This window comes from Castanea sativa, chromosome 9 (assembly GCF_040712315.1).
Source record: "Castanea sativa cultivar Marrone di Chiusa Pesio chromosome 9, ASM4071231v1".
NCBI classification, from domain to species: domain Eukaryota; kingdom Viridiplantae; phylum Streptophyta; class Magnoliopsida; order Fagales; family Fagaceae; genus Castanea; species Castanea sativa.
In genome coordinates, this window is record NC_134021.1 from 29,695,835 (window position 1) to 29,767,923 (window position 72,089).

The window sequence follows — 72,089 nt, forward strand, 5'->3', positions numbered from 1 at the left end:
TATGTGGGCACCAACTCTAGAGGATTTTTTTTTTTTTCAAAAGGAAAAACTCGAGTGAGGAGTTGAAATTTGGTACACTTATACAAAAAAAAAAAAGTTACCAAAAGAAAGAAATGTGATATATTATATAAATACTATGTATGTTGGTTGGACCAAACCCCCGATGTTGACGATTTTCATGCCAAGATCCCCCCTCTCTAATACTATAGAATAAAATGCAATTCGAATGCAGGACTAATTTTTATGGGCATAGAGAATGGAGAGCATTGTTATCATGCATGGCATGCATTAAAAGCAGTAGAAAAATCATCTTGGAAGTCTCATAGTATTAGTTAACCAAGGCTTCCTTCTTAAGTTTTTATGGTTTTCATGGTTCCAATTTGAAGAAAAAAAAAAAAAGAGACTAGGAGTGCACAGATTTTCCATAGATTTGGCTGTTGAAGTATTAAGTATTGTGAAAATATGAGTCGGGTGAAAAAGTGTTGTGAAAATACGTGTTGTATTTTTTAAACAATGAAAACTGTTGTTTAAACAATACAACCAAACATGTCATTTTCATGGTTTCAGTATTGAGTGTTCCCAATTTCTATAGCTATAATTTTCTTTTTAAAAAAAAAAGGTTTAGCTTACCTCAAGTTTAAAAAAAAAAATTAAAATCTTCTTTTGTTTTAATGAAAAATTATTACATCACTTACTAACTAAATAAAAAGTGAAGATTAAAATTTACTAACACTTGCCATTATGTATTTAAAACAAAAGAAGATCATCTTTTAAAATATTCAAAATTGTTTTTTTAGGTGGGAATCCAATGAGATTTTTTTTATTAAAAATATTATCTTGCGTAATGGGCCGTTCATTTCTTTTTGGTATTTAGAATTCCTTATTTTAATTTTTTATTCTCTTTTTTTTTAATGAAAAAAAATGGGTAAAAAGGAACAATTTGAGTTGGCCTATTTTATCTGAGTGTGATTTTATTCTCTGGGCAAAGCCTGAGGATCATCAGAATTATTGCTGAAAAGTAAAAAGTATAGTTTTTAAAGAAGCAAAGGAGCGTATTCGACCGACAATCAATTAAATTGACTTTGGCGTGCGTATATTTGACCAATTTCTTCTTCCAGTTCCAGACCCTACCTATTTCGTCTCTTCACCTTCAGTATACATGTTGCCTTTTGCTTGCTCATTTTCAATTACTTCTGGGCCCATTTATTTACTTTCCAGACGTGCGCAGCGGCCCCACATTAAGGCCAGGCCTGAGCTGAATTTTTTATTTTTATTTTTTTATATATAATAATTTAAATTTTTTTATTTGTTTACCCTTCAAATTTTTTTTGAAACACCCTCATTTTTTTTATGCCAATAAAATTAAATTTTATTCCATAATTTGTTCTATATTCAGTAGATGAATGTTTACTTGGTTGTATACATTAAAAGAGATGTAACTTATAGCATTGATAATGAGACTATCATGCAACGATTTCAAAATATAAAAACTCGTAAAAGACAATTGTAAATTTTATGTATTTGAATGTTTTTATTTATTTATTGTTGTTGTTGTCAATATATGAATTTATCTTTTTATTAGATTGTATAATTTATGCTTCTTAAGGAATACCTTGAGAAAAATTTCTACAGCCGTCACTGGACGTGCGTCTAGTTTTTGTTTTTGGATAAGAGGAATATTTTCTTTTTTTCGAGAAGAATGATTAGATAGAGGAATAGAGTGTTTGTGTATTAGCAAATTCAACCTTTGACCAATTAAACCAAAGATTCAATTGCAATTAGGGTTGTACACAGTTAGGGTCAGATTGGGGTTTGGGCTCAACCCGCATTCGAACTGAGCTGATCGGGTGGAGCCATCATCAACTCGCCGCTGACCGAGAGGAGAATTAGATCGGACCGGTTGGAGCTTCAACGAATGTCGGGCAGATCGGGTCAAGGCTGAAGATTTGGAAAACAGCAATAATCCGGCTAGAAAAGATGAAAAACGGTATAAATCTGGTGAGAAAAGATGAAAAATAGTGAAAATTTGATGAGAAAAAATTATAAAACGGCTTAAATCCAGCGAGATCTCGCTAGATCTAGTGAGATCTCAGCCATTTTAGGCAAGATCTCGGCTAGATCTAGCAAAATCTTGTCGGATTTAGCTAGATCTTCTTGAAAAAAATCCAGATTCACCGAAAATTACAACTTGGTCGGTCAGTTCGGGTTTCTTGATTTGAGAGGTGGGGATCCAATACCCGAACCACCGATCTCAATTTTTGGAGAATAAAATCTGTTGCTGACCGCCGGAGCAATCGGTTCGGTTGGCGAAGGGTCCTTGGACAGCCCTAATTGCAATCCCGACAAAAATTAATAGTATTATGATATAGCTCTAGCATTAGCATGTGTTCAATATCAATGGCAAATCAAAAGAGTGGATTAAAATCACTTGCCCAATATGATACCATAAATAGATAGGCATGCGCCATTTCCATTTAATGTCTCACCTAAATTGGTTAATATATCACCCATTATTTTTATTTTATTATATTTTTACGGGGTACATGGCACATGCACTGCCTAAACCAAAGCGATAAAAGCAACCTGGAACCATGAAAAGCGTGTTTTCCAGGTTTCCTTGTCTTTGTTTTTTTGTTTTTCAATTACCATTTCAATCCAATAAGAATTTAACCCACGGCAATTGTTTTAAAATGATTGAATCTTGTAGTTGTAGCCTTGCAGGGTTGCGAGTAAGAGTAATTTCCTTATCAATTGTCAACGAACATATGACCTAATGATATTTTGTCTCTATTTATGAGTGTAAATGGTAAAGATATGGAATAAATCTGGCCAAAATGGGGATATACCCCTTTCATGCAAAAGTTCTAGCAAAATGCCTCATGTTTTAAACTATTTAGAAATATGCCTCTGTTTTAAACTCGATTTTCTAAAAATCGAGTTTCAATGAAAAACTAAATTTTTAGAAAATCAAGGCAATCAAACTTTTCAAGAAAAAAAAAAAAACTTGCATGAAACTTGAGTTCATGGAACTCGAGTTCCAAACTCGATTTTCAAAAAATCTAGTTTCAATTTAAGGGTATATCCCTAAATAGTTTCAAACATGAGGTATTTTGCTGAAACTTTTCGGCAAAAAAGGTATATCTCTATTTTCTCCAATAAATCTTCAACTTTCACTTGGGGTAGGGCGGAATCACTTTAATTTTTAGCATAAAAAAATATATGAAAGGTGACAAAGAGTTTTATAGCTCAATGGATACCTCCTATCTACATTTAGGGTTAAAATCTTGCTTCCCTCAACTTTTAAGAGAGAGAAAAAAAGGGTGAGCATGAAATCATTAAAAAAAATGCATATAATGTCAAATTGCCACCTTAACACATGGATATGTCCCTATCGAACAAAGTGCAGATCAACTAATTTGATTTAAAATTTCCCAAAAAAATAAAAATATTTAAATTCCTCATAAGTTTTTTAAAGAAAACCCAAGGATGTGTTTATTTTGATATCAAATATTTTTTTTAATGTAAATTATTTTCACCTAATTTTTTAATATAAAACAATTTTTTTTATAGTGTTTAGTTGCATTCTGAAAAATGCTCTGAAAAACATTTCAAGGTGTTTTGGTTCCTATGAAAGATCCAATGTGTATTTCACAAAATATAATATAATGTACACAAAATTCATCATTCCAAAATATAACATTTAACAAAGAATATTCCCACAACATCCAACATAAATAACACAAATCCATGGTACCCATTAATCCGCCAAACCAAAAAAAAAAAGGATTAACCTAATAAATAAATATAAAAGGAAGAAAAACTTAGAGGTCTTGTCTTGTATTAGGGTTAGGGAGTCAGATTAAGTGGTGATGATGCACAATAATCGTTAGTGAGTTGATCATCCCCACATGTACCAATGGGTGTACCTGAAGAACAAAAGAGAAGAACCAATCAAAGGGCACTGGTGGGGTACCGACCAAAGACCCTCCAAAAGTTAAGTCAGTGATAAAAGAATCTCCAAAAATTCAAGAGTGCACGAGCTGGGGAGAATTCATGTACCTCAAGAAGAGTAAGTGACGAGAATGCAAATTGTCATATTTCTCTCTCTTAATGTTTAGTCTTTTATACTTATTTGGTGCCTAAATGTACTCATTATTCTTATATTTTGATTTAGGATGCAAATGGAGGCATTAAGTGCAAAACGTAGCTAATTGGGCGATTTTAGACAGTTTTGACATCGTTTCATAATCTGGGCATAACTCTCTCATCACAGCTCCGATTGAGATGATTTAAGATGCTATGGAACACCAAGAAAAAGCTCTACAACTTTCATGTTTTGAGTTTTGAGAGATATTGGCTGCATCAAGGTCGAAATCAGGCTTGAAGTTGCTGCACCTGCACTGCTGACGTTCTGGAATGTTCCTTTGCCTAAAATTCTAATACCTGATGCGGTTTATTTTTAGAAGCTTCCAGATCTGGTGCACAAAAATTCCAGCTAAAAAATACCACTTTCCTAGTTATATTAGGACTTTGTTTTATTTTTAATAATTTCCTTAATTAGTTAGATTTGTATATTATTATTTAGAATATTTTTAGGAAATTTTGTAGGCTTGGAAAAGGGGGAATTAACGTGTAAAAGAGGGGAGGAGAAATCAGATTGGACACACACGCCTCTGTCTCCCCTCTTCTCTAATTTTCTCCTTCAAGTTTTCATTATAGCCTGGCTTGGCTAAACTTTTATATTTGGTCGAAGGAAACGGAAGCCTTAGAATCAATAAAACTGTGAGATCTAATTTTTTTTACTATTCATTCTTATTCTTTGAGTATCAGATGTTTTTCTGTACCTATTTTCATGATTGTCTCGTTTAATTACTAGGAGGTCTGCTAGCTTATTATTCGTTGCAATCTACTGCTAGGTTAGATATCGAATCTATAATTGTTTGATCTCTCTAATTTGTGAAGCAGCCAAGATTTAATGATTTGTTGTGTCAGAAATTATTAGATCTTAGGAAGAATGCTCGACTAAATTAAATACAACCACTTGTGCTTGTGTTGTTTAGTTTCATCGATCTCTCTAATTCTTAAGGATGCTACTAGATTAAACCTTTAGCGCTTGTCTTGGGTTGTTTAGTAGTTAAGGTTTATTAGATCGCTTGTTTTCTAATTAACTGTGACTAAGGAGAGATAGGAAAATAGTTCCAACGGTGAATATTCAAAGTGTGAATTGATATATACTTGCATCGATGATCAGTTGTAAAATTTTGGTGGTGGATGTTGACTTAGACCAAGGTTTGTTCTTTTGATTGATTTCAATATTTTAATTTGAATTGTTCCTTAATTTTTTTTCTTTAAATTATTTTTTTATACTCACCCCCCCCCCCCAATCATTGTTCACGTAGCATAAAATTAGGCTAGATACTCTCCATGAGAATGATCCTTACTCACACCGTTACATGTATTTTTAGGAGTATAGATTTTATTTTTGATTGCCTGCAACAGAGCACCAATAAGGTTTGTGGTTTATATAGTGGTAGAGAGCTGTGCCGAATTCCTTGATACGGGGTCCTTGTAGAGGGAAGGATCCCAAGATGCTCAGGATCATCTTTCCATATATAAGAGATTTGATTGCATGGTTGGGTATTTGGCCGTGATGTGCAAGCAATTTCCATATAAAGATGTGTGAGTGAGCCCTATGTAAGCCATAGGGAAACCCTAGGGGATGGGTTGTCTGGATCAGGGATTACCTGATCCGTCGGCCCATAGGAGGATCGTCCCTTTTAGGGCCTAATCATCTCTTTTGAGAATGATCTTCCCTATTGGGGTTAGTCGTCCCTTTTGTAATTGTTGTATTGTTATGCTTGTATTGTATTTGTGTTTTTTTATTGTTATGCTTTGAGAATGATTTGTAATGTTAGAATTTGTTTTTAGATGCTTTATGAGTTTTAATTTAATGAATGATATATTTTAAATCAAATTTTAATAAATTTTATATAAACAAAATTGAGAGTGGTAGGAGACAATTACTTGCTAGAACAGGAAAGGGGAAGAAAATATGCCCTAAAGTGAGAGCAGGGTGGGGGTGGGGAATAGAAAACCTGCCCCATACCCACATTGTTGCCATTCCTATTGACGCTTGCATTGGGGTTGTGATGTGGTGGGTTAGGGCGGGTTGATTGACATGAGGTGGGTAAGGTTGGGTCAACTAGCGTGGTAGAAGATTAGGGTGGTGGTTGGAGGGTTGGGGGGTGAGTTGGTTGGGTCTTAAGTGTGGCATTTTGTTTTACACTTCTTAAGAGGTGTAAAGAGGTGCTTTTCAGGTCAACCTAAAATAAATTTAGGTTGAGCAAGGTTTTTAGTTGGTCAAACACTCAAAATTAGGAAAAACATTTTGTTTGGAAAATATTTATGTGAAAATAAATGAACCCTAAATTTTTACCCTATTTTTTAATCATCTTTAGTAAATATGAAATGGGTATGCTAGAAAAGAAAATTTTAGGGGGGGGGGGGGGGGGCGGTAAAGGGGTAAAGGGAAATTTTTTATATGTATTTATTTTCTTAAAAGAAAGGACAAATTATAGCGAATATGATGCTATATGCCTACAAAACATTCGATATCACTTTGAGCGGGGGAGGAGTTGCATATATATCTTTTAAGTAATAATTTTTTCATATTTATTTGTTTATATATATATATATATATATATATATATATATATATATATATAACGTGAATAGTTGATAGACTATGACAAAAAGTCACATTGACATCGTTCCAATACTTGTTAAAAGTTGAGAAATATTTAGCTAGAATAGATCCCAAGTATAAATTGCTTTTTTGCCGAAAGGAAAAGAGAGGAAAAAGAAATGTTCATTACGAGATTGGGATTAGTGTTTAGTAGCAATAGTAGTGACAAGGATGAAACCAAGATTTTATCTTTAGGCAACCGGAGCATTAACAAAAGAAATTTTATATTAAAGAATAAGAAATATACTAAAAACTAAATTAATGCATTGTAATCAAAATTCAAAACTAGTATATATTTATAACTAACATAATAAAAATAAAATAAAAGACATAAAATAACTATTTTTTTTTATTACATTTCTATTAAATCATCTATCAAAATGGAACATGACATTAATTTAATTCCCAAAAATAATTTATAATTGATTTAGTACTAAATTTCATAGTATTTTTTTTATTTTTAATGCACAAAATAAATAATTCGTTAAAAAAATGTCTTCCATTTTGTTGCAAAACTAGATTTAACAATTGAGTAAAATACCGTTAATATATTTGAGGTTTTGACTAATGCTAACTAGGTCAAAACTTTTCAAAAGTCAAAACCGACCAACTTGGTTTCTAAATGCAACCTGAGTCCTAAACCTTTACTCATTATTCTTGTATTTCACAATAATTAGGGACCAAATTGGTTTGTTTTCAAAATTTTGAGACTTGATTGACATTAGCCAAAACCTCAGGTGTGTTAACTATATTTTACCCTTAACAATTTTAATAGTTTTAAAAGTCAGATATTGTAGTTGACTTTCCTATGATCAACTAATAAAAAAAAAATGTTATTATATATATATATATATATATAATCTTATTATATGTCCAAATTTTTTAGCTAAAAAATTAATCAGTGTTACCAAGTATTTTTTTTATAGAAAAAAAAAAACCTAAACACGCTAAAAAAATAAAATCGAAGCTATTTTATAACTTTTTATATCAATTTTAAAGGGAGGCCAAGTATGATTTTTTATAATAATCATACTATATAATATCGACACATTCTAATTTTAAAAAAAAAAAAATTCTGATTGACATGGGTCCGTGTATGAGTAGTGTGAATGGTTTAGGTCGGTAGCCGTATCTTCGGTAAGGCAATCCTCATGTTTTCAAAAAAAAAAAAGGTAAGGCAATCCTTATCTTTTTTTTTCCGGAAATCATAACATCAGCAGCAGGCAACAGCCAAAGCCCGCGTGTTTCTTCTATATTCTTCTAATCGCTATATAATCAGGAACAAATGCCATCTTCTTTCGAAAGAGACATGTCTTGTCCACGTGCTTTAGACTTAGAGTTTACAAACATAATAACAATAGCAGCAATAGACCACTAAATCCAAATTGGCATCAATTAAAGTATCTTCACTTTTTACAAGGTAGGTGTAGGAGACAGTTTGATAATGATATCTAAAATAAAGGGTATGTGAAAATAAAATGGTAATTTACGATTTTTCCATAATGACCCAATGCGATTAACTTCTTAATTTGAAGTTCTCAAAAAAAAAAAAAAAAAAAAAAAAACGACCTTAATTTGAAACTTTTGCTACAATGTATCCCCAACCGTCTATTTTGGATTTAATTTTGACGGAAAAAGGTATGCGCGTCAACACGTGTCTTGCGCATGACTTGTCGCCCCATTTAACCAATTGAAGTTCACCGCATAAGAAAAATGATTAAACTGCCCTTGAGTAATTTCTCTCTTTCCTGAATTAAAATCTCCATTTCTTTTGTTATTATTTGAAAAAAGTTTGTTTACAAATTTAATTGTAGTTTAAGGTTACAACTTCACTCAATATATTTTTATTAAGTGTGAATTTAAAAAAATTTACCATTGAATTACATTTTCTTCTTATATCATTTATGTTTGCAAAATTTATATAAAATAAAAAATTAATAGTTATGTGATCATTCAAATATTTAAATTGCATATTTTTGTAATCTAAAATCATACATAAAAAATACTTTTATAGATCATATAGTAAACAATATCTGGTTGACACAAAATTTAGCATATGTGTTAAAAGTGTAAAGCGTTAAAAAAAAAGTGTAAAGAACATTATCTAATGACTAGATTTTCAAAATATATAGCAATGATAATTTTTTAAAAGAAAATTATAGCAAAACCTTATTGTAAGCGCACAATTGCACCTGCCCCCAAGAACAGTTATGGGCTCAGGCCCAATGAGCCTTAAACAATATGAATTTGTAGAGTGTGGGCTTGAAACCCAGGTTAGAAGTGTTTTAGGATTAAATGACAAGCCAAAGACTATAAACACTTGGAGACAAAAAGGAAATATTGTAAATCAACCTCCTCGGACGTAAGCCAAGAGTTGTTCTTATATTATCTCCCTCTCTTTGTTTCTTTTCTTTTTTTAGGTTATAAAAAGTCCGTCCCCCTTTTTCTCTCTTAGATTGCTCTTTAAATACTACTCTTTTGAATACTTGGTACACGTGTTGCTCCACCTCCCCCTTAGCCTAGATATTTCTTTTCTCAGTGCCTTTGAATAGTAACTAAAAGTTTCCCTTCCACTGTTCAGGTGTCACTTCCCCATTAATGCGGCCAGGGCGGTAGGTGCAGGGTCTTTAATGTGGAGGTAGCAGCCTTTATCTTTGATATATTCTCCTACATCGTTACTTCTAGGACATTCAAGGGTTCACCCCCTTTAACCATTGGTTTTGACCGTGTCCTTCTCTAACCTTTACCATGAAGTCCCGGGTTCTCCGGTGTCAATCCGAAGGGAAAAAATCATCCTCGGCTGGGTCCTCGGACCCTCGGCATATGGGCCGACCCGTAGTACTAACAAGTCCTAAACCCAAGAGCAGGTCGGCCTTCTTAAGCATGACCCAACGGCCCATATTCCCATCAAGGTCTTTTTACTCCCCACAATAGCCCCTCAAAACTCTAATTTTCGACATCCGAGGAGAAAAATAGGGTTTTGATCTGACGAGGATCCACTCCACACACTTCGTAAGTGATGGCACGTGTGGAAATCGTTTCGCGTCCCAGAAGATGCCACTTGGCGGTTTTATTTTCAAAAACGCGCGCATTTATTACTGTAAGTTACTCTTTGTCTCCCATGTTCAACGGTGAGATGGGCATCGAACGGTCCTCGTTACTCCACGAAATTTTAGGCGGGACAAACATAATTTCGAGGCCGCCTTTTCGCACGTCGTGACGCTTCGGAAAACTGCGCCCTCATTTAATTCCTCAGGGGCTAATCCCATCAAAACATCAGCTATCATACCTTATTTGCAGAAAACCGTGGAAATTTGCACACCTTCAACCTTGTAAGTTCTTGCTCCTTCTATTCTTAACCTTTTCTCCTCGGTATTTGTCCTCGGCTATCACTACAAACATTCTCCCTCTCAGAGTTTAATCTCTCGTTCTTCTGTAATGGGAAGATTCAAGTGTCTAGTTGATACCGCCGCTGGGATGGAAGGCTTTAGAGCCAAGTACCGTATTCCCAGCGACGTAGGGTTAAAATATTGCCCGGCAGAAGCCGTGGCCGGTTCTAGGAAAGAGGGCGAGGTTATCATCCCAATGATAGCCTTTATAGAAGGTGGGATGACCCTCCCAATGAGACATGTAACTAGGGAGTACCTTCGCAACCATCGGTTGTGTCCCGATCAGTGCCTCCCAAACGTTTTTAGAGTTTTGGGTAGTGTAGATGCTCTAAATGAGCAGATGGGTTTAAACCTCACCTGGCACGACGTTGTCTTTCTGTACGAGTCCCATAAACTTTCTAAGGTAGGTTATTACATTAAGTCTCGGTCCAGTACCGTTAGGCTGATCTCCTGTCTGCCCAAATCCAACAAAGGCATGAAGGACGACTACTTGATCGTGTCTGGGAACTGGCACGACAGCCTCCACTGCCCAGTTGTGTGGGGAGATCCAGGTGCGACACCTTAGGATTAACCTCCCCACCTCGCAACTTCCTTGACACTCACAAACATGCACACTAATATGTGTTTATATTTGTTTAACTTTGTCACTTGTTATGTGAATCTGACCATGTTGTTCACTTTCACATCTTTCTTCACAGATAAGCAGCACGTGCGTCCACGCTTGAGCCACTGCAGCGTTGCCGATCTAAACCGAGTGCTTCGCTCCGAGGTGTTTGTCAGCGAGGACCTACAACTTAGAGCCGCCCAGCTGATTTTAGGATACAATCCCATCTCCTCGGACTTCCAAGAAATAGAAAACGCCATAATCGCGGGTGACCGGAGACAAAGAAAAATAAACGTAGCCCGGCCCAACTTTTTGGACGACCACGATCTCCCTGACGCCCCTGGCACCGTTTTATACAACCAGGCCATAGCGACGATTCCCCTCGCCGTGCATTCCCAGGCAACTACTGTTCCAGAGGAGCAGGTGTCTTCTTCTCATACACTAGACGAAGAGATAGATCAATTCCAATTCGAGGACGCCGAACGACTTCGAGGGAATCAGTTCGTCGTGCTTTCAGACGAAGAGGAAGAAGCTACCGAGGCCTCCGAAATTGTAGGGTTTGTAGTTGCCCAACCGGAAGACGAAGCCGAGGAAGACATGGATAGGATGCAAGATCTCTTAGTCAAGAGAGGTGCGAAGGTCGCCGAGAAAAAGAAGGGTGGGTCCAAAGTTCTTCAAACTTTGCCACCTCCTCCTCCTCCTCCAGCTGAGCCAAAACTTCCCGCCGAGGATCCCAAAAAGAAGAGAAAGGGGGATGCCGAAGGGACGATCAATAAGGACCCCAAGAAACCACGACAACAACTCCCACCGGTTCAGCAGCAGAAGCTGGACAAAGGCAAGGGTAGGGCCCGCTCAGTTGAAAGCGGGGAAATCAGGGACGAGGCAGAAGTGCGCCGAGCACCGACCACCTGGTCCCCCGACCTAAGACTGGACGGCGCACCCATCTCCTACCAGTCCAGTATAAGGGCGGTTCAACAAGGCCATGCCCATCACTTGGCCGAAGTGTTGGAACGCCCTCTCCTGCTGCCCAAGGACATGGAGACCTTGGAAAAAATGAGCCAGCCACAACTATTCCTCTCACTAAAAAGAGACTTAGCGCTGGTAAGTTTTTCCCCTTTTAGGAAGATTCCACTTTTAACAATATTTATAAGTTTATTTTTTTTTTTACTATTCCTGATTCTATCAAACTTTGTTACAGGCCATTCAAGAGGTCTTTGTAGCCGAGAAGTTTATAGAAGAAACTCGGAAGAAGGCCAGAACTGAGCTTGAAATCAGGCTGGAGACTGAGAAGTCCTTGGGCACAGCCCTTGCTGAGAATGAGAAGTTGACCTCAGAGGTGGCTGATCTAAAGAGGGAGAGGAATGGGGCCGAGGCGAATCTGAAGACCATGAAGACCCAGATAGAAGGGCAGCGCAAACTACTTCGCGAAAGAGATGAAGAGCTCTCCCAAGCCCAAAGGGAGTGCTTGGATCTGAAAAAGGAACTTGCGCTGATGAAGGAAGAAGCCAGCTCATTCCAACACTCTTTAGAGGCAGCCAAGCAGACGAGCTACGAGGAAGGGGTAGCAACAACCGAGGAGCAACTGACAGAGGCCTTCGCGGCTTTGTGCAGGAAGTATTGTCAGAAAGTCTGGGGGGAAGCCTTAAACATAGCTGGAGTTCCTCTATCTTCGGATTTGAGGAAATCCGAGAATGTTTGGCTTCCCTTGGAGATACAGGAGATTGAAGAGGCTCCTGCTGCTACTCCTACCCCTGAGCCAACTCTCCCTGCTCTGCCTCTGATGGTCCCACAGCAAATTCCTGATCCTACAGAACCTTCAGGTTCCAACAAAGAGAAGGAAGGAGGAGGGGATGCAGAGAAGGACTTGAGCCAGACAGTGGAACCCAACGTCCTTCCAACGAAGACAGCAGATAAAGGAAAGCAAGTCTTGACCCCTTTTGAGCTGGAGTTGAGAAAGACCGAGGGCACCAGTACCTCTCAGCAAGACCCCCTCCAAAAGTTTAAGACCCATCTTCAGGACTTCTCTTTTTCCATATTTGAATTATATGTAATGTATATTTGAATGATTAATGAAGAACAGTTTCATTTGCTTTTCACTTGGGTTGTATCTGTTTTTACTTTATTCTTTTTGTACTTATTATAGAAGTTTCCCGTTAATACATAGCAAAAGTTTCTCAGAGTAAACAAATCTAACTCCAAGGACTGCACAATCATAACTTCCACATAATCATGCGCATATTATTAAAGTTTTAACAAAAGGTGGCATGGTTGATACATTTGAACAATGCCTCGATTAAAAAGAGGAGAAGACCTCATATAACGATTAAACCCTTGTAATGCATAGCACCATTTCTAGTAGGATGTAAGGTCCGAGGACCATTCCTTACACAAACTTGCTTAATACTTAAAGATATAAAACTTAAGATCCGAGTTAATAAACAGTAACGTATTGACACCCAGACATAATATGGAGTTAACTTTGATCAAATCGTGGTCCGAAGATAAGACTTAACCAATTTTCCGTTTGATTCTTAAAAATTATAACTTCAAATGAAAAATTTCCCAAAGCAGGAGGTCCGAAAACCCGGCATAACTAAGGTTCTGTTTAACAAATAACAAGACATCAATTTCCACAAGGTTTGTGGTCCGAGGACTGCACTTAATCAAGTTTCTGTTTGATTCTTAAGAACAGTAACTTCAAATGTTAATTTCCCCAAAGTAGGAGGTCCGAAAACCCGGCATAACTAAGGTTCTGTTTAACAAATGACAAGACATCAATTTCCACAAGGTTTGTGGTCCGAGGACTGCACTTAACCAAGTTTCTGTTTGATTCTTAAGAATAGTAACTTCAAACATCAGAGGTAATCATAACTTTGAAATATTAACTGACAAAAGCATATTTTATTAATAATAATATCTCCTAAGGTTGTTTACATTCCATGGACGTGGTACATTTCGTTCGTCCAGGTCAACTAGCCGATAAGACCCTATGCCTGCTACTAACACAATGCGATAGGGGCCTTCCCAGTTGGGTCCTAGCCTACCCCAGGCTGGGTTTTTAGAGGTGCCAACAACTTTTCTTAGCACAAGATCACCGGGTGCAAGTGGCCTTAGCCTCACATGGGCATCATATCCTCGTTTTAGCTTCTGTTGATAGTAAGCCATTTGAACCATAGCCGCCTCGCGTCGTTCCTCAAGTAAATCGAGACCTTTCTCCAGGAGTCCATCGTTGTTCTCCGGGCTAAAAGAACTTGTCTTTAGGGTAGGGAAACCGTATTCCAAAGGTATCACCGCCTTGGCCCCATAAGTCATAGAGAATGGCGTTTCTCCAGTGGACCTGCGCGGCGTGGTCCAATACGTCCACAGAACATGAGGGAGCTCTTCTACCCATCTGCCTTTTGCATCGTCCAACCTTTTCTTCAGCCCACTGATAATGACCTTGTTAACGGCCTCGGCTTGCCCATTTCCTTGAGGATAAACTGGAGTGGAGTATCTATTTATGATACCCATGTCGCCGCAATACTTCCTGAAAGCCTTACTATCAAACTGAACACCATTGTCTGAGATGAGTGTGTGTGGTATACCGAATCTAGTGACGATATTTTTCCAGACGAATCTCTTGGAGTCAACATCTCTAATGTTTGCTAAGGGCTCGGCCTCAACCCATTTAGTGAAATAGTCCGTTCCCACGAGGAGCCATCTTTTGTTACCCGTTGCTCTTGGGAATGGCCCAACTATATCTAGTCCCCACTGTGCGAAGGGCCAAGGACTGGAAAGGGGGTTAAGAACTCCTCCAGGTTGATGAATATTAGGGGCGAACCTCTGACATTGATCACATTTTCTGGCATAGTCCTGAGCCTCCCTCTGCATATTGGGCCACCAATAACCCTGAGTCAGGGCTCTATGGGCTAAGGACCTTCCCCCAGTGTGGCTCCCACAAATTTCCTCATGCAGTTCCTCCAGTAATGCGTCTGTTGATTCAGGGTGCACACACAACAAGTACGGTCCTGAAAAGGATCGTTTGTATAGCTTCTGGTCCTCGGACAACCAGAAATGCGGCGCCTTTCGACGTATCTTTTCTGCTTCAGTCCTGTCTTCGGGAAGGATGTCACTCTTAAGAAAAGATACGATAGAGTCCATCCAGCTAGGTACAGGCCTTATTAGATGGATGCGAGGTGCGTCGGCAATGACAACAGAGGGTTTTAGTAAATCCTCAACGAGGATAACCCTAGGTAAACCTTGAGCCGAGGTAGTTACCAGCGTGGCTAAGGAGTCTGCATGGGTGTTTCCGCTCCGAGAGATATGGGTTAAGGCGAAGGAACGAAACTCAGTTTGCTGGCGTTTGATCTGGGCCAAATATTCCTGCATTCTTGGGTCTCTAGCCTCCATGGTCCCCATGACCTGGCCGACCACCAGTTGAGAGTCCGAGAATACATGGACTTCCTTACCACCCATCTTACGTACCATCTGCATGCCTACCAAGACGGCTTCATATTCGGCCTCATTGTTAGTAGCCGAGAAGGCCAATCTTAAAGATTTTTCAAAGACAATTCCTTCAGGGGACATTAGAACGAGTCCAATACCAGACCCTCTCTGATTAGCAGCCCCATCCACATACACTTCCCAAATCGGAGACACCGCAGCTGTGATTGCACCAACCGATTTTTCACCCATGTGGGCCTCTTTCAGAGTTTCTTCCAGCAATGGCTCGGCAAATTCCGCCACCAGGTCAGCGAGGACCTGGCCCTTCACCGAGGTGCGAGGCTTGTATTTAACATCAAAAGCCCCCAGGATGGTCCCCCACTTTGCTATCCTTCCTGAGTAGTCGGCGCTACGTAGCACTGCCTTGAGGGGCAACTGAGTCAGTACAACCACCGTGTGAGACTGAAAATAATGGGGAAGCTTTCGCGTGGCATGAACCACGGCCAGGAGCGCTTTCTCTAAAGGTTGATAACGCACTTCGGCATCACCTAAAGACTTACTAACATAATATACCGGTCTTTGCACCCCGTCATCATCTCTTATCAGGACCAGGCTGACCGCGTGGACGGCCACTGCCAGATAAGCAAATAAAATCTCATGTGACTTCGGACGAGACAGAATGGGTGGCCGAGAAAGGTATTGCTTGAGCCGTTGAAAAGCTAACTCACAGTCCTCGGTCCATTGAAACCCTTTCCACTTATTCAACAGTTGGAAGAAAGGGCGACACCGGTCAGCTGACCGAGATATGAATCTATTCAAGGCAGCAATCATTCCCGTCAACTTCTGAATTTCCTTTGGGTTCCGAGGAGACTGCAAGTCCTGAATAGCCTTGACCTGCACCAGATTTACCTCTATGCCTCTATGAGTAATCATATATCCCAAGAACTTTCCAGACCCCACGCCGAAAGAGCACTTTGAGGCATTGAGGCGCAACTTGTATTTTCTCAGTATCTGAAAAGTGTCGGCCAAATCTTTCACGTGTGAGGGTATTGTTTTCCTTTTCACCACCATGTCGTCGACATATACTTCAATGGTTTTCCCCATCTGCTGTTCGAACATTCTAGTCATCATCCTTTGATAGGTAGCCCCAGCATTCTTTAAGCCGAATGGCATGACCTTATAATGATAATTCCCCGTCGGTGTAATGAAGGCAGTTTTCTCCTGGTTCTCTAATGCTAAGGGAATCTGGTGGTAACCCTGAAAGGCGTCCAAAAAACTCATCCGAGGATGTCCGACAGTGGCATCCACCAGTTGATCAATACGTGGCATTGGGAACGAATCTTTAGGACAGGCCTTGTTCAGATCAGTGAAGTCCACACATACCCTCCACGTTCCATTCTTCTTTTTCACAACAACCGTATGGGCCAACCACTCGGGGTAGAAAACCTTTTTGATAGCACCAGCCCTCTTAAGCTTAAGAACCTCTTCCTTCACAGCCTCGGAATGTTCCCTGGAGGATCGCCGAGGTGGCTGCCTTCTCGGAATAATAGCTGGGTTGACATTTAAGTGATGACAAATGAAGCTTGGATCAACGCCTGGAGCTTCATAAGGATCCCACGCAAAAACATCAACATTGTCCTTCAAGAATTCTAACAATTCCATCTTCTCTTGGGGTGGCAAAAGTACGCCGACTTGGAAGAATCTCTCCGGGTTATTGGCTACTGGAAACTTCTCTAACCCCTCGCAATGTGTCTCATCTCCTGTCACCATTCTAGATGAATCAGGAGCCGTTAATTGCTATAAACCTTTGGTGATCAGAGCCGAAGATTCAGCCTCCGTCTGATGCAGGACAGCAGCCGATATGCATTGCCTGGCTACCGATTGGCTGCCGAGGACCTCTTCAACACATTCCCCTGAGGGAAATTTAACTTTAACATGCAAGGTAGAGGAGACAGCTCCAAGAGCGTGCAGCCATGGCCTGGCGAGGATGGCTGTATATGGGGAGTACGCGTCAACCACAATAAAGTTCACCTCAACCGTTACTGAGCCGGATTGAACGGGTAAACGGATCTGTCCCTTCGGTACAACAGCTCTCCCTTCAAAGCTTATAAGCGGCGAATCATAAGGAGTAAGGTCTTCCAACTTCAACCTTAACCCCTTGAATAGATCAGGGTACATGATATCTGCACCGCTGCCCTGGTCTATCATCACCCTTCTCACATCATAGTCCCCTATCCTGAGGGTGACCACAAGAGCATCGTCATGGGGCTGGATAGTCCCTACTTTATCCTCCTCGGAGAAACCTAGGACGGGCAAAGTGCCCTTCAACCTCTTCGGCCTGCTACCCACATCCTCAACCTGAGGATGGGAAACCGCTATCACCCTAGTGGGGCCCGAGCCGGTCCTACCAGGTGCAGCGAAGATAACATTAATTGTTCCTAATGCTGGCCGAGATGAATTGTTCCTCTGGTTGTTCGAGCCAACTTGACTGACCTGCCCAGCGGGCTGACACAAGTGCTGCTTTAACTTTCCCTCACTGACGAGCTGCTCCAGATGGTTCCACAGGGTTCGACAGTTCTCGGTAGTATGGCCCACATCTCGGTGGTACTGGCAAAAGAGGTTATGATTCCTCTTCGCAGGGTCTCTTGCCATCTTATCTGACCATTTAAAGAAGGGCTCCTTTCGAACTTTCTCCAGCAACTGATGTACTAGTTCCCGGAATACAGTGTTCACGGCCTGAGGTGCTGCCGAGTCGGATTGTTCGACGTAATCTCTCCTCGGCCTGTTGTTGTGGTATCTGTCCGACCTGAAATCCCTTCTCTCTTGCGGGATAACCTTCTCCTTTCCCTTTCCTTGCTGTTGGTCTTCCTCCACTCTCTTATACTCGTCAATACGGTCCATGAGGCGACGTACACTACGAACGAGCTTTTTAGTCAAAGACTTTCTCAGGTCGTGATCAGTAGGGAGGCCTACCCTAAAGGTATTAAGCGCCACCTCATCAAAGTCACCATCTATTTCATTAAACATCTCCCAATAACGATCGGAGTATGCTTTCAACGTCTCCCCTTCTCTCATGTTCATGGATAACAGCGAGTCCAATGGCCGAGGTACTCTGCTACACGTAATGAACCGTGAAGCGAATGCTCTAGTGAGCTCCCCAAACGAACTTATAGACCCCGACTTAAGGCCGTTGAACCACCTCATAGCAACAGGTCCGAGGCTAGAGGGGAAAACTTTACACATCAGGGTCTCGTTGTGAGAGTGCACCGCCATCCTCTGGTTAAAGTGACTTACATGTTCCATCGGATCAGTCCGGCCATTATAGATGGTGAAAGAGGGCTGGGTAAACCTTCTGGGAAGCCTTCCTTTCTCAATTCTCCGGGCAAATGGAGATTTAGAGAGCTGGTGTAACGCCCTACTCATAGCATCGTTGCCCAAGCCCCTAGAATGAGGTTTCTTACGTCTGCGAGTTGGCTGGTCGTCCTCCCCACCGGAGGATGTTGCACTGGTGGGAGAGCGCAACCTTGAGCTGTAGCCAGCTCCCCTATACTCCTCTGAGGAAGAATTAGACGAGGACGGTGAAAATCTGCGTTTAGCACGGCGTAACTTCCTCTTCAAACGATTAATTTCCTTCTGCATGGATTTAGAACCCTCCTCGTGAGTGGTACTCCCCCCAGCATGAGTATGGCTAGCGCCGGGGTATTCTGTATGGACACTCCCTTCACGATCCCTTCGACGTTCAAGACGTTCGAAATGGTCCTCCGGTTGTGATCCCTGTGACTCTGCATGGTAAGGGCCTAAGCCTGCCATAATATCCCTACCTCTTCTAGACTAGATTTCCCACAGACGGCGCCAATTGTAAGCACACAATTGCACCTGGCCCCAAGAACAGTTATGGGCTCAGGCCCAATGAGCCTTAAACAATATGAATTTGTAGAGCGTGGGCTTGAAACCCAGGTTAGAAGTGTTTTAGGATTAAATGACAAGCCAAAGACTATAAACACTTGGAGACAAAAAGGAAATATTGTAAATCAACCTCCTCGGACGTAAGCCAAGAGTTGTTCTTATATTATTTCCCTCTCTTTGTTTCTTTTCTTTTTTTAGGTTATAAAAAGTCCGTCCCCCTTTTTCTCTCTTAGATTGCTCTTTAAATACTACTCTTTTGAATACTTGGTACACGTGTTGCCCCACCTCCCCCTTAGCCTAGATATTTCTTTTCTCAGTGCCTTTGAATAGTAACTAGAAGTTTCCCTTCCACTGTTCAGGTGTCACTTCCCCATTAATGCGGCCAGGGCGGTAGGTGCAGGGTCTTTAATGTGGAGGTAGCAGCCTTTATCTTTGATATATTCTCCTACATCGTTGCTTCTAGGACATTCAAGGGTTCACCCCCTTTAACCATTGGTTTTGACCGTGTCCTTCTCTAACCTTTACCATGAAGTCCCGGGTTCTCCGGTGTCAATCCGAAGGGAAAAAATCATCCTCGGCTGGGTCCTCGGACCCTAGGCATATGGGCCGACCCGTAGTACTAACAAGTCCTAAACCCAAGAGCAGGTCGGTCTTCTTAAGCATGACCCAACGGCCCATATTCCCATCAAGGTCTTTTTACTCCCCACACTTATCTTTACTATTTGGTTACCAAAACACCGTGGGAAAACGAAAGAAAATAAATCCTTATTTTCAAAATCAGCTTTGTTATTTCCCAAGCAAACCCCCCTCCCCTCCAAATAAAGTTTTTTTTAAAAAAAAAAAAAAACGAAAAGAGACCCACATTACTCCAATTAAAATATATTTTATAAAAAATTGATATTCAATAAAATTTTTCTCTCAGTTACCTATCTTTCTTGGTAAGTAGAAAATATAAATAGGGGACACCAACATAAAATGAAATAAAATTAAAACCAAACTAATTTCCCAACTCATTCCCCAAAAAAGGAAAAACAAAAATTTGAGACTCCCACAGCATTTGATTCCGAAAGGACCAACGTTATTCCAAATTTGGACCTCAATCGAGCTAACAAACTAAAAAATACACATAAAGCAAACAAAATTTTCAGCTACATTCAGATCAAACACAGTTTGGACAATGTAGATCTGGCAAAATTTAATCATATTGATTCTTTTTTTTTTTTTTTTTTTTTCCTATGGTTTTTCGGAAACCAAACAACAATGAGATTGAAAAATGACTCCTGGTTTAGTCATTTCATTTTGTGTGGACTCCATGTCGAATTATGGGTTCATGGGCATGTGCATAACTTTTCCATCAAAGTTAGGGCTATCCAAGCAACCCAGAGATCTGGCCAAACAAACCCGGCCCGACCCGACACGGCCAAATTTGACACCTTTAGCGGTCGATGACAGGTCCTAACCTTTGAAACCTGACTCCAGCAGGCCGAGTGGCAGGTTTTGGTCTCTAAAACCTGAGCAACCCGATCCAACTGACAAATGCTAAAAAAATTCCAAAATTACCTAGATCCGACGACTTTCTGGCGTTCCTCAAGTCCGATCCGGAAACCCTTGGTCTTCCTTTTTCTTAGATTCGGTGGTATTTGCTCAGATTCACTCAAATTCGGCCAAGATCTACTCTCCTCTTTCGTCAGATTTGCTCAAATCTGGATATTCTTAGTTAGATTAGGCTCCAATCTACTTGAATTTGGCAATATTCCGTTAGATTTGGCGCCTTCAACTCAGATTGGTGAAGATAGAACTCTTCTCCGCCCGTTGTCGCTCATCATCGAACTCAACTGAACCGACCGTTTGCTCCCCTGAGCCTGGTTGACTCGACCTGTGGTGGTCGGTGGTCTGTTGTTGGTGTGTTTTTGTTCCACCCGATCTAAGTGGGTCGAGTCCAGGTTGAAGCCAAAACCGACCTTGACTGGCCCGTGGACAATCCTAATCCAAGTTAACTTTAAATTAGATGGCAAGGGGTGCATTATAGCAATAGTCTCAAATTAGGGGATTAATAGTGTAATTTTAAGGTTTTGAGGGGACATTGTAATTTAGCTGAAAGATTAGGGTGGATTAGCACCTTTTAAGAAAAATGAGATAAGTTTACAAGATTTATGATATAATGTTATGGAGAATACACAGTTCTTATGTTGATGTTGATCGTTATGAGCATGGCTGATGGCACCCACAATAGCTTCAAGGCTGTAAGGCAGGGTTGGTTTGTGTAAGTTTAATTATAATTACGGCTATGCAAAAAAATCATTAAACCGACCAAAATGATTGGTTTTGGTTGGGAAATAAGTATCGGTTTTAATTTTCTAAGAAATTTAAATCCTAGTTTTTGGCTCGGTCTCAAGGTTTGAGTTTTCTCAAACCAAAATTGATCGATATATCATATATGTGTCATTTGTTCCCGTAACACCTTTAGCAGTGTCGTCCTCTCCTTTTGCCAAAACTCCATAGTTGAGTGCATCCCTACTATAAGAAAGCACTCCTCCACACTCCAAATGTCTTAATTGTCATAGAGATTTTGAGATGGATCAATAATAAAATATTTTGAAGTTTAATTTTTAATTTATTATAATAATTTAGGAGAGAAGAGATGTGAACCTTAGATGTCTCATTTGGAAAAATTAAAAAGTTCCAATCAGTTCAATTACAAGGCATTTTTTTATTTAAATTTTTTGTTGAGAGAGTTTCAAACCAAGGCGTTTATTCTTAATGACAGCTCCTTATCATCAGACGAATATACTAACAAGTTTTTGGTGTAAGCGAGGATTGAACCTCAAATTTCTTATAAAACTATAAAAAAACTTTATTATTTGAATTAGCTAGAACTCATAATTACAAGACAGTTGACAATTTGAAGTTTACATTTGAAGAATAGAGATGATAGGCGCTAATTAGTAAGGATTGGTTAATTTATTTGTTTTCTTTCTTAAAAGCTAATGTAAATTAGCTTCTAGCATTTCGTTTGGTTGAGAAAAGTTAGTAATGCTTCTTATTATTTTTTTCTTTTTATGGTGATTCATAAATATTTTTGCGCCGTTTTTAAGTAATGCCCAATGTCATTATGGTTGAATTGGGTGTAATTTATGAATCACCATAGAGTGTAATTTATATATAAATATTTATGGTGAATCGGGTGTAATGTAATGCCCAATGTTTTTTTTTTTGAGAAATGTAATGCCCAATGTTAATCCTTGATGAACAAATTTATGTTACTAAACCTACATAGAGGAAACTGACAACACCAACCGCATCGTATTGTGTTTTCTTGATAAGTATGTGATTTTATGTGAGTATTTAGTAAGTATAGGTTGCTGAAATGGTAGAACTTTCAGTAACAAAAGCCCTTCTTCCCAAACGAAGTCACCCTTAATTCTAACGAGTTTTAAGTATTCGCCCTATAGCCTTCGAATGAAAATGAATGAAAATAATAATTTTAGAATATTCTATCATTTTCTTGAGAGTTTTGATGAAGGAAATGAAAAATTCATTTCCCTTATTTGAGAATTTAAATGGGAGCAATTGACATGGGTAGGAGGGAATACTCATTCCTTTCTATTCCCTTAAAACTTCAAATTTTCATTCCCTCCAAAATTGGGAAGAATGAGAGAGAATGAAATTAGATTTAATGAATTTTTTACTAAAATTTTCAAAATACCACTATATATTGAACTATTTATTTTAAAATAGGAGTCTAATAGTAATATTGTCATAAAATGATTTCATTCTATTCCTTCTATGTTATTCCCAAACAAGATTACTTATATTGCGTTCATTTTCATTTTCATTCTTTTATTTTAAAATATTAAATCAAGGTTACTTAATTTCATTCTATTTCCTTAAATACATTCCATTCCATTCCATTCTCTTATGATCATTTCATTTTACTCTTTTATGAACTCCCAAACGAAGCCTTAGGGTGTGTTTGGTTGAGGTGAAAATAAGGAGGATGGAAAATTGGGACAAGAAAATAGGGTGAAAAATGTTGTTTTCACTGTTTGGATAAGGAAAAAAAATAAGAGAGACCAAAAATAGGGGAGAAAGTTTTCCCTTTTAGGTCAACTTTTTTTATCCTCTCAAATTGGGAGGAAAATGAGAAAACAAAAGTGATGAGAAATGCATTTTACACAAATATGGACACTCACTTACCCCTCCCACTTCCTCACTATTATATAACAAGGACATAATAGTCAATTTATATAAACTACATTTTCCATCCTCCTATTTTTCTCTCCAACCAAACAAAAAGTTTTTCCACCCTCAAACCAAACACACATGAGGAAAAATCAAATCTTTTCTATCCTCCCACTTTTCCACTCCTCCAACCAAATGGACCCAGGATGATAGAAAATTGTGAGAGGACAGAAAAATGAGAGGATAAAAAAGATTTAATTTACTCTCATGTGTTTTGGTTAAAGAAATAGAAAAATAGAAGGAAGAAAAACTTTTTTGTTTAGTTGAGAAGAAAAGTGGGAGGATAAAAAATATAGTTTATATAAATCTGCTCTTATACCATTATTACATAATAGGTAAGAAATACTTTATATTATACTCATTAAATAATAAAAATATTACTTATTATTAATCAAAATTATTAAAATAATATTTTAAAAAATTTACACATCATACATATTACATTATATTAATTTTACTTGTTATTATATTATATTATATATATGTGTTTGTGAAAGAAAAAAAAAAGAAAGAAAAAAAAAAAACTGAACACGTTATAAAGAGAGAAAAAGACAAAAAGGAAAAAACAAAACACAAACAAAACAGGAAGATCTGTGGAATACTGGAAGTCTGGAACAGAGTGGAAAGGAAAAAAAAGTGATGCGTCATGGGAGCACTGTGGCGTGGTTGGTTGCTGTTTAAAAGAGGGGCAGAAGTGTAAAAGTCTGGTAAAGCATTGTGGCGAATTTTTCCATTTATGACTGTACTCCTGTGGAAATCCCGTCTTTATTTGATTGTGAAAAGGCTGGAATGTTTTTAAGATAAGTTTGGATAAAATTTATTGTTAAAAATTAAAAATAATATAATAAAATAAATTATAAATGTGTGAATAGTACTGTGAGATTTATTTTTAATTTTTTTTGAATAAAGTGCTTGTGGTTCCATAAACAGTACGTGGACAATGTATTAACAGTTCATGAACAGTAATTTTGTCTTTCGTACAGTGCTAAACAATACCAATTACTGTTCATAAACAGTAACCGATACAGTGAAAAAGTTGTTGTGAAAAAAAAAAGGGCGAAAAACCCATTTTAGTGCCTACATTTTCACGCGATTTTCACTTTGGTCCCTAACTTTTTTTTCCACCGATTTTAGTCCTTATTCTAGAAAACGCGTCTTGTTTTAGTCCATGACATTACATCAGAGATGAAAATTGCACAGTTGGCAAACAGAAAAAATTAAAAATATTAAAATAATACCCACTGTGTCCACGTAGCTTTCCACGTCAGCCTCTAAATTAAAAAAAATTAATTTATTAATTTTAACTAAATAAAAAATTAAAAGCAGAAATAAAAACCAAAAAATTAAATTCAAGAACAACAACAAATTAAAACCAAAAAATTAAATTCAAGAACAACAACATATTCAAACTCATATTTCAAACCCCCACACCACCAAAACATTTTGAAATCCACCATACCCACGACTACATTACACCCAATCAAAACAACCATAACCAAACCCACACCCAAACCCAGAAATTTGAATCTAAAACCTCCACAAACACATAAACAAGCACATAAAAAAATACAATCTCCAGATTATGGTGCCTTGGATCCACCTTCAAAATCCAACAGATCTGAGCTTGATTTTCAGACCAAGAGTGTTGGGCCAGCATCCTACCATCAAACCCAGACCACCGTCGCACATCAAACCCAGACCATCGTCGAACTAAGACCAAAAGAGGAACAAAAACCACCATCAAACCCAGACCACCGTCGAACCAGACCAGCCACCACTGCACTCACCATCGGAAACTGCCACATCCACGAAACCCACCGACCCACATCCACGAAACCCACTGACCCACGCCATCGCCGATCACGTGAAATTGACCTACCACGAAACCAACTATGCCATCACTGATCTTAACCCACTGACCCACATCCACGAAACCCACCAACCCATGCCATAGCCTATCATGCGAAAAGAAGAGAGAAAAGATAGCGAAGAGGTAGAGAAGGAAGAGAGAGGGTTGAGACTCAGATGATAAACAAACCCAGAAATTTGTTTATGTGCTTGTTTATGTGTTTGTGGAGATTTTAGATTCAAATTTCTGGGTTTGGATGTGAGTTTGGTTGTGCTTGTTCTTATTGTTGTTCTTGAATTTGTTGTTGTTCTTGAATTTAATTTTTTGGTTTTTATTTCTGCTTTTAAATTTTTTATTAAGTTAAAATTAATAAATTAATTTTTTTAATTTAGAGGCTGGCATGGAAAGCCACGTGGACACAATGGACATTATTTTAATACTTTTAATTTTTTCCTTTTGCCAGCTGTACAATTTCCGTCTTTGATGCAACGTTAGAGACTAAAATGAGATGCGTTTTCTAGAATAGGGACTAAAATCGATGGAAAAAAAAAGGGATCAAAGTGGAAATCGTGTGAAAATGTAGGGATGAAAATGAGTTTTTTGCCACAAAAAAAAAAAGTTGAAAATACAAACTCAAACTGTGTAACCAAACTCTCACTAACTAGAGTCAAAATCTTCTGTCCCACTTTTTCTGTTCCACTCTATACTCCACTAATAAAAACTTGTCACGTGTTCACCTAATTAATTAAATACTACTATTAATTAATAATGGTATCATTAATAAGTGAATTAATTAGGTGAACACGGGGTAAGTTTTTATTGGTGTAGTATAAAGTGGAGCAGAAAAAGTGAGACAGAAGATTTAGACTCCACTAAATAGGCGTTGTTCTGAGCCTATTCCTTGGTTTTAATAGAATCGTCTGTTTACCCAAAAAAAAAAAAAAAAAAACTTAGTTTTCTCTCCATTTGAGAGAGAAGTTTTTTTTGGTAAGAATAGAAAGAAAATACTTGGACCTCGTCATTTATTTTTCTTTCTCCCCACCCAATTAAATACACTCCAAAATAGTTTTCTTTTTTATTTTCTCTTTAAAGTTTTTCATCTACTCTATTTTACTTCCAAACAAATACACCTTTAGAGTATATGTACTCTTAATTATTGTTAGGCTAAAATCCAAAACTAACCTTCTAAGTTTCAAGTTTTGTTATTTCGGTCTTCTAAATTTCAGTTTTGTTATTTAAAATTTTTAAATTTTAGATTTTGTTAATTCAATCTTTTGTTAGGCTCCGTTAATTGTTGTCGACAATGTCGTTTTGGGCTTTTTTTTTTTAATTTTAATTTCATAATTTAAAAAAGAAAAAGAAAAGCTGTATAAAAAAAAAAAAAAAAAAAAGAGGAATGGCGTCGTTCCCCTGCCAACTGAAACAACAAAAAACCCCAGCCCCCACCGATACCCTAACCTTACCAATTTCTGAGAAAAAAATTTAGGGGCTGAGGGACTAACTGGGGGAGAAAGAAAGAGGAGGAAAGAGAGAGAGAGAAGGCCCAGATGGTGTCTGTTACTGTCATAACATTTGAGGGGATCCAGATGATGGGAAACGTGGTCCGGACGTTTGAGAGGGTCCAAACGGTGGGTGCTGTTGCCAACCCATGTGCGTGGGCCCTGATGGAATTTGCAGGGGTCTGGACAAAATCTAGGCGCACAGTCCGCTGCCTTGCCATTCTTGATCCTTCATCGAACACTCTACTGCCAATACTAGCAACCACCCTCGAACCAGCATCCACCACTGTATTCAACACCTTCAGTGCATCATCAATCCTATTCACTTTCAAAAATGTATCAATCAAAGTCCTATGAGTTGTGACATCAGGAGACAATGACTTTGAGGATAATTCTGTAAACAACATCTCTGTCTCTATTAACGTCTCATTCTCATAAAACCGGGCAATGATATTATTATAACCTGCAACATCCATTTGAAAAGCCTTTGAATTTGATTTTGTCCCAACTTTATTAAATGTGGAAATTACCTCCTCAAACTTGCCAGGCTTAAAACATTGATTAACCATTATGTTAACGTTTCTGAATTCATAGCTTGGAAAGTTGGCAGGGTGTGATTATCCAACATCGAATCAAACAATGCCAAAGCTTCCTTTTTCTTCCCGTGCTTAAGCAAGACCTCCAAAAGATCATTGCAGGTAGCAGGTACCATCTTAAACTGGCGATCAAGCAAGGACTTATATGATTCCATTGCTTCCTTCAATTCCCCCCCCCCCCCCCCCCCCCTCTTCCTTCTGTGTTTGGATTTTTAGTTTCCATAACTTATGACTCAAAAATAGTGACCCATTACTCAAAAGCTTGTTTGAATTTTCATAACTTTGTTTTCAATTTTTGTTTCCATCACTTAATTCTCTGATTTTTGCGTTATGAGTTATGGAAACTGAAAATACATTTTAGGTATTTTTAGTTTCTAAAACTCAGTTTTCAATGGCATTTTGGTAATTAAACACACATAGAGAAACCCACAAATCAGGGTGAGCTGCAACTTTTAATTTTTTTTTTCTTCTACACTTTTCTTTCTTCTCTACTGTTCTTCCGTTGTTCTTTTTTTTTTTTTTTTTTTTTTCTTCCTTTTCACTCTTGTCAGTTCGTTCTTCCTTCCTTCCTTTTTTTTTTTTTTTCCCTCTATTCTTCAGTTTGTTCAATTTTTTTTTTCCTTCCTTTTCGCCTTCAAGCCCAGAACCTACGACATCAACAAAAACCCAATGAAGAAAGTCACCAATCCACAAAACATCAAAGCCAACAAAATCCCCGACATCAAAGACGCGAACCCCGTCGGCGTTATCTGCGCAACCACCACCTCCGTCGAAAAACGTCTCGACGCCAATGCCGTGGCATAATCAATCATCAAGACAACCACGAATCACAGCCTTAACCCACATGCAACCACAATAACTGATCTACCAACCCGTATATCAACCACCGATTTGCCATCGCAGCGCCCATAACATTAACCCAGATGCAACCCAAAAGGGCCAAAACACAATCTGATCTCTGATCTGCCATCACAAATCAAGCACCGCACTAATCTCAACGCAATTTGATCTCCAATCCACGTGCTGTTGGTGCCGATGGTGGTCTGGTGTTGATTTTTTTTTTTCCTATGGGTTTGGTGGCTGTGGTGGGAGAGAGAAAGAAACGTTGGGAAAGAGGTAGAGAGAAGAGAGATGAGAGGCAGAGAAAGATGAGAGTCAGGGGAAAAAGAAAAAAAAAAGAGAGAGAGAAAATGAAATGACATTGGGTTAGGCAGTGGGTCCCACAAACAGTAGAAAAAAATTTGAGTGATGTAAAGTGAAAACAAAAACTAAATGGGTAGGATTAGAAAATTAGGGTATTTTAAGTGATGAGTAATGAGTGATAAGTGATAAAAATTGAGTGAGAAGTGATGAGTGATGAAAAAAAAAAAAAAAACCAAACAGCCCCTTAATTATTTTTCTCAGAAATCAATGAGGTTAGGGAATTGGTGGGGGTGGGGTTTTTTTTTGTTTTTGTTTTGTTTTTAGTTGGTTGGGGAACGACGTTGTTTCCCTTGGTTTCTCTTTATATATATATATATATATATATATATATATATAAAACAGTTTTTCATTTTTTTTAATTACAAAATTAAAAAAAAAAGAGTCCAAAATGGCGTCGTTTTGGTTAGTAAACGACAACAGTTAACAGGAGTTTAACGGAGGACTGAATTGATAAAGTGAGCGTTTGGATTTAACGTTTTCTATGTTTGCATTTACAAACACAAGAGACCCATGCTATAGTACGCTCACTAAGCCAGTGTCTGCGTTTGGCGTTTCCTTTTTTTTTTTTTATGCACGCGGATTACACTCTTCAGGAGACATCACGCACTGTTCAAGGGACCCACTACCACTTTATTCTAAAAAAAAAAAAAATTAAAAATGGGTCTCATAGTACTATTCACATATTTAAAAATTATTTTGCTACAGTGTTTTCAGTTTTCAGCAAAATAAGCGGTATTCAAACAGATCCAAAATTTGAAACTTAGAGAATTGAAATGATAAATGTTAAAATTTAAAGGGCCAGTTTTAGATTTTAGCCTTATTGTTATGTACAAACTTACCTTTGATATAAAAAAGAGCAAAGTTATATACAAAAAAAAAAAAAAGAAAAAAAAGAAGAAAGAAGAAATAATCATAAGTTTTTTTTTTTCCCACAACTGATTGAAATGAGAAGTTATAATTGGTAAACATCATTTTAACATGAACTAATCATTAACACTACTTTTATTGTAGAATACCCACAATATATCACCTTAATTATGAACAATATTTAAAAAAGGTCATGAAATTTTTGGAATCATAAAACTTATTAACTTATTGTATAAAAAAAATTGTCTTCTACATTATACAAAAGTGTCAAGTCTTTTTTAATTTTTGTTAATTTTTTTTTGCAATAATTTGACAATCGTGTCTTTAAGAAAAAAGATTTTGTACATAGAAGATAAAAGGCAACCATGAGTTATTTATTATTACTTCTCTTCCTAAGTTTTAAAATGGTAAATATTCTTTTAAAGCGATTAAGAGGAATTTCCTTGAACTTATTAGGTGTTAGTATGAATGATTATTTGAGTAGTGTTAGGGGCAAAAAATATTTCACAATATTTTCCTTAAGTTGTCAAAGAATTAAGTTATGTTTGGAATAATATTACTTTTACATAAGTTCACTACTAACATCATTTTTGCGATGCGATGATGCATAAAAAACCAGTGAGACAATCGTCCAAACAGAAGCGTTTGAAGATTTGGAAGAATGAAACAAACTATTAGGAACTCACAAAATCTCAATAAAACTAAAGTAGTAGTTTTAGGGGTTTTCACTCATACCTCAAAATGTAGAAGCCTTGGGAGGTATATAGGAGTCTGGATTTTGGGTTGATTGTCGGTCCAAAATTTCCTTAGTTTTCCATAAATGATGTGTGATGGAAGGTGTGGGAGTAATGGTGACAAGATTCTTGAGATTGGTGCCCTTGATCGGAGAACATGACGAGTTGATGGGCCAATATCTTGCGCAGGAGGTTCAGAGTTCCCATATGAGATACCTTTATTGCAAGTCTTCATACAAACTTGAGGAAAAATATTGACATAGGAAAAAGAGTAATGTTTTGGATATAATATTTTTTTATAATTTTTTTTTCAATATTTTTGGCTCAATTTGTTGTGATTTGTGTAAATATCACTTTCACATGTGTATATCATTGATTACACTTTTATTAAACACTAATTACAACATAATATTTCAATAATTATAATATATATTTTTTGAAAAATATTATTTCCTTAAGGTTATTTGACTAGCTTTTAATTTAAAACTTTTAAATACAACTTTGTAAAACCTTACTTTTTATAAAATTTTCAAAGTAAAAGTGAATTTTCAACAAAAAGAAAAGAAAAAAAATTAAATAAGCTTTTTTTTTTTTTTTTTTTGAGAAACAAAAGTTAAATAAGCTAATGCTAAAGCTATAGGTGCATTGGCAGTTGTAAAGCTTATAAAGTATGAATCCGGTGTTGCACCATCACACACTTACTTACACTTGCGGAAAAGTGTTGATTCCCTTTTGGTTTTACGTGTTTGTTTTGTTTTGTATATTTGGATTGGAGAAAACAATTAGTCCCTTACATAAAGGAATGAAGTGTAGCTCAGAAAGTGTAAAACCACATGCTATCGTTCACTTCCCACTACTCTCTCAATCCCCAACAAAACAAACAGACCCCATCTTCTAACGGCTATTCCTGATATTATTCGTCGGTCACCGACTATCTCTAAAGTGGAGAGATACTTCTTCACACGACTCATTGAGATAAGCCCTAGACAACCAAAAATGACAATCATACCCTTGGTGACTTTATGTCGACAATATTTTATTACTAAGAGAGAGTTTATATTTTAGATTAAATTCTTTTTTTTTTTGAGGGGGATTAAATTCTTTTTTTGATAGCAGATTTTCCGTTTAGTTTTTATGCATATTCTTATTACTAAGTAAGAAAATGATATCAATAGTCTATAAGAATTAATAAAAGCTTAACAAATATTTTTTTTTTTAAGAAATAAACATATATATACACATAAGGAAGAGAGAAAATATTCTAACACAAAATCACACAAATTGAACTGTTATAAAAATATTATGAAATTTTTTGTGCGGTAAGCCTATAACTTAGCATTAATTATTTATCCTTATTTATCACAAAAAACTTAGCATTAATTAATGTATTACTAACGTTTTTGTTCGTTTAAAAAAAAAAAAAAAAACGTTGTTGCTGGTTAGGCATGTAGAGGTGTCAGAAGAACAAGGTGGAAGTGGTGGGCCATATCATTGTCAATCGAAAACCTATCCAAGGGTTCGTCCTTCTTAGATCTCTGACAGCCAGGTGAGTTTAATATTTATTTATTTCTGGAAAATCCTGATATATATGGGGTAACCAAGAACGTGTGAGATGACTTCAGCTCAAAAGCCATTGATTCCTTCAATTTTAAGCAAAAAAATTAAGCTTATATTTGAAAAAAGGTTTGTGTTAACAGCCACCACCGCAACATACCTGTTAACCACAATATTTTTTACTTTTTCAAATTTTTTTTTTTTGTCATTTATGCCATTTTTTCAGTTTTATAGGTACTATTTAGTTTTTTTTTAAAACTTTTTTTGACAAATTTTTTTGTATTTTTTTTGTACTTAAGTGGTGTTTGTTAACATATACCTTGAAAGAAACCCTCTTACTTACCCTTTCGTTTCTTCTAATTTAATTTTATCTATATTATTTAAGAGATTTTTTCTGTTTATTTATTTTTTTCAAAAATACCCTTACCGTTTTATGTTTAAATAGAGACAAAATTAAAGGACAGTTCAGTAAAAATGTAACTCTAATTCTTACTAAAATATTGCCTAAAAAATAGGACCACTTTACTATAAATTTTCAAATTACTTTATCCATTTATAAATTAGAATTTAAAAATAAAAATTATATATAAAATAAAATAAAAAACACAATTTTTTTCTACAAAATAAGACCAATAAAAAAAAGTTTCATCTTCAAGTTACTCTACCTATTAAATTGGGCACTTGATGAAGCTAGTTTATTTGTGTACTTTAACATAAATAAAAATATATTATTTGTTTTCTGCCCTTTTTTAGAAAATCAATTAGTTCGAATTTATATTATTAAAGGTTAGCTTTTTAATTTAACCCCAGCAGCGCCTCCCCTTCCACTCCTCAGCTCCACTGAAAGTGATCTCTCTCTCTCTCTCTCTCTCTCTAAATTATAGCCGTTGGAGAACTCTCATCAAATGCTGCTGGTTTATTGACAGAAAGTCATCACAGGCAGGAATTAAGATTCTTACTTTTTGCACTAATTTCCGTGGTTGTTTTTGTCTTGTCCCTAATCGCTTGTCTCTATTATATTTCAATACCAAATAAAAAAGCAATACTCACGATTCACTCCCTTTCGTTTTTTTTTTTTGGCTTTAAAAGTTTTTACGCGTCTTTTGAGATATATAGGACTAGGGTAAGACTCTTAAGGAGTATCACATAAATTGAAAACCGTGTGTCTTTTTGAGTTCTTTGTCGATTCCTGTTTCTGGGTTCTCCTTCGTACTTCATGTTTTCTTGCTCTGTTTTGAATCTGCCGCTTCTTCAATAAATCAATAACGCTCTCTTTCTCTGTAACTCCAAAAATAATAGAACGCAGCACAGAACAAAAGGCTAGAGATAACCTCAACCCCTCATTCCTATTTTACATTTTAGTCCACCTATATAGCCTATAGTCCCTTCATTCTTTTCCCAATATTATACTTTAGATATTTCTGCCTTTATATATTTTTCCTTTCTTTCAAGATTATATTTTTTTTGGGTTGCTTTTGCCTTTAAATACCTATTGGATCCTTCTCAGAAAAAAGATATCTGTTGGATCCATATTCTCTCACTTTTTTTTCGTGGGAAGAAAAATTCCCTGGTTTTTCGCTGATTCCTCTCACCCACCTGCAAAAAACCGTTGCTTTTTTTCCTTCTTCCCTCTTTTCTCTCTCTTTTATTAAGGGGAAAAAAGATCCGCAGAGTTTTCTTAATATATAATAGACATATAGTATAAAATAAATCAAGCTTCTAACTTTAACTGCCTCCCTCTTTCCCAGTTAACAAAAACAGATATATATATATATTTTTATTGATTTTCCTGTGAAACTTTGGTGGGAATCATGGAGAGGCAGTGGATTTCGAGGTGGGTATTGGTTATAGGAGGAGTCTTGGGTTGTTTATGTGTTTGTGTAGAAGGGCTTGGTGTGAACTGGGGAACCATGGCAACTCACAAGTTGCCACCAAAGACAGTGGTTCAGATGCTGAAAGACAATGGTATTCAGAAGGTGAAGCTGTTTGATGCAGAGCAGAGTACAATGAGTGCTTTGGCTGGCTCTGATATTGAGGTCATGGTTGCTATTCCCAATGATCAGCTGGCTGTCATGACGGACTATGATCGTGCCAAACAATGGGTCCAGAAAAACGTCTCACGCTATCTCTTCAATGGAGGAGTTAACATCAAGTATGTGTTGAATTGTCAATATCAATTTGTATTATTCTAAATTTTATTTAAAGATATGCTCCTTTTTTTATGTTTTGTTTTTTAGTGCATCGCCATGAGCAGCACAAATATCTGGATTTTGTTTGATTAGTTCTGTTACTTTAACTTGACAAATTATTGGTTTTTTTTTTTGGGTGTCCTTTGTATTAGAAAAATTAGCTTCTTTTATGACCTAATTATTATATGGAAGAGATTGAACAATTAAAATTCTATTTCTTGGGATGTTGAGTCTATAGAGTAAAAGTATAATTATTTTGTTTATTGGTTGGATTAATTCTTCAATCTGCCATTGGGGGGGCTGTTAGGAAAAAAATTATTCCATAATTTTATGTGGCATTCAATCATGTCTTTTAAATTCTTTTCTGAAGTGATTCAGAAATCAATCAACTTGAGTGTGTTGTCATTGTTATTTCCCCATTTGATCTGGTTTTTAATTGTATTTTTATTCTATTAAAGTACAGCACATGAATTTCCTTTAAGGTCGTTTCTATTTATAATGCCTTAATTAGTTGCTGAGAAGTTGTGCACCGGTAAGGAGTAGGAAAAGGGTGCTTGGAATCTAACCAACCCAAGTCCAAATTGTTATATATTAGTATCTGTTCCAATGTTTACTTGGCAACCATTGGAAACATTAGATTCCCATCCAGAAAGTTGATTGCAATGTGATGTGTCTTTTTAAATTTTGAGATTTTGAGAGACATTAATTCTTAGAAACATAACAATAAGAGACTAGCAGGGGAAGATGAAGAAGGAAATGGAAGGGTGACTTTATTTTCTTCTTCTTTCCTTTTTGGGCATTACTTCCAGCTCTTCACCACCGACATTTGGAAGAGAGGTTAGCGGTGTTTGATAGGATAGTTAACGATGAGATTCTATTTTTTTTTTATTTCAGTATTTTTTTTTTCAATAACAGTGTACTGCAAAATATTATATTGGACACCACTTGTGAAGTGTTCATGTTTATTGAGGAGTTGAAGGATATGGATCATTATTAGATTTACTTAATTTTAGCTTTAGATGGGGGACCTAATATTTTTTACATTCTATTAACAGAAGACCATTTTGTTAGAGTGCAACCTGCACCTTTTCTTTACTGATTGGATAAACCTTTCTTGTCAATGATGTGACTTGGACCATTTGCTTAGGACAAGATCTCAAGCTTATGGTTCTTTAAAGTGCTACACCCCTGAAGATGGGCAATGTTATTAAATTTTGTTTCTTCTGTTTTAAATTTAGAAGCTGGTAAAAGTAAGGAATAATATTTAGACCTTCAATCAATGTCCTCACTTTCAAGCAAACTGGTTGTTGCTCAGCTACCTTTGCTATTCAACATACAATTTTGATTTGTCTGGTAAGCTTCTCTTTCTTATCATATTGTCTCTTTTGCACACAGGTATGCAGCAGTTGGGAATGAGCCTTTCCTGACATCCTACAATGGCTCATTCTTGAATATCACCCTCCCAGCACTTCAGAATATTCAAAACGCCCTTAATGAAGCTGGTGTTGGAGACAAAATTAAGGCCACTGTGCCTTTAAATGCTGATGTCTACTTCTCTCCAACGACCTCTGCCTATCCCTCTGCTGGAAGGTTTCGGGCCGATATCGCTGACTTAATGACTCAGATTGTCCAGTTTCTAAGCAAGAATAATGCACCTTTTACTGTAAACATTTATCCTTTCCTAAGTCTTTATGGTAATGATAATTTCCCAATTGACTATGCCTTCTTTGATGGAGTAAGCCAGCCCGTCGTTGATGTTAATGGGATCCAATACACCAATGTGTTCGATGCTAACTTTGATACCTTGGTTTCTGCTCTGAAAGCTGTTGGAATTTCTAACATGACCATTATTGTAGGGGAGGTTGGGTGGCCTACAGATGGGGACAAGAATGCTAATGTAGGTAGCGCTTATAGATTTTACAACGGGCTTATAGCAAAACTTGCAGGCAATAAGGGTACCCCACTACACCCTGGATATATAGAAGTTTACTTGTTTGGTCTTATAGATGAGGATGCCAAGAGTGTTGCTCCGGGAAATTTTGAACGCCATTGGGGAATTTATAGGTATGATGGGCAGCCAAAATATGCGATAGATGTTTCTGGTCAGGGTCAAAATAAATTTCTTGCACCTGCACAGAATGTGGAATATCTTCCCAACAAATGGTGTGTGTTCAATACAAATGCCAAAGATCTGAGCAAACTAGCAGACAACATAAATTTTGCTTGCACCTTTGCGGATTGCACCACACTTGGATATGGGTCCTCTTGTAATAATTTGGATGCTAATGGGAATGCCTCGTATGCATTTAATATGTATTTCCAGATACAAAATCAGGATCCAATGGCTTGTAATTTTCAAGGGTTGGCCCAAGTGACTACACAGAATATCTCACAAGCAAATTGCAATTTTACCATTCAGATAGTTGCATCTTCTTCTTCACGGGGGTCTTCACTGGTGACTTCAGTATTTATAACTCTCTTCGTGTTTCTGTTGGTATAGAATTGGTTTTGTAGATATATCAGGTGTACTGTAATTTTATTTTTGTTAGTTTCTATTGTTACAACTTTTTGGATTATTTTTACTATGCAGATTCATTTAATAAAAAACTTCCTAGGATCTATAAATCGTATTGCTAATAAGCATCAAATTCTTTGTATGTGGGGTTAGATTTGTTATGATGTGATGAAAGATCCTACAGTGGTCTTGGTTATCTGAATCAAAAAACTTGAAACATGTTTAGATCCGCTTTGCTTTCTCTAGAAGATTTCTTTGATGTTAATTCAATTGGATAAAGTTTAGTTACAAAATTGGTTGTAGTCTAAAGCTACAACCTTACTCAATAAAATAAAAATTACTATATAATTCAAAAATCTAATCGTTGAATTGCATGTTCTTTACGCTCTTAATACACATGTCAAATTTTGTGTCAATCGGAAATTATTTACTATATGATCTATAAGCTTATATTTTATGCATAATTTTAAACTACAAAAACTTGCAATTTAAACAATTTATTAATGACATAGTTATTGATCTTTAATTTTTTAGAAATTTTGCAAGTATTGAGGATATAAGAAAAAGATGTAATTCAATGGTAGATTTGTCAAAATTCACCTCCAATAAAAATATATTAGGTAAGGTTATATAGTTTTAGGTTATAACCAATTTTGTAGCTACACTTTGTCCAATTCAATCAGTCTAGAGACAATTTTTTTTACACAATTGTTAATGTGGTAAGTTGTTAACAATAGATAATAAAGTGATTTCAGTAATATATTAATAGAAATATATTAATTGAAGAGAGAAGGATGAACTTTTATTCTTACAACTATCTTTTTGAACTAGATAGTTCCCGGTGCACATTCTATAGATACTGTAAAAGCCAACTCATGTTTCCACTCTCTATTTTCATTTTGAAGATGTATCAGGATCCATTGCTCAAACCAAATCAAGCAAACGTTATGGAAGTTCCTAAATTGTGTGCAATAAGAGTAGTGCCAAAGGCACCCTATGATTTAATAATAATAAATGGAAAATTGGCTGTGAAAATAAATAGCATTTGCTATCACAAGAAGTTGATTACATCAGTTTACCAATGCTGAGCTCAGTGACTTGATGAGCTTTTAAAAGTTAGGAAATTCTTCCAAGCCTAGTGATGAAAGCTTTTAGAAAGTGAAGGTAAGTGAGTGAAAAAGCATTTTGTTCTAATGTTATTGGCAATTGAATCATGAGGTTTTGATTCTTTTAAATGCTACTCTGGGAAGAAATGATTACCCATCATGCCAGTAATGAGAGACGCAAGCTCGTTATACTGTTTTTGGACGATTAATCATTGGGCTTTATAGGAGTCAAATGCCATACTCTCATTGTTCCGGTACATGTATACATTTGTACTCAAATTGACACTAAAAGCACTAGCAATAGTGGTGCTAAATAGTTATATTGCTATTTTTAGCACCACTAATACTTACAATGCATGCTACAACAATAGTGCTATAGTTAATTTTTTTTAACTACTTGCTACGGTGCATGGCTATTTAGAGCATCTACATCAGTAGATGTAAACATTTACAAAATACATAAAGTAACAAATTTTACACATTTTACCCTAACAATCTTCTACATCAGTCCTTCTAAAACTGTGTATATTTACACATTTGCTATAGTAACGTGCATATATGCATGGTTAGAGCATCCACATCAGTAGATGCAAATTTTCCTTCTATTCTGCATAAAAAAACCTACTTTTTTTATTTTACACTCTCATTTTTACAAAACACCTATATTAGTTTGTCTATTCTACGCCTTCTTTTATTTAAATATTATTTTTCTCATATTTTTTATTATTATTTCACAACTACCCATGGCCCCACCATCTTTAACCCACACGCCAACCATATCTGATCTCTATCTCTATCTCTTTCTTTTTCTTTTTCTCTTTGTTCTTTTTTTCTTTTCCTTCTCCTTTTTTCTTCTTCTCCGTTTTTCCTTCTTCAGCATCTTCTTATTTCTTCTTCTTCTGCTAATGCTAAAACAAGAAGTTAAAGAGAGAAAACTCTTGGTAGGTAAGTATTTTTTTTTTTTTGAGAAGATGGTGGGTAAGCTTAAAAAGAAAATAAATTTAATATTTTGGTCTGGGTACATTCAGGGCCGGCCCAACAAAATTTGGGGCCTAAGGCGGAAATTTTATATGAAGCATTTTTATATGTAAACATTAATTAAATAAATATATATAATACAAATTAAATTAAGACTAATTTGATGTAAATATAGAAATTGATGAATAATAATAATTAAACTAAGGTTAATTTCATACAGAGAATTGAATATCATAGTTGAACTATAAATTTAAACAAAAAAAACTAGAAAAAATATTATTTTTTTAAAAAAAAAACTTATTATAACTTGGATATATAACTATGCATAGTTAAGTACAGTTGTAACCTAAATTTTAATTTATATATTCTTTTTAAGAGAAAGAGATAGATAAATATTATTTGGTGCGTGGCTTTGTAGGATATTAGTTTACAAAAATTAAGATCTCAAACTATTAGAGGAGATTAATCATCATTGATGTTCTATCACATTTGCAGCATTTTTTTTTGAAACATTTTAGGGTTTCAATTGGTTTTAATTTCTATTGGTCTCCTATTTTGGAAGCCTTGTTAGAAATGAACAATTGGTTTTAAAAATGTTCACAATATAATGTTATAATGACTATAATTGATAAAATTCAACAACTTAATTTATTTGTGTTTGAACTAATTTTTTTATGTGATTGGTGACATGTTAGTTAAATTTAAACTTAAACCTATAGTAAAATTTGTAGTATCTTTAACATCACTTAAAAAAAGTACTAATTATTTTAAAAATATTATATTTTTATAAAATTTTGGGCCTTTACAAATGAAAATGGGCCTTTTTTTAGTAGGGAATTTTTTTTTTGGTTGTGGGGCCTTAGGCCTAGGCCTAAGTTGCCTAGGCCTTGAGCCAGCACTGGGTACATTGAAGAGGCTGTGATAAAGTACTCAGAGGCTTTAAGTTGTTGCTGAGGAACACTAAAGCCGCCATTGGTGACGCTTGTTCTTCTACTATTTCTACATTTTCTTCTTGTTCTTTTGCAATTTTGGTTTGATTATTTATATGGGTTTGATGATTTTTTTTTAGGAGAGGGTTTGATGAATTTGAGATCTTGGTTTAGATCAAGTTTGAAGAATTTTATGATTTGTTGTTGGATTTAAGAGAAGACAAAAGGATTAAGAGGGTAGAGGAAGAGAGAGATCAGATGAGAGAGGAGAGACCATTAGATGAGAGATGATAGGGGGGAGAGAAAAAAAATTTAAAATAATAAATAGAAGAGCTACAGTAACCGTGCATATATGCAAGGTTACTATAGCAATTGTGCATAAATGCACATTTTTACACCACTGATGTGGGTGTTTTTTTTCTCAAAATATGTAAAATGAGCAACTTTTTCTATTTTTCCATGTACTGATGCTAATGCTCTTACTGTGGCTTATGTATACCATTATTTTATTAATTTAATGTTTTGCGCCTTTTTCTTTTTCTCTCTTCTTTGTGCAAAACAAATTGACTTCTCTCCTCATTGTCTTTTTCCTCAGATACACACAAACACAAACACAAACACAAACACGCAGACAAATCAACACAGGGTTGGTGTTGGTCACTTGTGGATCGATGGATTGGTGATGGTGGCACTAGATTAGAGTTCGTGGGTCGACGGAAATGGGTTGAGATGCTTGTGAATCGTTGTTGGCAGCAGAGATCGGTGCTTATGGGTCGACGAGAATGGGTTTTGATGCTTATGGATTGGTGCTAGCGGCAAAGATCGGTGCTTGTGGGTTTTAATTCTAGTGGTGCTGGTGGGTTTTGATTCTTGTGGTTTTTGTGGTGGAGATTGGTGCTTGTGGTGGATAAATGATTTGACCATGAGAGGAAAAGAAGAAGATGCTTGTGGAGGGAGGTGATTTGACCGTGAGGAAAGGAAGAAGGAGGAGTTTACCGTGAAAGGAAGAAGAAAGAATTAGAAGAAGGACAAAGATTGGTCTGAGTCTCTATGAGATGAGATAAGAACAAAGAAAAAAGGATAAGTACAAAAGAAAAGATAAAAAGATAGGGAAAAAATAAAAATAAAAATAAAAATAAAAAAATAAAAAAATTATTATTTAAATAGAAGGGATTATAAAATAGATGAACTGATGTGAGTATTTTGGAAAAGTGGTAAAGTAGGTTTTTATTGTAAAATAAACGGAAAAATTTGGCCGGGCTGATGTAATTGCTCTTATGGCAGTGCACTGTAGCAAGTAGCTAAAAAAAAAAATATTAAACTCTCTCTTCTCTCATTAAAAAATATTTTATCTTTTCTTTCTTTTTCTCTCTCTCTCTCTCTCTCTCTCTCTCTCTCTCCGGCTTCTCTTCTTTCTTCCTTTTTCCTTCTCATTTGTTTTTTCTCTCTCCCTCATCGCTAAAACCAACATTCAAAAGCAAGAAATCAATTAGTGACCAAAAAAGATAAACAAAGAAATCGAAGATCGGTGAGGTTCGAAATTTTTTTTGAGAATTGTGAGTTGTACGAACCAGATGTCTTGGAAGGTGAAAGATTGAGGGAGGAGCGAGTCGAGGACTTAGATAGCCTTGGACTAGTCCTGAGAGCTACAGAGCTTGGTGAGCTCGACTCCCTCATCGCCGAGACCCATCTCGCCCGGTCCTCCACGCCGCCGACCCACCTCCCTACAGCTACGGCTTCTTTCATCAAGGTCTCTTATTCACCGTCCAATCGGTTTTCCAAGGTTGTTTTTTGTTATTACTTCACTGCATCACCGTTTTTGTTTTTGTTTTTGAGATTTGGCTTTTTTTGTTTTTGAATTTTGTTGATTTTTTGTTCGGTTTTATTGTTTTTCTAATCGGAAATGTAATTTTGTTAAGGCGTTTGGTTGCCGAGAAAATTTTCCGAAATGAAAGAGATCTTTTTTTGTTGTTGTTGTTATTAGCAACTTCAAAACTCAAGCACCACAAGGAGAGTAAAAACCAGTTCAATTTGGCTGAGTTTCTAATGTGAGTTTAATTAGATTTTTAGATCATATATTTCTCTTTGTGTGTGTGTATATCAAAGCTTGATACTCTTCTTTTAACTAGTTTTTTTTTTTTTTTTTAATTTTTTTTGTTGAGGTGTTTGGTTGGTGAGAAAATGTTGCAAAATGAAGGAAATCATTATCAAAAGGAAACTTTATTACTATAAAAAATATCAAAATCAGTTCAATTTGGTCAAGTTAGCTTGAGTTTGATTTTTTTTTTTTTTGGTGGTGATTTGTGTGGTGGTTTTTGGCTAATTTGGATTTTTGGCAGTGGTTGTTGGATTGTTGTGGGAGGTTGTTCTTGCTTGGTAGTGGTTGTGGATTGTGCCATTGATCGGTTTGTGGTGTTTTTTTGGTAGTGAGATGTATTATTTTATTGTGATGTTTATATTATTTTATTGTGTTGAAAGCTAAAATAGATTCACTGCTGCTGGATATTTTGTAAAATGAGTAGGTAAAATAGATAAAGTAACTTTTTATGGTGCCAAATAGCTAAAAAAATAGCTCCACTGCTGTGGATGCTTTAATGAGTGGCGATACTCATATGTGTGATACCAATTTTGTTATAAAATTATTATAAACAAATGAGGTTATTGAGTTATTAAGTCATGTGTTTCACTTTGTTATAAAAAAAAGGCGAAAACCATATTTTCAGGCGATTCCCACTTTGGTCTCTATCTTTTATTTTCATTGCTTTTAGTCCCTATTTAGAAAAACACCATCCATTTTAGTCATTTTTGTCATTGTCCTAACGGCAAAGTCCTAGGTGGTAGACGAAACTATTAAAATAATAATAAAATTTTTATTTTGGCATTAAAAAATGCCACGTCAGCATCTAAATTAAAAAAATTTATTAATTTTAACTAAATAAAAAAATTAAAAACTGAATTAAAAACCAAAAATCACATGAATTGAGATCTAGATGTGTCTTGAATAAAAACACAAACCCAAATCTAAGAACACCAACCCAGAAATTAAAATAAAAAAAAACCAACAAACAACTATTCAACATCGAATTTTCATTTTCTTATCTCTCTCTCCCTCTTTGGGTCAAACTCCTCTCTCTCCCTCCTAGCTTTCTCTTATTTCTTTTTCTCTTTAAGTTTAGGTTGTAGTTTTTGGGATATGGCTTTGATCTGGGTTTAGAGAAAGAGAAGCTGAGATGTGGTTTGGATTTGGGCAGAGAGAGAGGGGCTGAGATTGGCGGTGGTTTGCATGTGGGTTTAAAGAGAGGGACTAAGATTGGTGGTGATTTGGAGTAGATCAAGGGGAAGGAACCTCTGAACCAGCCCTTTCGCTTTTTGGGTTTTTCCTCAACCAACACCGAGTAGAGTCAGGGGCATTTTCTGTGGGTATTTGACCCGATCTTCATCAACAACGAGCAGAGGAAGGACTAACGGAAAGTCACCTGTTTGGGTTTGAGAATTTTGGGGATTTTGGTTTGTTTTTCCTATGGGTATTTGACTCGATATTCATCAACCATTCATTTTCTCACTCACACAATTCAATCGATCTAGATTTTTTGTGTTTGTTTCCCAAGAAAATTTATGGGTTTGAAGGTTAAGGTTTACTTTGTTGATCGGTTTGGTTGTTGGGTTTATTGGTTTTATGGGTTTGGTTGTTTTGCTAGAGATTTGGGTTTGGTTCTTTGTTGGGTTTATTGTTAAGGTTTTATTTTTTATTTGTTTATTTGGGTGATTGGTTTATGAAGTTCATTTGTGCTTGATTCTCGATGCTGGGTTGTGTGTGTGTGTTTTTTAATTTTTTTTGCAATTGAATATGAATCTATTTATTTTTTATTGATGCTTGTGTGTTAGATTTGAGTTTGTGTTCTTGTTGTTTTTGTTCAAGACATACTTAGATCTCAATTCAGGTGATTTTTGGTTTTTAATTTTTTTTATTTAGTTAAAATTAATAAATTATTATTTTTAATTTGAATGCTAACGTGGCATTTTTTATTACCAAAATAAAATTTATTATTATTATTTTAATAATTCTGTTTGCCACCTAGGACTTTGCCATTAGGGCACTGACGGAAAGGACTAAAATGGATGGCGTTTTTCTAAATAGGGACTAAAAGCGGTGAAAATAAAATATAAGAACCAAAGTGGGAATCACTTGAAAATGTAGGGACGAAAATGTGATTTTCATCCAAAAAAAAGGAAAAATAAAAGTCATGTGTTTCACATTCATCACTTGGGTAAATTTGGCACATTGAGTGTTTACCAAAAGTATAGGTGTATATAGGTTGAGTTGGATTGGTTTTGGAGGTGTGAGTAATATGTTGAGTTTCGATTATTGTAGTGTAGCAATTGTTTTTGACTTATTTAAGAAACCGACAAGGTCAATACAACCCAAAAGCCTCTTTCAAAATCGATCGTACTATGAGGACGTTTGGATAGCGCGTTTGCGCGTCCACGTCCACGTCTACGTTTGGCCTCTTCTTCTTTTTTTTTTTTTTTTTTTTTTTTTTTTTTTTTTCAAGCGCGTCTGTCACTGTTCATTGGCAATGAACAGTGATTTTAGTCCAATGAACAGTAATTTTTGGCATGAACAGTACTTTTTTCACATTTAAAAATTATTTTGCTACAGTGTTTTCAGTTTTCAGCAATAAGTTCTATCCAAACGGACCCTATATGTATTTTTTTTGAGAAGGCGATCGTACTGAATTGTGTACACCACACCCATACTGATTAACGAAAGCTAAGCGGTGCATATCATTGGGTTGGATTAGTTTCGGAATTTTCTCAACCCAACCCACCTCATCAATTAGGAAAATTATCAATTTGAGCCATACCTACTTGTAGTAATTGGGTCGGTTGTCTGTATTATTTATATTATTAGGCCCACTCAAAACGTTTTTATCGTTAATAAAATTGAATTAATTTGAATTGAGTCTTCATTAATAGAAGCCTACTAAAATTGACAATTGTCTAATGATGTAAAATATGATACTAATAAGTCAGGTTAGTTGGGACTCATTGTTTGTAAAAATCCAAAATCAAAACCAAAATTGAATCAACCTGACAAAATTCTGAATTCCTGAGACCCAACCAACCCAAGCCTTTGGACTGATTGGATTCATTGGGTTATTCGGATCTCCCAAAGCACAAGCTAGATTTGATATTATCACAAATGTTCACGTCAATATATAACTGGATTGTTCTAGAATTTGCAAGACCCGAGCATCAACTTATCTAAGAATTTCTTCCATTACACATGCAATAGTTATGCACATATTGGAAAAAATATTTAGTCATAATAGACTAGCATGATAGTCTTAGCCAAAATAAAATAAAAATTTGGGTACATTTCATTATACCCAACTCAACCCATAGCCTGTGTGCTGCAAGTTCCTCCCATGTACATCTCTTTTGGAATTGAGTAATTTGAAGACCATATTTTTTATTACATTTTTTAAAACTATTTTATATAGTAGATTGTAACAAGTTGTTTGTCATTTTTACATCAACTCATTATTTTTTTTCTTTACTATTCATAGTTTAATAACCCATTAGAACTATAACCCTCGCCACTCCCCAACGACCCAAAAGGCCTTTTCGGCATTTGAAAGCATTTGATAATTGGTCCCATGGATGAATTCCCCCAAAGGGTTCTCCATTTGGATGAAAAATGCTGCTGGTCAGTTGGGTGTTTTTACTTAGACGGGGCCTCCTGGAAACTACCAGGCCAGCTCTAACTTCTAAGTCAACAGGCCCTCTCTCTTTCTCTCTCTTTCTGGTGTTTCAATTTCCAAAGGTTAATGGAGCACTTTGATGAACCACTTGGCACACAAAAGTTACAAAACATTATTTATAAAAAAAAATAATTAACGCTCGGATTTGTGTTAAAAACACAAGAGCTATTTAGACCCCAAATTAAAAATTATGACTCGGTTGATTTTGCTCTAACTTATCTAAGTGAAGATAAGTCTTAGCCAAAATAGACTAGCATGATAGTCTTAGCCAAAATAAAATAAAAATTTGGGTACATTTCATTATACCCAACTCAACCCATAGCCTGTGTGCTGCAAGTTCCTCCCATGTACATCTCTTTTGGAATTGAGTAATTTGAAGACCATATTTTTTATTACATTTTTTAAAACTATTTTATATAGTAGATTGTAACCAGTTGTTTGTCACTTTTACATCAACTCATTATTTTTTTCTTTACTATTCATAGTTTAATAACCCATTAGAACTATAACCCTCGCCACTCCCCAACGACCCAAAAGGCCTTTTCGGCATTTGAAAGCATTTGATAATTGGTCCCATGGATGAATTCCCCCAAAGGGTTCTCCATTTGGATGAAAAATGCTGCTGGTTAGTTGGGTGTTTTTACTTAGACGGGGCCTCCTGGAAACTACCAGGCCAGCTCTAACTTCTAAGTCAACAGGCCCTCTCTCTTTCTCTCTCTTTCTGGTGTTTCAATTTCCAAAGGTTAATGGAGCACTTTGATGAACCACTTGGCACACAAAAGTTACAGAACATTATTTATAAAAAAAAATATGAATGCTAGGATTTGTGTTAAAAACACAAGAGCTATTTAGACCCCAAATTAAAAATTATGACTCGGTTGATTTTGCCCTAACTTATCTAAGTGAAGAAACAAGAATAAATGCGAACAAAAAAACAATACAACTACTCTAAGCCATATTCAACAAAACATAGCAGTAAAATGAACGCTAAAAGAGTAGGGAAGAGAGATGCAAATACAAGATAACACTCTGATGTGTTATCGAAGAGGAAATCGAAAAACTCGGCGAAAAACCTCTCCACCGCCCTCCAGGTGGTAAATCGATTCACTAGACAATAAGTTGGGATACACGAATAGTAAGAGACCCTCTAAGCTTAATCTACCTAATGTACCTAAGCCCTCCAAACTCCTACCCCAACAAGGCTTCTTAGAACCGTGTCTTGTTTAACTTTCTGGATCCCGCAATACTCCCGATTGCATCTGCCAAACTTCACCGGCTTCTTTTAGCAAATCCCTAAAGCTTCCCAATCTCCAAAACACTCTCTACACTCTGAAAAGGTATGTGTTGTGTTTGGGTATAAATCTCCTCTCAAGGTATGGCAATAGGAGAGGGAAGCAGAAGAGGCTAGAATGATTTCTCACTAAGGTTGAGTAGCTCTCTCTCTCTAAAAGATGGGTGTGGGTGTTGTAGAAAACCTATCTAGGGTTTTTCTCTCTGAATGACCTCTTATACTTTTGTGGGTAATGAGGATATATATATATTATGGATGAAGGGTAAGAAAGTCACACTTAAAAATCCTCTAGGCAGAGAGTTTCGTGGGTATCTCGCGGGAAGGCCTTACTCGCGAGACACTCGTGAAATCCTCCAGGCTGGCACAACTCTTCAGCTTCCAATCATGTGCTTCTCACATGCCCTTTTGCGGGAACCCTTCTTGCGAACTTCTTGCGAGCTAGTTGCGAAAAGCACTGATTTTCAATTAAGCTTGAGTCTTCACCAACTTAATACTAAACTCAATACAATAAAATCCCACAAAATACAAAGAACAAAATTAAAGCAAATACAACACTTTTTGTCATGGAATAAAGTCAACATAAAATATAGTTGTAAATCACAATTTTACAAAATAAAAAAATAAAATAGAACATTTCAAAACCTCTACAACGAGAATCCCCGATCCCACACCTAAATATAAGCTTACTTGTTAACTTTTGGTTGGAATTTAGCTTTTTCAAATAAATATGGTAAATCTATGTAAAAATGTTAAAATCTAATTAAAAGTTGACACATAAACAAAGTGTGAATTGAGGTGTGTCTTTAGCATTTCTTCCCTACCAACACAACAATGACACCGTGCTTCTCTAGTGGATGTGAATGTGATAAGTGAAAAGTGAAAATTTATAATATTTTACAGACCTTCTTGTGCACACTCTGCACATATAGAAATAGTAACTTAACTTTTCTAAAAAAAAGAAATACTAACTTAAAATTGAAGCGAATTCAAGATTTCAATGCAAATTTTTGCGTAAAATTAAAATCTGTAACAAGGTGTCCATAAATTAACAATTCAGCCAGCAAACCAAAGCACTTCCTATGCATAATAAATTAATAATTAGTGCATCGGCACTTTATCTGAAAAGTGATACGGTCATACATGTGATCTTTGACTTAAGAAAATTTCATTTTAAATTTAAATTTCGATTAGTGGAAACTTGAAAATTGCTCATCAACGTTAAATTCATCAATCATTAGGAAAAAGAAGGTATCATTTAAAACATTAATGGTGCGCATATTAAATAGACTGACATTATCTTTTTTGGGATGATCTCTAATTGTTGGTTGATTTTCTTCTAAGTACTACTTAATTTCTTTTCTTTTTTAGTACTTAAATTTTGTTTTTCATTTCTTTTAACATCCACACAAGATAATGAGGTTCAACTAGTTTCATACCTACATCTAAAAGGGAAATTTTAACCAAAGTTCAATAAGATATAGATTACAACTACACGATTAACTTTCATAAATGGATTCAGATCCTCTAGAGTTCCTAGGGTACTCTATCAAGTAGAGTTCATTAAATCCTAACCACTCTTTAATGATTTAATGGTCTAGATTTTGCCATGTCAGTATTTCATTAACAATCATCTTAATTGTTTTGTTTACAACATTATTTTATTATTTCAAGAATATTATTAATGAAATGCTGACATGGCAGAATCTAAACCATTAAATCATTAAAGAGTGGTTAGGATTTAATGAACTTTACTGGTAGAGTACCCTAAGAACTCTAGAGGATCTGAATCCTCATAAATCATATTCACAAACAAGGACGAAACCAGAGTTTTTTTCATCGTGGACAAAGCATGAATAAAAAAAAAAATTGAAATTTAAGAATAAATGATATATTAGGATTCAAGAATAAATTAATGCATAAAAAATAAAACTTGTAAGTACTTAAAAATAAAGGCCCAAACCCACTAAAAACAATGATACCTTACCCTTTATACCAAACCCAAACAATAGAATTTCTAAGAGAGTGAGAAAAATATTTCAATTGTAACTCTAAACAAAGTCCTGGAATGTAGCCGAAGAGATTAGAATGATAGAGAAGAGAAATTTTAAGTAGTGATTGGTAGTAATGCTCTCCTTGGGTTAGTTCGAGGATTAATTTCTTATTTACGAGTATTACAAGTTCTAGACCAAATTATACACTGTTCACTTCCTTGCTTTTTTGTTTCTTAGAGAAAGATAAAATCCATCTTTGTTTTTGGGATGCTTTCTTCCTTTTATATCCTTCCTCCTTACATTCTAACCCTCCACCTGTATGCCTCAAGGCATTTTTCAGAATATTTGTTCCATCAAAACTCTGCTGAAGGTGGTAGAAGGGGCTGCTAGCTGTGAAGTTACTGTTCAGGTGTCATTTCCACATTAATGCAGCTGATATGGTTGGTGGAAGGCATTTAATGTGGATGTAAGAAATATCTCTTTTAAGAAGCTTCCTCTCACATCCTTTACCCCCATCGTGGTTCTCTTCCCCCTCCATGGTCCTTCATAGGATATTAAATGCCCATGCTTCTACTTCCATCCTCGGGTTAACGAAATCTCGGAGTTTACTCAACTCTTCGGACTAGCATGCAAACCATTCTTTGATCGATCCCTCTTCGGTCCTCAGACCCCCCACAAAACGAATATCTACTAAATGTTAACAAAATATAAATAAAAGGAAAGTTACAATACATAACTCAATGGTTCTCAATACATTTCAAATCAATCATCTTTCAATACAGAACTTGATATTCTTTTAAATTTTTCTAAAATCATTTATAATATATTATAGACTAAATTTCATAGCAATTTTCCTTTTGGTGTACCAAATTAAAGAGTTCTTTAGAAAAATTCTTCATTTTTTTTATGAACCTAGTTGTGATAATATTTATGGTTAAATACGTTCTGTAGTTTATTGTAGAAATTAGAAGAATAAGCAAAAGTACAACTATCCTATAAACAAATTGGGAGGCTGCTAATCTTTTAGTTCTTACCAACCTCTAGCATAATTTAGACCCAAAAAAAAAAAAATGATGATGAATAAAAAACATACATGTGCTACAAATCAACTATCATCTCTATAAATGTTGTAAATTCCATTTAAGTGGCTGTTTCGGCTTGTCCATTGAAACTGAATGTTTTGATACTGATCTATGCATGGCATATTGTTTTGGGGTTACTGCAAAATATATATATAACAATAAATAAATAAACCTAATGCTTCATCCCATAATGTTCTACCACATCATTTATCAATTCAAATCAAATAATCCACATTCTAATCATCATTATATTATATATAAAATATGATAAAGTAAATGGGAAAACAAAAAACACATTCTTAAGACAAAAATTGTGATATGTGACTATGTGAGTGAAGTAAATGAAAAAGAAAATATATTCATATTCTTGATGGGAAAAAGAAGAAGAAGCATATCATAGGTGAATTAAGTTATTAAAAACAAAAAAGAACAGAAAAGAAAAAGGATTTAGAAAAAATAATAAAGCTTTTTACAAATTCCAACCAAAATAATCACATATCGGTTAGAATTTAGGACGAGTTGGAATAGAATGATGTTTTGTACTGCTTAACTAACCGGAACAAAACGAAATTGACAGCATTGATCTCTATAAAAAGATTTTTTCTTTCTTTTTGGTTTACTAAATTTTAGCTTAATGAAATACCTTAAACGTTAAAAAGGCAACAACAACAACAACAACAAATAAATAAAGATGTTTTATGTTAAAAAGTCTTATTTTTAAGAGAAGGATCACATGTCTTGGGCTATGTGTAATTTTGGGAGATCAATTTATGGGTAGTAATAATTGTAATAATTATTAAATTTAGGGCTAGAATTATTATAATAAAAAAACTAGTCGATAGTTGACGTGATGAGTGGGTATGCTATTAGTTAATTTTGAAAATTTTAATATGAAATTTTCTTATGGTTCGTCTATAATACTCATTGTGTCTTATAATATTTGATAAATAATTTGGATTAAATTATACGTCATCGATTATTTTAAAAAAATCAAATTATATATTTTATCTCACTAAATTGAGTTAAGAAATGTAAATTGTTTGTCAAATAGTATTTTGCCCTTTTATATTCTTCATGCTTGTTAAATATTAAGATGATAAGAGATTAATAAAATATTTTAACGTGTTATTCTGTGTGTTAAGGATAGTAAAAATGTGTAATCCAATGATACAATTTTGAAAATATTAAATTAATAAAGAAATATTGAGTGATGTAACACTGTCAAAAAGTTATGGGTACATCCCTATCCACAAACTTCACTTATTTAAACATGCTTACACCTTCATACAAATTTAAGTTTCATTACACTTCACAAGTATAAGTGCTTGTGGGGTGTGGGGGGTAAGAGCCGGGGATCAAGTCTCCAGGAGGGAGTTTTACACACATATACACTTAGATTAGGATAGAGTAGAATTTTATCTTGTATATAAAAAAAAAAGTTTCATCACACTAAAAAAAAGTCTAATACAATAATATCAACTCTCAAACTTGACACTCTTACAAATCCAAAACCCTCAAACTACTATTGGGAAAAATAAATTCATGTTATTACGAGAATCTTCTCCTCTTCTTATATAGGTTTCATTTGGCTAAAGTTACCAAACCCTTAATAATAATGTCTATATATTAAATTTGTAACTTTTACTTTGGACCAAAATACCAAATTGCTTTTTTGATAATAAATAAATTTTCCTTCCAATAATACTCAAATAGGTAACCGACTCTAAATAGGAATTTGAGATAATGATTTAAGATATTCTTTTTCATTTTTTTAAAAATTATGTAAAAGACATCATTGGGGAATATTTTGCATTTTGTGTCTTGTATATTAACCATATTTTTTCTAGGTTGATTTTGAAAATGCATTTTCCCCTAACATATATAAATTAAATAAGTCAAAATGAGAATTCTTAACAAATCCTTCATTTTTATTCTCATCAAGCCTATGGACACACTTAAAGCAAATTAGTGGTTTTGTTTGTTTGTGGTAAATATGATAGATTTTCAATTTATGACATTCGTTCCATAATGATTGTTTTTTATTATCAAGACCAGACACCAATTTATTTTTTCACTAAGTGGGGTTCAAACATGATTATTGAAGTACCATTGCTTTGTAATATTTTGGTGAGGAGCTATATTTGGAGGAAAAGAAAAGGGTTTGGTTAACCAAAATTTGAAAAACAAAAAAGAAAAACTTGTTGAGCTCATTGTAAATGCTCAGGGCTTCATTTCTCTAGGTATGTTTGGAAGTGGAATTTTGATCAGTATTGAGTGCGAAGCATCTGTATTTGTTGAATATATGAGCTCCAACTTATAAAATAAATTAGTGAATATATCAATTTCAGTGGTTGAATTTTTTGTGTATGAGAATTATTATTTTAAAAAATAAATTATTGTGATAGAATATCAAATATCCCCTCTCACAAGAATACATTCCGCTAGAATTTAAATTCGCTTATGCTGATTGACCCAATATAAGAAGGTTTTCAAGACATTCTCATTCAAATATATGCCAATTGTACTTGTGATAATTCCGAATGATCAAATATGACCACTTTGGTCTACGTTGCCATGATATTGTTCGAAGCAAGTAGGCGGGCTATTCGACCTGGTTTTATTATTTTGGTGTTACAAAGTAAAAGTCCAAATCTCTTGTTTGTTTTTCCTGGCTCCATTCTATAATCCACCCATAAAAGTTTGTCTCATGTACTCTTAATTAATTAAATTCTAATTTTATACTTTTATTATTTGTTGCCTAAAATAAATAACAGTAAACAAATTAAATAAAAAAAAACCAGGCCAAGACAACCCCACAATTGGTCCACCACCACCACCTTCGCCGACGGTAGGAGCAACATATTGCCGACGTCGACAATTCCGACCAACCACCTTCAGTACCTTGCCGGCGGCAGTAGCAAGAGTATCAAAAGTTATAGAGAAATAAAGCCTCAATCCAAAGGAAAGCTTTTTCTCTCTCGTATTGTTGTATGTCTCTCATGGATTTTCAAAATTTTCTTGCACTCTCTCTCTATTTCCTTTTCCTTTTCTATCATCCTGATCCATCTCATTCTCCTATTCAATTGCACGGATGACTTGGGGACAAGAAAATGCATATCTCACTCTCTCTCTGTTTGTTGTGCATGTGTTTGTGAAAATGCCACCGGGAATGGTTTGAATTTGATACGTTTTTTCATACGCAATGAGGATCAGTGCCTGAAACTTAAGAAGGGTGGTTTCTTCGAAGCTTTTTATCCCACTAATCCAAGGTCTCTCTCTATGTTTATTTTGATAAACTTCAGGTTGTGTTGGTATGGGCGTGGACTGGTGGTAGTGGCTGGCCGGCGTTGACGACGTCGGAGATCTGTGGTGTGGCTGGTGGCGATGGTTGGCCGGCACACGTCGCCGACGAAGGTACAGTTGTGGGGTGTCTTAGCCTAGGTGGTTTGTTTATTTTAATTTATTTACTGTCGTTTGTTTCAGGTAACAAGTAATAAAGGCATAAAATTAGAATTTAATTAATTAGGATGATATGTGGCAAACTTTTATTGGTGAAGTATAGAGTGAAGTAGGTAAAATGAAACATAGATTTGGACTCGTTAGAAGATGTATTGACCTTATAAATGCATATTCAGTTTTACCGGCATGCCCCATTGATTTGCTTTCGATCAAAGCATCAAGCAATGCTAATCGACTCTAGTTGAGTAAAGCCCCCTGCTCATCCTTTGAGGGAGTTTGACCAACTCCCTTTTTGATAACAAGGCAGTAAGACATGCCACCTTAATGCACTAGCCAATTAGAAGGATTTGAACTATTACTGAACGACCTTCCTGTATTCCAACACTTGTGAGAATGGCCTTCCTTATCATAAAGTACACTCAGAAAGCCAGAGATATGCAGGAAAAGAAAAGAAGAAATTGAAAGAAGAAAAGAGAAGTGGTAGCTGCTCAATGGAGAGCTAGCCTACGACCCTGTACTGGAGGCAAGAGAAGAGCTCCTACCAAAAAAAAAAACCGCAGAAGTCTTGCTCAAGAAAGGTAACGTGTCGGGACGTCGAGAACGAGAGAAGGATTGGAATATTTGAAACATCTGAAGCCTTTTTAAGCTGAGCAAGCATTAAAAAAAAGTCCAATACTTTCATAGCCAATCTTATATTATTGTCATTCTTACAATTTGTTGACAGAATTTCATTGCAATACAATTAAACAAGTATGTTTAACAATTGCAATCATAATTTAATGTTTTTAGAATAATGACAGAATGCTGTGGTGAATTAATATCTATGGGATTTTAAGCATAGGATTTGGTTCTTTTCAAACTGGGCATGGTAGAGGTGCTAATTTGTAATCTCCTCTCAAATAAAATTCCAACTTTTGAAATTCGATGAATTACCAATCTTCAAAAGGTTGAACTGAACCGACAGATTATTTCACAGTTGTTATGCGTTATATACCAATCACGCTATGTCATGGGTGCCTCTACCCAAGGTTTTGAAACCCGAACCACCTCATATATCACTACTTCTTGTTAATTTGCCTACAACTATTACAATTATTTTTAATAAAACCTGTTTTATTAATAATATACTTGAAATTACAAATAAATTATTTCCAGTAAATCAAACTAAATTTTAGCAAAAATTGAATAATATTATTTAAGTGTTTAATAAGACAATATCACATAAAAAAAAAGATCTCATAATACAAAATCAATTATTCAATAATATATGAATTTGTTTATAATAAAGACAAAAGAAAATATTAAAATTGGTACCTTATTTCTAACCTTGCTAGAGGAAAAAAAAAAAAAAAAGAGGCAGAAAGCCTTATTGGGTAGAATAAAATAAGCTGATGATATATTTTCTTAGATAGTAGGGTTTTAAGGTATAAAAAATTAATAATTTAATCCTTATCAATGTGGGGCGGGACGGGACAAGGATGGGACTAGGCGGGTTGGGTCTAAAAAGTCTAAATCTATTTTTGCCCTGCCCAGTGGTGTGGGACTAAAATCTTCCCCCATCTCCTTCCCACCACCTTTGTGGGGCCGGAAAAACCCTTATGGGACGAAGCGGGGAGGGGTGGGTCAAGCGGGGTGGGACAAAATTGTCATCTCTACCAACTAAGTTTAAGACTTTTCAAAACTAGCCAATTTGTTCTCTAAAGCCAACTTAATTTCTAAATAGTTAGTTTTTTTTTAAAAAAAAATTTTCAATTGTTTTAAGGACTAAATTGGCTTTAGGAACCAAATTAGTTATTTTTGAAAAGTCTTGGACCTGGTTGGTATTTGCCCAAATCTCAAGAGGTGTGAATGGAATTTATCATAAATAAATAAATTAAATAAAATTAGCAACTTAAATGTAAAGATGTGGAAGTTAATATAGAAGATAAGGAGTTAGATAAATTTTTAATCCCACATTGATAAGGAGAGTGACTCCTTTATTATTTTTAAGTGTTGTAATTAATAGCCGAAATGTATTGGAGTAGATATTGAGTAGATATGTGCAAAAGTTTGAATTTTCTTAAAGAGAGTGAGTGTCATACCTCAATCCAAATAATGTTACGTAATTTCTTCCAAATAAATATTATTTATTTATTTTATTCATTTTCTCTTATACTATTTCCAGTTTTCTTGTGTTTGCACCAACAAAAACATTACTTCTAATAGCAATCTCAAATAAAAAGTGATATTTTATGTAACGGTTAAACACAACGTCACTTATATATAATGTGGATAAGTTTAACATACAACTTATTTCAATAGTTAATTTGTGTATAGTTTTTTTAAACTTTTTTTTTTTTGAAAGAGTTTCAACCTATGGCGTCCGCTTCTGATGAGCGCTTTTTGTCATCAGATCAAGACACCAATCAGTTTTTGGTGTAGGCGGGGATTGAACCCCAGATCTCTTATTCAACTATCAGAGACTTTACCAGTTGAGTTAACTGGAACTCACAACTATTTTTTTTATTCTGTTTATATTTTAAACATAATTAATCAATAAAAATAATGTATCCCAACCGCCTAATAAATCATTGGGAAATTTGCCACATGTGACCATTAAATCCATAAGGCCCCCCTTAAATTTACAAGGAAGATTTGGAATCCAACAGAAGAGAAAAAAAAAAAAAAAAAAACCTCTCTTAAAATATTATTTATTAAATTTGAATATGAATTTTTATTTAACATATAATACATTCCTATTAAAAGGCTCCATAAAAATTATTTTTCAAGTAAAAATATTTCTAAACATATCTTAATTGATACAATACCATAATAGAGCTTTATACTTGTTAGAAGTATGTGGTTAAATGATTAGATTTACCATATTTCAATGAGTCCAAATCTTCTGTCCCATTTTGTTTGCTCCACTCTATACTTCACCAATAAAAGTTTACCACGTGTCTTGCCTAATAAATTAAATTATAATTTTATTCCTTTATTATTTGTTACCTAAAATAAATAACAATAAATAAAATAAAATAAAATAAACAAAACACCAACGCCTCCCCACAACTGATCCTCCACCACCACCTTCACTAGTAGGAGCAACGGATTGCCGACGTCGTCAGGAATTTCCGGCGACATCACCCGACCAGTCATGGCCATTCACCTCTGCTGGGTCCACACCAACACCTCCTTGTTTTCAAATCAAAAACTGTTACCCTTAAAAATCAAGGGTAACAAAAAAAAAACACCATTTCTGCAATAAAGAAGAAGATCAAAATACCATTAGATGATCATGATAGATAGGCGAGGCGGTGAGAGCTTTATTTTATTTTTCAGTTTCAGAGTAGAACTAGAATCAGAGTTGGGATAGGAAGAGTTTTAAAAAATATTCAAAAACAAATTAATTCCACTATAAGAATAGGATTTTTGGGAGTTTTTCTATGCAATTTGTGTTGTGTGTATTTTTTCCCCCCTCTCTGAAAGAAAAGGAAATCAAAATACCATGGTGAAATCTTCCGATTTTTGTGAGTTATTTGAAAAACTTAAGTCAGAGTGCGTTGAGGAATCTTTGAAGAAAGGAGAAGATGCAACAAAATTACTCACTGAAAGGGTTCTAAAGGACTTTATACTATTTAGCAATACCAAACGTAGGCCTCTGCTGCAAAAAGATTTCAACAATGGTTCTAAATCTGAATTTTTAAGGGTAACAGTTTTGGATTTGAAAACAAGGAGGTGTTGGTGTGGACCCAGTGGAGGTGGATGGCCGTGATTGGTCTAGTTGATGTCGCCGGAAATTCCTGACGACGTTGGCAATCTGTTGCTCCTACTAGTGAAGGTGGTGGTGGAGGATCAGTTGTGGGGAGGCGTTGGTGGTTTGTTTATTTTATTTATTGTTATTTATTTTAGGTAACAAATAATAAAGGCATAAAATTATAATTTAATTTATTAGGTGAGATATGTGACAAATTTTTATTAGTGGAGCATAGAGTAGAGCAGGCAAAATGAGACAGAAGATTTGGACTCTATTCCAATATCTTTTGCTTTTGAGACAATAAGTAATTTAACATAATATCATAGTAGAAAGTCCTAAATTCAATCCTTATATCTTTTACTCTATCTCTCATTTAAATTCTCATGTGTTGAGCCTCACCTATTAAAAGGTAGTTTTGGCTCACACGTGAGGAGGAGTGTTATAAATATGTGATTAAATGATTAAATTTACTATATTTCAATAGTTTAAGCTTTTGGGACAATCGTTAATTTAACAATTTTGACCAATAATCCCATAAAAACACTTAAAATCAAGGAAATAAATGCACATCTCCTAAAATTACATAAAACCCCTTATACTTGAATGAAACTCTCGAATTTTCATTTGGAATTTGAAATCTTCCTCTCTAAACTCGACCTTGACTTGGTTTGCATTATTAACCAATAAAGGGCTAAAGCAAACATTAAACTTTTCAACTTCAAGAAAATTAATAGCTTGTATTTCATTAGTCTTCAACAAACCAACTGCATTTTGGAAATTGTGAGTTATGCTCTCACCATCAATAGTTTTCCTAACAATTTTCATCATTCTCCTCAATTAATTCAATCGTCTCTCTTTGACGACTTCGTCAATTTTTTGAGAAGTATTATGTTCAAGTTTTAATTCATCTACGTGTTGTAAGCCTTGAGCTTTTTAACATTTTCTTCAAACCTGGCTTTGTACTGTTGATTTCAATGTTATATCTTTTCTTGATGCTTGAATGTAAAGTTCATCAATATAATTCCTTCAATATGAAAATTTTGACCAATAATCTTGCGTTGTATATGACAAAATCATAACAAAATCCGTAGGGATAAAAAAAAAATCAATTGCAAGCATTTTTCTTTTTCATCTTTGGTCATGAACAAATTTATCTTGACCTTGTGACTAAGCTTACATGAAGTAAATTTAAAATTTATTTCCTTAGGAATATTCATATATAAAAGAAATCCTTTAGATCACGTATCCAATCAAGAAAATATTCCTTATAAAAACATTTAATAAATTTTGCAAATCTTTCATAAAATCTATAATCCTTATGAATAACATGAAAGGAATTGTGCTTGCCAATAAGTTGATTGTGAGTTATATATTCATGATAGTTATTCCCATTGTTAATGCAATTCAAATATAACTTGATGAGCATGTCTAGAATCTCATGGTGCTTGTGAGTCATCTTCTCACCATTAGCTTGAATCACCCCCCTAATGACTTGCACCCTACAACTTACAATCACCGTCAATAGGGTTGTTGCTTTCACCGTCACCGTGTGGCATATCAAGATACTAACAAACTTTGATACCAAATTGAAACATAATGGAATGCGTGACAGTGGGTTAAATATTGTTTAAGCTTAATGAAACCCTTACATCCATAAGGGGTCTCTTGAATTCACACTTAAATCCACAAGGAAGATTTGAAATCCATCAGAAAGAAGATAAAAAACTTCTTTATTATAAAATCAAGAATCGAATTTTCATTTACACATTGCAGGCCTATTTAAATGCTCTATAGCTTATTTTTCAAGTAAAAAGGAGTGCAAATTAAAATTTTGAAATTTTAGAAAATAAAATCAAAACTGCCTTAAATTTTAAGGGTGTAAAATTACACCTTAACCTAAAACCTACGAAAAGGAAGAGGATACAATATTACTTTTCGGCAAAAATACATTTTTGGCAAGTTCCCATTTTGGTCCGTACTTTTTTGGAGCCCCTATTTTGGTCTTTACATTTTTCAAGTTATTTTTTCTTTTCTTATTTGATTAAAATTGATAATTTAAAAAAAAAAAATTCAAAAGGCTATGTGGATGCTAATGTATCAATTATTTTAATGTTTAATTAAATTTTATTATTATTATTATTTTAAGGATGAAGTTTAGCAACAAAATTGCTTTTAGCTTTAGGCTATAACCTTACTTAATATCATTTTATTGGAGATGAATTTTGACAAATCTACCATTGGATTACATTTTCTTTTTATAATCTCCATATTTGCAAAATTTCTTGAAAATTAAAGGTCAATAGCTATGTCATCAATAAATTAGTTAAATTGCAAGTTTTTGTAGTTTAAAATTATGCAAAAATATATAAGCCTGTAGATCATATAATATCCGATTGATACAAAATATGATATGTGTATTGAGAGTGTAAAGAACATGCCATTCCAGTGATATATATAAAAAAAAATATATATATATATATATATATATATACAATTCAACGGTTAGATTTTCAAAATATGTAATAATATTTATTTTATTGAGTAAAGTTGTAGTCTTAGGTTACAATTAATTTTTTAGCTAAATTTTGTCCTAATTTTAATAGCCATCTCAATTTCTAATGTGTCAATGGTGTAATCTTTATGCCGCATATGTAATTTTCGTTATTGAGATGATGGTAGAGATGACATTGAGAACAATTTGAAAGATATAGGGATTAAAATAAGTGCTTCAAACAAGTAGACACCAAAATAAAAACTCACTCAAAATATATAGACAAAAAAAGTATTTTGACCTTACTTTTACTATAGAAACAAGAGGATACAGACTATAGTAGTACAAAAACAAGAATGGGCAATTTTTTTTGATTAAAAAAAAATTGTTTCCCATATACATGAGAATGACATCAATTGGTAAAGCATGGAAAAGTCACGTGCATGCCCTTCTTAGGCACCGATTATCTTATCTCCAATGGGGCAGTGCCAATTATTGAAAGGACGGAGTTTGGCTACAAACTTAACTGCACTCAATATCTTTTTATTAGATATGAATTTTGACAAATTCACTAATTACATTTTCATTTTATATCTTTCATGCTTACAAACTTTCAAGAAAATTAAAGATTAATAGCTATGTCATTAATCAAATATTTAAATTTCAAGTTTTTGTAGTATAAAATTATGCATAAGAAATAAGTTTATAGATTGAATAGTACATTATATCCGATTAACATGAAACTTGACATGTATGTTAAGAACATAAAGAAATTGTAATCCAATATTTAGATTTATACAATTATATTAATTATTTTAATGAAAATTCACAACAATTTTTACAATAGTTTTTTTTTTTTTTTTGAGCAAGATTTTCGCAATAGTTGAGCTGGTAAACCTTTACTAGTTCTCATCTAGGTCAACTATTAACATCATTTTTTTACTTACCACTATCAATTTGCCATATCGAGAGGTGTAAAAAGTTGTAAAATTTTTGTGCCTATGAATTTTCTAAAAAAAATAAATCTACATAGTTCATGCAAGGACTAAAATTCTATTAGCCAAAGTCCACTTAGAATAGTGAGCTTGTAGGGTTCAACCTAGGCCCAAATCATTAAATCCGTAAGAGAGAGAATTAGACAATAAGAGAGGGCTTGGCACGAGGATGAGAATAAGGGAGGAAGGTCTCGTTCTATAAAATATGTAGTTCAGTGTATTAATACAAGCTTGCCCTAGGAGGCCAAAATTACACAGAAAAATAAACTGTTCATGTTCATCTCTCAGTGTTCTTATCTTAATCTTCCTTTCTCAATGGTATTTTCTGTCAGGATCCCTTTCTTTGGAAAACTTCTTTTCCTTATATACTCTCCCCTACTTCACATCTTGACCATCCATCCCTTCCTAACCAGCCTCCTCTCATGACACTTGTCTCTTTCTACATTTGAAGAAGGTGGTGGAAGGAGTTTGCTTAGCTGTGACTTGCACTGTTCAGATCACTTCCTCATTAATGCAATTGATAAAGCTGTTGCCCACCATTTAATGCGGAGGCTACAGGTTACCCTAAACTAGAAATTTCCCCTATGATCTCTGATTCCCTCTCATCAGATCCCTCTTCCCACTTGGAATGCCTCAAAGTCCTTTTCATTTATCTCCTCCTCTCCTCGAGCAACCTTCCTCCTTGGGCCCGTGGCATTCTCTCCCCCTCCCCCCCACCCACACTACGACTCTTCAACTTCATCCTCGGACCTCGGGCACCCACAATAGCCCCCTAAAACGTTTGCAATTAACCCTAAGGTAAAAGTGAAGTTTTAGTTACACAAGCCAACTATACACGTGCCATGCGCATTCCCACGTGGTAACATCCTTTCACATGTCTCCAGCACGCACATGACACTTCAGAATCCATGATCTCACATTTATGGCTCTAGGCAGTTGCCTGTCTCCTCACGTTCTATGTCTCGATTAGGATCGTACAGTCCTTATCTTCCTAATTTATGAGCGGGAAATTTACCACCCAATTTTTACCCCTATAAAAGGAGGACATGGGGTTGGCTGAAGTTCATTTACACATTCTGGCAATCTGAATTAAAGCAAGCTCCCAAGGAGAATCTTTCCCTTTGCTCGTAGGTGTGTCCCTTCTCCCATTTCTTTCTTTACACAATTTTTTTCTTTTACACCATTAAACTCCATGGGTAGATACGCTAAGTTAGTGGATACTCCTGAGGCTAGGGCTGTCTTTAGGGCTCAGTATAGGATTCCTGACGATGTCGAAATTCGATACTATGAATACGGTGAATGGCTAGTCTTGAACAGGCCTCCAAAATCCGTTATCATTCCTATGATCATCTTTATCAAAGGCGGGATGGAACTCCCCATGGGAAGGGTTACTAGGGATCACCTAATAAACTATAGGTTAACCTCCACCTAATGCTCCCCAAACGTCTTTAAGGTCCTTGAGTGCGTAGATGCGCTAGATAGGAAAATTGGGATCAACTTTACCTGGCATGACGTAAACTGGGTATACAATTGCCAAAAAGGTGAAAAAACTAAATATTACATCAAATGTAGGGCCCCTTCTATCAGGTTAATCTCTTGCCTACCTGATTCAAGCAAGGGTATGAACGAGGACTTCCTTACTGTATCGGGAGATTGGCACGATGGACAACATTGTCCCACCCAAGAAGGGGAACCAGGTAGGGTTCCCGAGGACCATAGATGCACATAGGACGTTACCTAATTTTATCATTGCAAAAACTCTCTTTTCTATTTTTTTTTTACTCATAATTTTTAGTTTTCCTCGGTAGACGAATACCACATTGCCCCAACCAAGCATCTAGTGAACTTCAAGGACTTGAACCGGATCCTCAGATTAGAGATCTTTCTGCACAAGGACGGTCAACTCCGAGCTACCCACGTCATCCTCGGATACAAACCCTCCACCAAGCGATTGCAAAGCTCGAAGAACGTTATTAAAGCCAAGGACGCTCAGTTGGCTTTAATAGACATAGTTGTCCCAAGCTTCCTATTGTCCGAACCTCTTTTGGAAGGAACTCAGGACGCCTAACTTCCAGCCCCCTTAGCTACCAAGCTCCTTTACTCCCAAGAACCACCCATCCCATCGGACGATGAGGCTATTGAGTCCACACCCGAGCTTGCCCACTAGGAAGTCACTGACAAGGACTTCGAGGTCTTCTATCAACAAGAAGACCTCGAAGACGCTCCCAGCACCTCATGCAAATGTCTAAAACCTGTACAAGTTAGCGTTAACCAAGAGGCCACAAACATCCCAGAAGGCATGGGATTTGAAGAGAAAGCGCTCGACCTACTTGCTCTGCTTAATGCCTATGCTAGGGGTTACTCCCCAGCCATGCCAGTAGTGACACGGCCACCTACTCCCGCCCACACACACACTTCTTTCGTGGACACCGCTAATAAGAAATGGAAAAGAGGGCCCAAGGAGGCAAGGGCACTAAACATGGGGAGGTCTCCTAATCCTCCCATCATCCCCCTGCTAAGGAAGCTCTAACAAGGAGAGGGCCCCAAAAGAAGTCCTCTACTAGGACTTCCAAGGAGCTTGGGGGAGACCAGCCCAAGAAACCTTCCATTTAGAGGCTCCTCTTCACCATTAGTTCAAGTAATCTGGTAATGAACGACGCCAACTTAAGGTATCCCTAAAAGGGAAGCTCAGGCTTGGTGGCCGAGTGCCTGGAGAAGGCTCTATGCGTACCAGAGGACATGGTTAAGCTGAGGTCATTTAGGAAGTGTGAAATCTTCCTATCTTTAAAACAGGACTTAGCTAAGGTACGTGCCCACTTTCCTTAGTTTACAACATTAACTTGTAGAAGTTTAACCCAATACTTACATTTTTTTTGTTTCTTTTTTTTTAGACCACTCTTTAGACTTGGCAAGAAAAGTTGAGAATAAGTTAGAGGCTGCCAAGAAGGCCCATGTGGAGGTGGACAAGAAGCTCAAGGAGACTCTTGCCCAGCTAACCGAGGTGGAAAAGGCTCACAGGAATGTTGGGTCCGCCCTCAAGGCCTACGAGAAACAGGCAACTGATGCCTTGGAGGCTTAGAAAAAAGTTGAGAATAAAATGGCTATCACCGTGGTGGAGTTAAAGCAGACCAAGAAGCAGCTGAAGGCTAAGGAGGCAAAGATGTCTTAGGTCGAGCAGGTAGCCTATGACGCGGGCATGACTAGGGCATCTGAAAGCCTTACTGCCCAACTCAAGGATGTCACTCGGGCCTTCTGTATGGAGGTGTGGGGCCAAGCCCTACGTGCTGCTGAGGTTAGTACTGAATCAAAGCTTAGGGCTCCTAATAGGATATACTACCCCCTACTTTGCGTTTGGCTTCTACTCCTCCACAGCCCCTAACAGATCCTAGCCCTGCTCCCCCTTCCTCCTCTGACTAACCTACATCTACTCCCTCTGCTGCCCCCACCAAAGACAAAGAACAAGAATAGCCACCTCCAGACGACGTGGTGGAGGTAGAAGCAAAGGAGGCAACAGAGGTGACCCAGCAGAAGAAGAAGAAGAAAGAGAAATAGCAGGAGAAGAAGGGAGGGAAGGGAAAAGAGACCTTAGCCTAACTCCACATTGGACTCAAGAAGAAAAAAAGCCATTTTTGTAACCAGGCCCAAGTATATCTGACGTCTCTCATTTTGTACTTAATTTCTTACAAAATCAATGAAAAGGACTTAGAATTTATTTACTGCTTCTTTAATTATCCAATTTGTACTTGTCATTTTATATATTGTATGTGTGCCCATTCCTTACAATGGTACGTCTATACTAACTAACAATTCATTCATGGAACATTCCTAATTCCTCCATTTATCCAAGAAGAACTTGCACCACAATCAACAGACTAACTTGTAAAACTTAAGAAAAACTCCAACATTTACCTTAAATTACAAATGAAATCCCAAAGCAAAGTCTTGGGCACTGACCCTAGAGCCTTAGATAGCAAATTAGGTACTTTATTTCATCGTCCATAATTCGAGGTGCTGCATCAGGGCCAACAATTACGCGACACTAGAGAGTCTTTTCCAGATTCGTCACTTTGCCCTGAACTTATGACCCGAGGAGTCGAACAAGACCTAGGTTTTGTTCAACACTTAGAATATTTCATACAATATTAATTTACCCTAGGCTTGTGACCTGAGGAGCCGAACAAGGCCTAGGTTTTGCTTAACATTTAGAATATTTCACACAATATTAATTTACCCTAGACTTGTGACCCGAGAAGCTGAACAAGGCCTAGGTTCTGCTTAACACTTAGAATATTTCATGCAATGTTAATTTAACTTAGGCTTATGACTCGAGGGGCCGAACAAGGCCTAGGTTCCGTTTAACATTTAGAATATTTCACACAATGTTAATTTATTCTAGGCTTGTAACCCGAGGAGCTGAACAAGGCCTAGGTTCTATTTAACACTTAGAATATTTCATGCAATGTTAATTTACCCTAGGCTTGTGACCCGAGAAGCCGAACAAGGGCTAGGTTCTGTTTAACACTTACAATTTTTCAAAGACTGATTGCTGCAGCCAATACATCCACAATGAAACATAACTAAGAAAGATATGAGTGGCAAAAGAATTCATAACATTAATAATAATAACATCGCAGATTGTTTACATTCCAAGGACGAGGAACTACATTTTCATCTAGATCTTCTAAGTAATAAGCCCCAATGCTAGCAATGGAAGTGATCCTATATGGTCCATCCCAGTTAGGACCTGGTTTTCCCTAGGCAGGGTTCTTTGTTGTTCCTACCATTTTCCTCAAGACCAGATCCCTCGACACCAGAGGCCTTGACTTAATCCCCTTATCATAGCCTTGCTTAAGTTTCTATTGGTAATGTGTCATCTTTACCATTGCTACCTCCCTTCTTTCCTCGGCCACATCCATGCTGTCTTGGAGTAAGCGGTCGTTCTCTTCAACATTGAATTGATCCGTTCTCAAAGTTGGGAATCTAGAGTTAAGAGGGATTACTGCCTCTGGCTCATAAGTCATTGAAAAAGGAGTCTCCCTCATTGATCTTCGGAGTGTGGTGCGATAGGTCCATAATACATGGGGCAATTCATCCACCCACTTTCCTTTAGCATTTTCCAACTTTTTCTTCAGCCTAGACACTATAACCTTATTGGTGGCCTCTACCTGTCCATTCCCCTAAGGATAGGTAGGTGTAGAGTATTTATTCCTAATACCCAATGCCCCACAATATCTTCGGAAGAATTTACTATCAAATTAAAGACCATTATCCGAGATTAGTGTGTGAGGGACTCCAAACCTTGTGACAATATTCTTTTAGATAAACCTCTTAGCATCCACATCCCTGATATTAGCAAGTGGCTCAGCTTCCACCCACTTTGTGAAATAGTCCTTGCCAACGAGGAGCCATCTTCGGTTTCCAATAGCTTGGGGAAATGGTCCCATTATGTCTAAGCCTTACTGTATGAATGGCCAAGGGCTAGATATCGAATTCGGGACTCTCCCTGGCTGATGGATGTTTGGGGCATACCTTTGACATAGGTCACACCTCTTGGCATATTCCTGAGAAGTTCTTTGCATGCTAGGCCACCAATATCCCTGGGTGAGAGACCTATGCACCAAAGACCTACCTCTTGTGTGACTTCTACATATGCCTTCATGTAACTCTTCCAACAAAGGCTCGACTGCCTTCGGATGCACACATAATAAATATGGCCCTGAGTAAGAGCGCTTGTACAACTTCTTGTCTCCAAATAGCCAGTAGCAAGGGGCACTTCTACGCACCTTCTCTACTTCACTTTTGTCCTCGGGCAACATTTCCTGCTTCAAAAAGACTACTATAGGGTTCATCCAGCTCGTCCCCACATAGAGGCTATAAACCCCGACCAAGGATATCCCTGTGAAACTTGAGCTATTAATCTCCTCGACAACCACAACCTGAGGAGGACCTGACCCTAGAGAAGTGGCTAGCATGGCCAAAGAATCTGCATGAGAGTTTTGCCCTCTAAGGATTTGCTTCAATGCAAAACTCTTAAATTGAGCCCGAACATGCTGTACCCTAGCAAGATACCCTTGCATTCTCTCATCTTGAGCCTCAAACTCTGCATTAACCTGGCCCACCACCAACCTAGAATCAGAATACAACTCAACTACATCTCCCTCTAACTACTTGACCATTGCTACTCCTGCTAACAAAGCCTCGTACTTAACCTCATTGTTAGTAGCTAGGAAACCCAACGACAACAATTTCTCCATTACCAGCTTCTCGGGAGTGATTAACACAATCCCAATCCCAATCCCTGCTCCCTTTCGGTTAGATGCCCCATCCGTATAAACCTCTCAAGGGAGGACAACGATGGCCAACGTGACCATCATCCCTAATCCTTTTTCTTCCTTATCCGTTGTACCCTCAGTGAACTCCGCCACAAAATATGCTAGAATTTGCCCTTTTATGGTGCATATATTTGACATCGTAGGCTCCAAGTATGGTTCCCCACTTAGCAATTCTACCTGTATAGTCCGATTTCCTTAGAGGAGCTTGCAAAGGGAGTTGGGTCAGCACCACCACAGTGTGAGCCTGAAAACAATGGGGTAGCTTCCTCGTGGCATGCACTATGGCCAAAAATGCTGTGAAAGACCGGGGAAATTGCCTCTAAAAAAGAGAGATTTTTGGAGTACTTTTTAGGACACCTCTCTTTTTGAGTTAGTGGTGTGGAGTTGCCACTTATTTTTTTATGTACAAAAAATAAGAAAAACTAAATACAAAGTACATGACTGAATTGCTTCATTTCATTGATTGAATGAAAAGATACAAATTTGAAAATTTGAACTTTACATTGCTTTGGGTCCTACTTACAATCTACCAATATACATGACTTTTTGTCTTAGTTACAATCTACCCAAAATCAATAAAGACAAGACTAGATCTACTTAGCCAAAGACCTAAACCCGGAGGCTAGGTTACAGAATGAGAAGGTGTTAGGCACCCATTCCGCCCAGACAGAGTTTGGTCTTCTAGACTTTTGTGACCAATGTACCATTTTATGCATGACATAAATGATATGTTGAACATGTGAAAGATAGACATAAAACCATAAATTTATTTATGAATGAAGTCTCTTCTTTTGAAAAGAGTTAGATCTGTTTTAGTTGGTAAAAAGATGGATTTTTATTTGAAAAATATCAAATCTGTTTTGTAGTATATAAAAAAATTGTTTTTAATGATAGAAAAATCAGATATGTTTTTGAGGACTTAAAAAAAATGTTTTTTAATGATGAAAAAACAGATCTGTTTTTGATATGTTTTTTTTAAGAAGAGAGTTTCACTCATAATATGAATTTATGCAATCATGAATTAAAACAAACACAAACATAGTAGTACATGACCTCTTTCTTTATTTTAACAATTGACATGTATTAAAAAAAATCAAATTTGTATATTAAGAAAGATACAAATCAGTTTTGATTTGAGAAAAATTTAGATCTGCATTTCATAAAGATGCAGACCTCTTTTTGTTTGAGAAAAATTCAGATCTACATCTAGAAAAGATGCAGATCTGTTTTTATATTGAGAAAAATTTCAGATCTACATCTAGAAAGATGCAGATCTATTTGATTTTAATAACAAGAATTATTTACATGCAAATTATTGACCTTCAAGAAAGAAATTATAACAATTACATAAAAAAAACCAACAACAATCAACAATTCATATTATGACTATTTGAAAAAGAAAGAGATATAACATGCATCATCACAACATAAGAAAAAGGGTTAAGAAACAATCTCTTGTAAGAGCACTCTTTGTTCTTGAAAGGATGTTTTAGGGTTCAAAGAAAAATTTTCAATTATCTTTGAAACCTAAAAACCCTAATTTAAGCAGCAACACTCAAAGAAGGGATCATAAAATATGGGTGATTTGAGAGCCTAAAACGTATGCCTCTTAGAGCGTAGCAAAAATGTGCTGAATTATGAGGTTCAACCTCTATTTATAGAGGCTAGAAATCTATAAAAAATAGGCACGGACGATTAGGGTTTGAATCTAGACACATCCTTTTGCAAAAAGGTCAAAAAGGGTGTGCCTTATCGTTACCCAAAGGCCGTTGGGCCAAAGCCCACACAAGGGAAATTTGGCCCTTTTAAAGAATTGGCCTTTGGACTCTGGACACTCTTTCGTGTACAGGTGCCATTTGGACTCCTCTTTTAGGGTTTTTTGGCCGATCCTTGTATCTTGACGTGTTTTCATCCTCCGTCCGTGATTTTTTTTTCTCTTTTCTTGATAATTCAAGCTTTTTAATAACAATTATCTTAAGCAATTATCTTGTGGAAAAATCCCTTAAAATAGATCTTGATAAAGTTTAGATTATCCACAATTTTATTGTTATCGAATCATCCCTTTTATTCCTATGCATACATCCCTATCTTAAACACTAATTATCAATCAATCACAAAATTATTTAATTAACTTTAATTGTTCAACCAATCAGAATTAATTTAAATTAATGGTGTGTGGTCAACTCTTCCTAAACACAATGCATGTGGACCGTGCAAACTTGATCATGCGATATCTTTCAATCCGATTGTTCGATTTAGAAACCGGACACACTGTCAGAATCCCAAGATCATTTTCATGATATGTAATGAATGACATGATGCATGTAATGCAAGAACAAATTGATGCACGTGATGCAAAGACAAATGATGCATGTAATGCAAGAATGTTTTTTTGGTACATGGATGGTTACTCCAGTCATCTTCCTTGATTAAATCATGGGTGCAAAATTGAGTGTCTACAACTGCCTACTCTAAAGGTAAATATCATGTCTCAGCCTCCTGTAAGGACTTACTGATATAGTAGACAAGCATTTGGACCCCATCCTCATTTTTGACCAAGAAGAGACTAACAGCATAGTCCATGATTGCTAGGTATGCACACAACACTTCCTTCTTCTCAGGCCTGGATAGTATTGGAGGACTTGACAAGTACTACTTAAGATCCTCAAAAGTTGTTATACACCCCTCCGTCCACTGAAAATCCTTCCACTTGTGAAGGAGCTAGAAAAAGGAACGACACCTGTCCACTGACCGATAGATGAATCTATTTGAGGCAACTGCCATTCCAGTCAATCTCTCCACCTCTTTAGGATTTTGAGGAGGATTTAAATTGTTAATAGCCTTAATCTGCTCGGGGTTGACCTCAATCCCACAGTGAGTGATCATGTAGCCCAAAAACTTGCCCGAGCTGACCCCAAAAGAACATTTAGAGGCGTTCAGGCGTAACTTATGCTTTCTCAGAACCGAGAATGTCTCCCCCAAATCGGCCAAATGCTCTTCTATATGCTTGCTCTTCACCGCCATGTCATGAATGTATGCCTCCACATTCCTTCCCAGCTGTGACTCAAACATTCATGTCACCATTCTCTGATACGTGGATCTTGTATTCTTGAGGCCAAAGGGCATTAACCGATAATGATAATTCCCATCAGGAGCACGAAAGGCCGTATTCTCCTAATCAAGTAATGACAAAGGTATCTGGTGGTAACCTTGGAAGGCGTCCAAGAAACTTATTCGAGGGTGTCTCACTGTGGCATCCACTAACTGGTCAATTCTAGGGATGGGGAAGGGGTCCTTTGGACAAACTTTATTCAAATCAGTGAAGTCCACGCAAACTCGCCACTTCCCATTCTTCTTCTTAACCACCATAGTGTTGGCCAACCATTCGGTGTAGAAGATCTCCTTAATGGCTCCAGCTTGCTTTAGCTTGTTGACCTCGACCTTTACTACCTTGGCATGATCCTTGAATGATCACTGAGGAGGCTGTTAACGTGGCACAACCTCAAGATTAACGTTCAGTTGATGACATATAAATCCAGGGTCAATCCCTGGGACATCATAAGTACTCTAGGCAAAGACATCAATGTTGGCCTCTAGAAACTTCACCAACTCTAGTTTTTCCAAGGATGGCAACTGGGATCCCACCTGCAAATATTGTTCCTGATCCTATCCTGTTATCACTCTCTTTAGATCCTCAAACGACTCTCTAGATGTCCCCATCTGTTGCCCCGCTACAGGGCCCTTTAGTTGCTATGGGACTGGATCTTTAATCACCACAGCAAGATTCGAGGACTGCCTCGTCATTGTTGATACCAAGCACTGCCTAGTCGTGGCCTGGCTACCCACCAAATTCTCCCACTCTCCCCTGAGTAGGATACTTAACCTTAAGATGCAAGGTTGAGGGCACAACACCCATAGCGTGAAGCCAGGGTCTAGCTAGGATAGCTGTGTAAGGGGAAAAAGCCTCCATTACAATGAAGTTAACCTGCACCTCCTCATCCCCGACCTGTACTAGTAACTTTATCATTCCTCCCGGGACCACCATCCTACCATCAAAACCCACCAATGGTGAATCATACCTCTCTAGGTCCTCAGGCTTTAAATTTAGCCCCCAGTACAAATCAGGGTACATTATCTTTGCTCCACTTCCCTGATCAACCAACACCCTCCTTACATCATAACCCTCTATCCTAATAGTAACCAATAGTGCATCATCATGTGGTTAAAGAGTTCCCTCCTTATCCTTCTAAGAGATACCCAAGGTAGGGGTGACCATCCTTCTGGCTCTCTTAGAAGGTTGAACACCGTACCTCAAGTTGCAACCTTCACCTACGAACATAACCCAAATACCCAGGCCACCACTACCCTTAGGCTTGGTAAAGATCACATTGATGGTACCCAACGCTGGCCGAGGAGCGCTATCCCGGCTAAACTCAGCCCCCGAGTGACTGAACTGCTTTGCAGGCTGATGCAAAAGCCGATTAAGCTTCCTCACCTTCACCAACTAGCTTAGGTGATTTTGCAGGGTTCTGTAATCCTCAGTAGTATGTCCTATGTCCTTATGGTAATGGTAATAGAGGCTTTGATTTCTTCTGAACGAGACCCCACCCATCTTATTGGGTCATTTAAAATAAGAGTCACTCTTAATTTTCTCCAGTATTTGATACCTAGGCTCCTCAAACAAAGAGCTGACCAACTGAGCTCCCACGGATTATGGTTGATGAGAAAACTCCCTTTGGGGGAGATTACCCTGGTATCCCCCCCCACCCCCCCGAGAGTCCTTCCTATCTGAAAACATCTTAGCCTTACCCTTTCCTTGTGTCTGGTCCTCCTCCACCCGCTTGTACTCATCTATACACTCCATAAGTTGGCGCATGTTTAAGGTGGACTTCATTGTCAATGACTTCCTTAACTCATGCTCGGTAAGGAGCCCAACCTTAAAAGTCCTCACGGCCACATCCTCAAAGTTTCCATCAATCTCATTATATGTTTCCCAATACCTGTCCGTGTAAGTCTTACGGGTCTCTCCTTCTCTCATCACTATAGACAGCAAAGAGTCTAAAGGCTTAGGGACTCTACTGCATGTTATGAATCTAGCCTCGAATTCCCTTGTTAGTTCCTTGAAAGACCCAACTAACCCTTCCTCCAAGGCATCAAACCAACGCATAGCCATGGGCCCAAGACTAGAGGGAAACACCTTACACATAAGGGCCTCATTATTGGCATGGACCACCATCTTCTAATTGAAGTGTCTGATGTACTCCATGGGATCAGTTCTTCCACTGTAAACAACAAATGTCAGTTGAGAAAACCAGTGAGGAAGCTTGGCCTTGTTAATCCTCCTAACGAAGGGTGACTTAGAAATCTGCTGTAAGGCCTTACTCATTGCATCGTTCCCCATGCCCTGGTGAGAAGGCCTTCTATCACGCTTATGACTTCCCGTCTTCCACTTATTCTGGCGCAAAAAGGCTGAAAGGACTCGCTCGATGGAGTTCTAGACCTGCGACGATATGAACGGTCCCTGCTTCCCTTAAAACCATCGCTTGGTGGGGAGGATGGACTTCTCCTATCACGCTTTCTACGCCTCAGCCTGGCATGCAAGAGATCAACTTCTTGCTGC

The 72,089-nt window shown here is 36.3% G+C and overlaps 1 protein-coding gene across 1 annotated transcript; it reads left to right on the top strand.

Annotated features, from left to right (window-relative positions):
• The first annotated feature begins 32,677 nt into the window (after window positions 1–32,677).
• Window positions 32,678–36,447, top strand: LOC142610551 (glucan endo-1,3-beta-glucosidase 8-like). The gene is made up of 2 exons (XM_075782387.1): window positions 32,678–33,762; window positions 35,195–36,447. The coding sequence occupies exons 1-2, from the start codon at window positions 33,422–33,424 to the stop codon at window positions 36,297–36,299; spliced, it is 1,446 nt and encodes a 481-aa protein (XP_075638502.1). The 5' UTR covers window positions 32,678–33,421; the 3' UTR covers window positions 36,300–36,447.
• The last annotated feature ends 35,642 nt before the right edge of the window (window positions 36,448–72,089 follow it).

What these genes read in the sequence shown, in the direction of transcription:
- LOC142610551 (XM_075782387.1), top strand. Translation starts at nt 33,422, where the DNA reads ATGGAGAGGCAGTGGATTTCGAGGTGGGTATTGGTTATAGGAGGAGTC. An exon ending in AATGGAGGAGTTAACATCAA is followed by an intron (nt 33,763 to 35,194) that starts GTATGTGTTGAA and finishes TTTTGCACACAG; the next exon opens with GTATGCAGCAGTTGGGAATG.